General features: G+C 38.1%; 7 protein-coding genes, 2 long non-coding RNA genes and 2 pseudogenes across 18 annotated transcripts in view; 8 read left to right on the top strand and 3 right to left on the bottom strand.

The window, feature by feature from the left end:
- LOC109947219 lies at positions 8,520 to 10,926 on the bottom strand. The gene is made up of 2 exons (XR_002270182.1): positions 10,542 to 10,926; positions 8,520 to 8,973 (listed from the first exon to the last, which is right to left on the bottom strand). It is a non-coding gene; the product is annotated as an uncharacterized LOC109947219 (long non-coding RNA).
- On the top strand, positions 8,637 to 9,781 carry LOC18785101 (annotated as a pseudogene). The gene is made up of 2 exons (XR_002270180.1): positions 8,637 to 8,968; positions 9,208 to 9,781. The product of XR_002270180.1 is annotated as a probable glutathione S-transferase (transcript).
- Positions 12,560 to 13,944, top strand: LOC18785725 (probable glutathione S-transferase). The gene is made up of 2 exons (XM_007219948.2): positions 12,560 to 13,105; positions 13,375 to 13,944. The coding sequence occupies exons 1-2, from the start codon at positions 12,797 to 12,799 to the stop codon at positions 13,738 to 13,740; spliced, it is 675 nt and encodes a 224-aa protein (XP_007220010.1). The 5' UTR covers positions 12,560 to 12,796; the 3' UTR covers positions 13,741 to 13,944.
- On the bottom strand, positions 13,004 to 15,178 carry LOC109947218. The gene is made up of 3 exons (XR_002270181.1): positions 14,702 to 15,178; positions 14,286 to 14,374; positions 13,004 to 13,110 (listed from the first exon to the last, which is right to left on the bottom strand). It is a non-coding gene; the product is annotated as an uncharacterized LOC109947218 (long non-coding RNA).
- Positions 16,517 to 17,715, top strand: LOC18786559 (probable glutathione S-transferase). The gene is made up of 2 exons (XM_007218298.2): positions 16,517 to 16,860; positions 17,141 to 17,715. The coding sequence occupies exons 1-2, from the start codon at positions 16,552 to 16,554 to the stop codon at positions 17,501 to 17,503; spliced, it is 672 nt and encodes a 223-aa protein (XP_007218360.1). The 5' UTR covers positions 16,517 to 16,551; the 3' UTR covers positions 17,504 to 17,715.
- LOC18787351 lies at positions 19,795 to 25,801 on the bottom strand. 5 transcript variants are annotated; one of them, XM_020558182.1, is made up of 8 exons: positions 25,699 to 25,801; positions 24,464 to 24,509; positions 23,849 to 24,312; positions 23,410 to 23,502; positions 22,907 to 23,140; positions 22,409 to 22,511; positions 21,053 to 21,282; positions 19,795 to 20,336 (listed from the first exon to the last, which is right to left on the bottom strand). In XM_020558182.1, exons 3-8 carry the CDS (start codon positions 24,166 to 24,168, stop codon positions 20,105 to 20,107), a joined length of 1,212 nt encoding a protein of 403 aa, XP_020413771.1. In that variant the 5' UTR covers positions 24,169 to 24,312; positions 24,464 to 24,509; positions 25,699 to 25,801; the 3' UTR covers positions 19,795 to 20,104. The 5 variants fall into 5 exon arrangements, with proteins under 5 accessions (XP_020413771.1, XP_020413770.1, XP_007220999.1 ...); XM_020558181.1 differs by having other exon boundaries at positions 24,425 to 24,509; XM_007220937.2 differs by having other exon boundaries at positions 23,849 to 24,504; positions 25,699 to 25,776.
- LOC18787536 (UDP-glycosyltransferase 89A2) lies at positions 25,908 to 34,361 on the top strand. Of its 3 annotated transcripts, XM_020558178.1 has the most exons (5): positions 25,908 to 27,683; positions 30,146 to 30,148; positions 32,792 to 32,795; positions 33,533 to 33,665; positions 33,828 to 34,361. In XM_020558178.1, the coding sequence occupies exon 1, from the start codon at positions 26,126 to 26,128 to the stop codon at positions 27,563 to 27,565; it is 1,440 nt and encodes a 479-aa protein (XP_020413767.1). In that variant the 5' UTR covers positions 25,908 to 26,125; the 3' UTR covers positions 27,566 to 27,683; positions 30,146 to 30,148; positions 32,792 to 32,795; positions 33,533 to 33,665; positions 33,828 to 34,361. The 3 variants fall into 3 exon arrangements, 2 of the variants coding, with proteins under 2 accessions (XP_020413767.1, XP_020413766.1); XM_020558177.1 differs by having other exon boundaries at positions 33,533 to 34,361; XR_002270388.1 differs by lacking the exons at positions 25,908 to 27,683; positions 30,146 to 30,148 and having other exon boundaries at positions 32,793 to 33,442; positions 33,533 to 34,361.
- Positions 34,512 to 46,219, top strand: LOC18786588 (annotated as a pseudogene).
- On the top strand, positions 52,715 to 57,541 carry LOC18785748 (TMV resistance protein N). 2 transcript variants are annotated; one of them, XM_020558024.1, is made up of 5 exons: positions 52,715 to 53,439; positions 53,710 to 54,811; positions 54,896 to 55,333; positions 55,471 to 56,355; positions 56,663 to 57,541. In XM_020558024.1, exons 1-5 carry the CDS (start codon positions 52,931 to 52,933, stop codon positions 57,380 to 57,382), a joined length of 3,654 nt encoding a protein of 1,217 aa, XP_020413613.1. In that variant the 5' UTR covers positions 52,715 to 52,930; the 3' UTR covers positions 57,383 to 57,541. The 2 variants fall into 2 exon arrangements, with proteins under 2 accessions (XP_020413613.1, XP_020413614.1); XM_020558025.1 differs by having other exon boundaries at positions 53,325 to 53,439; positions 53,805 to 54,811.
- On the top strand, positions 65,923 to 68,915 carry LOC18786538 (protein ENHANCED DISEASE RESISTANCE 2-like). Of its 2 annotated transcripts, XM_020558208.1 has the most exons (4): positions 65,941 to 66,084; positions 66,296 to 66,356; positions 66,935 to 67,903; positions 68,479 to 68,915. In XM_020558208.1, coding segments are annotated over exons 3-4 (948 nt in total). In that variant the 5' UTR covers positions 65,941 to 66,084; positions 66,296 to 66,356; positions 66,935 to 66,956; the 3' UTR covers positions 68,480 to 68,915. The 2 variants fall into 2 exon arrangements, with proteins under 2 accessions (XP_020413796.1, XP_020413797.1); XM_020558207.1 differs by lacking the exon at positions 66,296 to 66,356 and having other exon boundaries at positions 65,923 to 66,084.
- Positions 69,788 to 69,992, top strand: part of LOC18786968 (zinc finger CCCH domain-containing protein 48) — a 3,431-nt gene continuing 3,226 nt past the window's right edge. The window contains exon 1 of the mRNA XM_007220126.2: positions 69,788 to 69,991. The gene's annotated coding sequence lies outside the window, so the exon portion shown is untranslated. The remainder of the gene's footprint in view (position 69,992) is intronic.

Here is a 69,992-nt window from a genome sequence, read left to right on the forward strand (position 1 = left end):
TTTTTTTGGGGTGAAGTCGTCGTCTCTGCAGCATATCGTATCAATCGGATTCCCTCTAGTATCCTAAATTTTAAAACACCACTTCAAACACTTCACCACCATATCCAAACACCTCCCACCCCAAACTTGGAACCCCGAATTTTCGGCTGTGTTGTATTTGTCCACTTATATGATCACCAACGAAGCAAATTGGATCTCCGAGTCGAAAAGTGTGTTTTCATTGGCTATGTACCTCATCAGAAAGAATACCGGTGTTATCATTCTTCTAGTCAGAAAGTCTATACTTCTATGGATGTTGTGTTCAAGAAAAATGACATATATTTTTCAGCTGCACAAGAGAAGCATTGCGACACCAACACTTCTCAAATTTTCAATGTGTTTCCTCCAGAATCGTCCCAACCTGAAAGCAACCGGTCTCCAATGACTCTGCTTGAAAACTACCGGTCCCAACCTGATAACGACCGGTGGCTTATGACTTTGCCAGAAAACGACCGGTCGCAGCTTGGAAGCTACCGGTCGCTCCCTGAAAATTAGCCTCAGCCTGATCTGTCATCTCCTTGTTGTCCAACTCAGGAGGAGGAAACTGATGAGATTTTTCCCACTTCGGAGACTTCTTCAGCTCCAATACCACACCAATCACCTACTGAGGATGTCATTCAGGTAACATCTTGTCCTGAAACTGGTAACACTAATGAAATATTCCATGATGATTTGATTTTAGAAGGCACATAGCCTACATCTCAGCTTCCAGAAAGGAAGAACCGTGGCAAACCTTAAGTACAATATGAAGTAGATCTTAAAGCCAAAGGGAAATACCCCATCAATAATTATATTTCTCTCAACAGATTATCAGAGTCATGTGTGCACTATGTGAAGCAGTTGGCTGACATATTTGTCCCTAACAATGTAATTGAAGCACTAGAAGATCCAAAATGGAAAGAAGCTCTGAATGAAGAAGTGCAAGCTCTCCAAAAGAATGTCACATGGGAACTCGTCCCGTTACCTCATGGAAAAAAGACAGTAGGATGCAGTGATAGGTCCCGCCCCAGAATTTCCCGGAAACCGAAGCAGCCCCGTCTTTATTCCGACATCATCCCGATACCGGGCTCACTTACTAAAAACCGAGACTCTCTACCAAAATTTTGGCAGAGTCTCCCTTATAAATTAAGCGAACCTAACAAAAATTTTAACCTGCAACATACATAAAATAATCCCAACCAGCAGCATGCTTTCATAATACAACAAAACATACTAAATGGCCTCCGGCCTCACAAGTAAAATCTACCATGGGCGATAACAGAACATCTACTGAATTTAGTTTACAACAACAGTTAAGTAGAAGAAATTACTCAGATCCTAACTAGGGAAGTTCACAATTCGAGCCTCGTACACCACTTGCACGCTTTCTAGACGACTACTGGCTGGGAGGCGCAAAACAGAAAACATGTAAGTGGACAAAAATAAGATTTGCATTTAAAACAACATAGTAACCCCACCATATAAAAGTAATGCTCAAGACATGCAGATTCACAATTCATAATTTAATTACTCAAAATATATTTCATTAAAACTCTTTAAAAACACAAATCACTTCATCCATAAACCACATTCTCACAATCTTACTGCTCCTGCCAACCCACTGATAAACTCTAATTTCTTCACTCTCACAACTATATATATATAATTATACAATATACTCATCATACTACCTAAGTACCTGGGAAACAATCCAACTGGGGGATCGTTTAACTAGGCCGCAAGATTTTCAGGTGCTATCCTGCGTCTAGGGATGAGCAGTCCAACCAGGAGACGAAACTCCATAGCTCACACACCAAAACATCCAACGCCATGTGTAGCTCCAATACTAAGTCCTATGCGTGCAGACTGGATCATCACACACCGGAACATCCAACGCCATGTGTGATGATCCCAAACAATATACAGAGTCTTCCTATACGCTGGAACATCCAACGCCGCGTATGGAAAGTGTCTCACACGCCGAAACATCCAACGCAGCGTGTGAGACTGATAACCTATTCTTCCTACATGCCAGAACATCCAACGCCACGTGTGGGAAGTCTAATAACTGGGGAAGGTACTTACATAGTGTAATCATACAACTTCTCTCAACAACCCCTCATATTCAAGTTCCTCCACAACTCACCTCAACAACCCAAGTATCCCACCTATAGACAATATATATATATATATAACTTCCCCAAAATTCATATAAAATATACTCTCGATACCCAAATATGCCAAACCCACAATATATTGTCAAAGCGCTATACAAACATCAAATTCAACCCATGAATACAATATATTCAATAAATCATTAAAAATACTATGCATAAATCTTTCATCAATAAAACCATGCATATGATTGAAAACAAAGTCCACTCACAAGTATTCCCATGCTGCCTGACCATGAGAGAGTCCTGCTTGCTGAGTACGTGCAGTCGGAGCACCTATTTCTAGATACGAACCCTTAATTAATATAAAATTACTTCGAAGCGGAAATCACAAATTAAATACTTAAATTTCCAAGTTCCTAGTACGTGTATGTTGAACGAGGTATCCTAAGGTCCAGTTACAGGTTTAGGAATCGCTCACGATTGTACGGTTATCGCTAACCCACAAACTGTGCATTATTGAATCAGAACATCCGGGGCTCCGATTTATGATCCGTGAAGTCCTACATGGTCCTAGGAATACCTAGAACAACATATTTTAATTGGAAAACAATCCAACGGTCAGAACTTATCGAACCCGGATAACGCACAATATGCGAAAATTCGTTCGATAGTCAAACGACGTCCGAATTGAGATCCGCGAAATCTTATGCACTCGTGACAACCTAAGGATCTCATCGAGACAAATTACAACTTCACCAGCCTCGCCCACGTGCCGCCACACGAGCTGGCAGCGTGTGGGTGTGTAGAGTAAATTCCGATGACAGAAAAACTCCACACCCGAGCTCACCCTTCCTACCCTAGCTTTTACTCGAGGTCAGGACCACATCATTTAACTACCGGGAGGTCCAATTCGGACGGCAACTGGCCGAAATTTCACTTTGAAATCCGACCAAAACCTAGGTTTACAAATTGATTTCTACACATCAAATCGATCCAAACCTATGCAACAATCAGCTAGACCAAGGAAAAAGAGGAAGAAACCTCACCTTATTCACCGAGTTTGGGCGGCGGAGACGACGGCCCGACGGCAGTGATTCACCGGTTCAAACCAGTCGAGATCATGGCCGGAATTCGTGGTTTTCGACGGGGAAAGCTGGTGGTTCTGGTTCGAGGTTTCACGACGAATCGAACAGGACCGATCTCGAGGGCTGGAGTGGTCGAATGTGGCGGCGGTGCGGTGGTTTCTGTCTCAGTGAACAGTAATTGGGGAAGGGCTTCGCGCGCGCAGAGAGGGAGAATCGGGAGAGAGAGAGAGAGAGGTAAAAGTGAAAAAATTAGATTTTTACTCTTAACTCCTTTCGAAATAATTACAAGTTTGCCATTGAATTACTTTTGATTGCCAAATCTTCGTTCCAACTCTGATTCAAGCCTATCGCATGTCTACGAATTCGTCTTAGTACAACCTACCCAGAAATACCAGTCGTGATCCCAAAATCCTTCCGGATAAGAAAATAACCAATTTACCCCTACCCTAAGGGTGAATTCGTAATTTCACTTTAAATACATTAAAATAGGAATTAAATTTGGAGTCGGGGTGTTGCATGCAGGTGGATTTATATTGTGAAATTCAAAGTAGATGGATCCGTTGAAAGATATAAAGCTAGATTGGTGGCGAAGGGGTACACACAGAGATATGAGATAGACTACGAGGACACTTTTGCCCTAGTAGCCAAGATTAACACTATTAGAGTCCTATTGTCTCTAGCAGCAAATCTCGATTGGCCACTACATCAGTTTGATGTAAAAAAATGCATTCTTACATGGAGACTTGGAAGAAGAAGTATATATGGACTTACCACCAGGATGTAACTTATCTCTTGACAAGGAGAGTCAAGTTTGCAAACTTAGAAAGTCATTATATGGGTTAAAGCAATCCATCAGGGCATGGTTTGGAAGATTCACTAAATCCATGAAGAATTTTGGATATATACAGAGTAATGCAGATCACACTTTGTTCTTGAAGCATGATGGAAGAAGACTTACTGCATTGATTGTTTATGTGGATGACATAGTCGTAATTGGAAATGACACAGGAGAGCAACTAAAACTGCAGAAGCATTTGTCTTAGGAATTTGAGATGAAAGATTTAGGTGATCTGAAGTACTTTCTAGGAATTGAAGTAGCCAGGTCCACATTTCTGTCTCAAAGGAAGTATGTTTTAGATCTGCTCACTGAAATAGGAATGCTTGGATGCAAACCTGCTGATACACCCATTGAGATGAATCACAAGTTATGTGAAGACATGAATCAAGAACCAACCAATAACGAACAGTACCAACGCCTTGTTGGAAGGTTGATATATTTAGCCCACACAAGACCAAATATTGCATATGCTGTGAGTGTAGTTAGTCAGTTTATGCATTCACCCAGTGTGTCTCATAGGAATGCAGTTGATCGGATCTTAAGATACTTAAAGTCAGCACCTAGAAAAGGATTAATGTTCTCAAAAAATAGAGATCTCGAAGTTGTTGGATATACAAATGTTGATTGAGCTGGTTCTGTTACTGATAGACGCTCTACTTCAGGTTACTTCACTTTTGTGGGAGGTAACCTAGTCACTTGGCAAAGTAAGAAACAAAATGTGGTTTCTCGGTCTAGTGCTGAAGCAGAGTATCGAGGAATGGCTCACGGAGTTTGTGAATTACAATGGATCAGAAGACTATTGACAGAATTGGGTTGCAAGCCAGAAAAGCCAATTGAGTTACATTGTGATAACAAGTCAGCCATTGATATTACCCATAATCCAGTTCAACATGATCGAACTAAACATGTTGAGGTGGATAGACATTTTATCAAAGAAAAAATTGAGAAGAAGATTATCCGACTATCATTCGTAAGATCAGAAGATCAATTGGCAGATATCTTAACCAAAGCTGTTTGTGGAAGAGTATTTCATGACTCACTTACCAAGTTGGGCATTGGTGACGTATATGCACCAACTTGAGGAGGAGTGTTGACGTGAGTCTCCTAATTAATTAAGGAGATTTATTTCATTGATTAATTAAGGGATTTACTTTCCTATTTTTATATAGTTGATAAATCATTGTATAATTAGGAGATACTTTCCTAATTCTTTACTGTATCTAATTCCTTATAAAGCACCCTGTAAACTCTTATATATATATATATATATATATATCTCCTTATGGAGAAGAATAAGATTAACCTAATACATTCAAACCATATTCATATTTTAGCACCAACTACTTTTGACTTATCAATTAATATTTTAAGAATATTTTAGTCCGTACCAAATCTCCAAAATAGCCTCCCACTTATTTCTGCTTCCTTCTCTTCCAAGTAAAACCCATAAAGTATTTTCTCTTCTTTTGTGGGAATATTTCTCATTCCACCTACTGCTTCCATAATCCATTCAATTTTCTTCAAAACTCACAAAGTCATAAGCTTTTATTCACCACTGAAGCAACCATTGCATATGACACCATCAAGTTTTTTTAAAATATATTATTTTTTTCTGGTTTTAATGGCTTTGTTTTTATTTTATTTTAATACCTTCTTCTTCCCATGAATGGAATCAACACTCAGTTTCACGAATAAGTAATGAGATAATAGAAAAGTTGATATAGATCCAAATTTCTATTGAGGAGTTGAGTTTAATCATCGGATTTTATAACTTTGATCCAAGTCCTTTGACTTTTGTGCCACATAAAATTACATTCCTATTTTAATATTTTATGATGTAATCTTTATATTATTTTATTTTTAAAATTATTTTTTGTTCCAATGTGGCCCTTATGACTTGAATCGGGTAATAGTCATTTATCTCATATGCCTATTGCCTATTTGCATAGGTATGTGTATGTTTTTTCATATTTTCGACAATGTGTAATAGTATTTTATGTACCTTTTTCTTAAGTAACATACAATTTTATTTTGTCTATTTTTGTATCTGACTTATAGGTAGTCTTTTTATTTATGTTCCTAATTTATAGGTAACACGATTTATCACTAAGTATTTTTTGTTGCTAATAATAACACTATTTACCTCTATGTCAAGTACATAATTTAATGTGGGTGCTTGTCTTATCGATTGGTATAATATGTGGGTTCTTACTTTTTATTGATTAAATTATATTTTATTAGGAATATTATCAAGGAAAGAATTCAAAATTTAAATTCTAGAATTCAATTACAAGGAAATAATGCATTAAATTTAGATTTTTAATGTGTTTTCCTTATTTAACTCAAAGGGTAAAATCAACACAACAAAAAAAAGTAATAAATGTCAAAGGACCTACATCTAAAACAAAAAAGGAGAGCAAATGACCCACTAGTGTAGTGGTTTGGAGTATTTACTCCCTCAGGCAAGGTCCTGGGTTCGAGTCCTAGCATTCATGTAGTGTGTTTGAGTTTAATATGCCGTCGCCCTTCTCAATAGGAAAGGTTCTAAAAAAAAAAAAAAAACGAGAGAATTAAACCTAATAACAACTAATCGTTTTGGATCTAAATCTAAGAAGTCCATAAGATAAACACACATAATCCTACTATCGCTCTTCTATCGCCATCAAATTCAAATGTGATATCCATTGGGTTAGGATATTGATGTGGATAGATGACCCTGACATCTTCGTGCCAGGGAAGTTTTTCTCCCGTATCGGAGAAGTTTTCACCCAAAGCACAGGAGGGGAGCAGAAAGTAGGGCCCTCGAGAAAAACACTCACAACAGTCACACCCACAGCATTAGGACCTAGTCACCCTCTGAATTGCCAAAGTTGCAGCAGTATGAGCTGCTTGATTCGCACAGCGGCTAATCCACTGCCATTGGATCGAAGAGAAGAAAGCAGCTCCAAATCTCTTGTAATATTGGGCAGATCTTCCAAGGCGTCAATCACGACCTTGTGGGCAAGGCTTTTACACAAAAGGGTAACAACGTAATTTTAAAGCAAAATTAGCCCTTTTAAATATCCTTATTACTAAACTATTATATGATTTTTTTTATTTTTTTATTTTTTTGTGATGAAAAGGAAGTGTAAATTTAATTAGTCATTTTTGCCAACGTGACCTAGCTGATAAGGTCATAATTTCACACATTTGCATGCCTTCTTTGCTTAGTAATTTTGTTTAGTTTCTCTTTATTTTGAGTATCTTACCTATGTTTGTGTGTTTTGTAGGTTAGGACAGCAAGGGGATCACATTTGATACAATTCATGCATGTTAAGGGTTGATTGGCACAAGAGGAATATGAGCTTAATGACAGAACCAATTTGGGCCACACTCCTTGTCAGTCCAAATTCGTGGGTCATCTTGCAGGCCTCATTTCAGCAACCTACACTACTTGGATGAGGAGACATGCTTCACAGAAGTTGTTCCAATGGGTGTCTAGTATAACATATCCAAATTTCAACCCAATTAATGATAGCTAGAGTCCTTGGCCTGTCAAACACTGAACCATGCTCTAGGAGGATTTTAATATGTAGCTGCCAGCTGGTGAGCCTTGTGCTCCACACCTCCCTTGAGCCATGTGTCTCACTTCATCATTGTTTGACTTTGGACCTGACATGTTGAGCAAATTAGGGAGGCATTTCAGCTATGGAAGTCAAAAAGGAGCAAAACATGGCATGCTTAATTATGGGGATCTTGTCTGCACAAATCAAGGACCATTTTTCAGGAATTATGGTAGGCTACACATGGGAGACAAATCATTATGGGAACCCAAAAAGATGAACAAAAGTCAAGCTTTCCATAAAGAAACCAAGAAAAGTCCACAAAAGCATTTATTGGACAGCTGAAACAGTTGACATTTATTGGGCAGCTTAGGCAATTGGGAGCAGCTAAGAGAGGTGTGTTTCACCAGCCAAAGGGGAGCACGAAATTGCACTCTATAAATTGAGAGTTGCACACTCATTCAAGAGGAGAGGGTAGACACACACATTCATTTCATCCATTACTCTCATACACACATTCATTTCATCCATGACTTTCATATCATACATACAGGAATCCTTTCTTTTTCACTAGATAAACTTTTCCCCCATATTTTTCATAATGTCATAATGGTGATGACTTCTTAAACTGTTTCTTCTCTTAAGTGCCATAAATAAATTTATAAAAAAAATGAAACTAAATACAATTTTGATTCTTTTGAAAGAAAATTGAAATTCATAATGTTGTAAAATAACACAACTATTTGCATTGTGATGGCCAACGGGTTTAGCACAGTAAAAAATGGCGTTGACTTGTAAACACCTAGTCTCATGTTTGAACCCATGATAACTTGGTAACTTTCATTGTGATGAGCAAAATATTTCTGGGCAGACATGTCTTTTTTCTTTCTAGAGCAAGCAAGAAGTTAACATGTCGTAATTTCTAGGGACCAAGTCATACTTACCAATATAGAAGGTTTCATAAAGAAATACAAGAAAGCTTAGGACACCTTGGCAAAATTCCAAGGCGAAAGTTAAGCATAAAATGCTAGCAGATCATAGCTCAAATTAACAGCAAAAATGGCAGAAGTGAAGCTCTTTAGGACATGGTCAAGTCCTTTTGCTTTGAGAATAATTTGGGCACTGAAACTCAAAGGTGTCCCATATGAAACAATCTACGAAGATCTTTCAAACAAAAGCCCTTAGCTTCTTCAGTATAACCCTATTCATAAAAAGGTTCCAGTGCTTGTGCACAATGGAAAACCAATTGTTGAGTCTTTTGTAGTTCTTGAATACATTGATGAAACTTGGAAGGAAAATCCCTTGCTGCCTGAAGATCCTCTTCAGAGAGCCGCTGCACGCTTGTGGGCCAAATTTGGTGATGACAAGGTAACCTAAAATCACTCTTTCATAATCAGATATTAGCATGCTTGTAAAACTTAAATATGGCACAATAATTTTGTACTAGTTACTCTGCAAATTTTCATATGAAGTTTCACACACTTGACTAAGTTTTTCTAGGTAAAAAATAAAAGTAAATATAATGGAAGCTAATTCAAAAGAAAGTTAGTCAATAAAATATTTTTCATTGTTTGATTGTTTGGTTTGGTTTGTGATTTGCCATGAAGGTTTTGCCATCTATTTGGGAGTCATTTACCAATGATGGGAAAGAGCAAGAGGAAGCTATTGTAAAAGCCAAGGAGAACTTGAAGTACTTGGAAGAAGAGCTAAAGGGAAAGAAATTTTTTTGGGGAGAGAAGCTTGGATTTGCAGATATTGCGCTTGGATGGCTTGCACACTATGAGAGTGTGTTTGAAGAGGTAGCCGGAATGAAATTGTTAACAGAAGAAGAATTTCCATTGCTATCAGCATGGAAATTGACTTTTGCAGATGCTCCTATAATCAAAGATAATTGGCCGTCTAGAGACAAACTCGTCGCCAAATTTCAGGCTATCCGTGAGGATCAACTTTTGAAAAAAGCACCAAAATGAGATGGCTTGTGACCATTGCATGAATGGAAACGAGGGGAAGTGTTAGATACTGGTCTTACTATCAAGAATTACAGAGAGGATCATGGATTTTAGTAAAATAAGAAATCTAAATGAGACTGTGTTTAAGAGTAATTTTTTTATCATGCCAGAGGCACTTCTTATTGTATATGGTTTGGTTGAACTATATAAAAGTGTTTTTCGGGTTATTGAAGCACTTTTGGTCTTTTCTTGGAGATGCTCAAGTAAATGTTTTATGTGTTTCTACTAATTACGTTATTAGCATAAGTGTTACTGAGTGAAAAGGTACGAGAAAGTCCTAATTAAAGTCTATAATAACTTCTGTGAAGCATTTACCAAACAAGTATAGGAAACAATTCAAGGAGAAACAGAACAACCTCGGATAACTTTGTAGAGAAAATAACAGACGCAAACAGGGATCTACTAACTTAAATGGCTAGAGTGTGGATAAATAATAATGTGTACTTCGCATGCAGATATGGAAGTTTTAATTCAATGGCATAACTTGTCTGCTGCATTCCATACTGTAAAATTGTATCTCTGCAGTTTGTTTCTATCCTTGCAGTCTACGGTCCTAAATCAAAATGCAAACGGCTACCGTTACGATTTACGAATTTCTCAAACAACCAAGATTGAAAATTCTGAACGAGAATGCCTAAATCAAAATGCAAACGGCTACCGTTACGATTTACGAATTTCTCAAACAACCAAGATTGAAAATTCTAAACGAGAATGCCCACAGAACTCAAATGGGAAAAAAAACATATGTTGGGGTTTTACATCCAATATTGTGAAACAAAGTGTAAGGGATAAGCCTAAAGATCACTGCAAGTACGTAGTTACCAATTTTGTAAGGATCATAGTAGCAGAGTCATTTTATCAAACAGCTAGTAGGCAAGATTTTGACATGCATTTGATTCGAAAAGGTACATTGAATTCTAACTTTTACTTACACCTGGAAGATCAATGATTGAGCCGACGAACCGTCAAAGCCTATAAATGCAAATGCTTCTAGTTCCGGTAGCTTATAAACCCTCTGCAACTGCAATGAGCAGCATGGAGAAGGCAGGAAAAAATATATCAGAAAGGGCAAAAAAAATTTGGACCATTTCTCGATTTATGCGTGTCATCCTTGCGCAGGGGCCATGCTAATCTTCTCTGTATCGTTCCAATTTTATCGGATGTCCCCGAAGGGACAACCTTTGCTGTTGAACGACCATATATAAAGCTTTCATGTAAAGAGGGGTTTTCCAATGTGGGACTTATTATGCAACCTCCTTTTTATCGGGCCCCAAGCCCAACCTCCAACACACAATGGATTGAATTACAACCCCACTTAACTTATGAGTAAAAAGGTTCATAATTTTACATTCTAAACATCTTAAGATTTCTTCATTAACATTGGCTTCAGATTTGGATAATTTTTCAAGGTACAAAAATCTCCAATCCCTTGGCATGCTAAGTGTCAACACTCGGGGTTCAACGTTTCCTTCCTTTCCGAAACAAAATTTAATATAAACACTTTTATGGATACAAATTCCTCTTAAAAAGAGTTAAATAATTTTTTTTAGTCAATGAGAAAAAAAAATTAGTCAAATTGATCATTGTGTTTTTTAAAGTTGACAATCTATAGAACTTTGTTATATTTCGTTAAGTGTAGTTTTTATTTATATTTTTTTAAAGAAGCACCTTTAATCAACTTCCTCTAACTCAATGAATTAGGGCATATTGTGCTATTAGGGTTTAACAAATTGGGGGAAATTTTGGGTTGCAATTGAAATTGTGAGGTATAAGGAAAAAAAAAATCAAACCAAATTAAAATGAAATCAACAAGTTACCAATATATTTTGGTGCTCTATCACCTTGATTACGTCTCCTTGCCATCTGAAATCACAATACGGTAGTCACTCAATCGATTCATGCTTCAATATAGCATCCAATCGTTGACCTTATGCCTCACAATTTTGATTTAACCTCAAGATTTTCTCCAATTTGTTAAACCCTAATAGCACAATATACCCTAACTCTCTGAGTTAGAGGAAGAAACTCAACTTATTTCCTAAAAAAATAACAATAAAAATTGCACTTAATTGAAGATAACAGAATTTCTATAAATTGTAAACTTTGGGAAACACAATGACCAATTTGGCTAAATTTTTTATCTCAGTGGCCAAATTGAATTGTCGTGTAAAACTCAATGACCAAAAAGGTATTTAACCCTAAAAAAAAAGCTACATTAAGTAATTTATCATTTTAGGTATAACATTAGTATGATTTCTTATTTTTATGAAAATGAAGTGTAAATTTAATTAGCCATTTTTGCCAATGTCGCCTAGCAGAAAACGGCTTAACTTGCAGAGGAAAATTTCAAGTTCGAACTCTCATGATATGACATTTTTGTTGTGTGTGAGAGAGAGAAACCACCATTTCATTTAGTTTAGACAATCACTACTATTATATAAAAAAAATAAAAATAAAGACCATAATAGGGTTTTTTCTGTTTTTCTTTTCAACTCAAGTCTCACTTGATATTTAATTTTCCAAAGCGCATCTGTACATAGCCGGCACATGGACCAAAAATAGACGTCCAGACTGGGAAGAGAACAAATAGAAGCCTCTTTGGGGACGACGACATCGGAGCTTACAACGGAAACCCTTTTTATTTTTTCTCTACACACTTTTTCCCCATATTTTTCCTAAATTCACAACGGTGATGGTTTCTTAAACTATTTCTTCTCTCAAGTGCTATAAATGAATTAATATAAAATGAAACTAATAGAATTTTGATTCTTTTGAAAGAAACTTGAAAATCATAATGTTGCAAAATCACACTACTAAAACTTGTACTGTGATGGCCAACGAGTCTAAGTCAGTGACAAAGGAGCTTGCTTTGCAAATACCTGGTCTTATGTTTGAACCTCCATAACACTTTCATAGTGTGCGTGTGAAAACTCCTCTCCCGCTTGTAGTTTAGACTATCGTTTATATTATTAAAAAATACTTGCGAGCAAAATATTTCTGGGCGCCCATGTCTTTTTTCTTTCAAGAGCAAGCAAGAAATTAACATGTCATAATTTCTAGGGTCATACTTACCAATATAGAAGGTTTCATAAGGAAATACAAGAAAGCTGAGGGCACCTTGACAAAATTCCTAGGTGAAAGTTAAGCATAAAAGGCTAGAAGATCATAGCTCAAATTAACAGCAAAAATGGCAGAAGTGAAGCTCTTTAGGACATGGTCAAGTCCTTTTGCTTTGAGAATAGTTTGGGCACTGAAACTCAAAGGTGTCCCATATGAAACAATCTATGAAGATCTTTCAAACAAAAGCCCTTTGCTTCTTCAGTATAACCCTATTCATAAAAAGGTTCCAGTGCTTGTGCACAATGGAAAACCAATTGTTGAGTCTTTTGTAGTTCTTGAATACATTGATGAAACTTGGAAGGAAAATCCCTTGCTGCCTGAAGATCCTCTTGAGAGAGCCGCTGCACGGTTTTGGGCAAAATTTGGTGATGACAAGGTAACCTAAAATCACTCTTTCATAATCAGATATTGCCATGCTTGTAAAACTTAAATATGGCACAATAATTTTGTACTAGTTACTCTGCAAATTTTCATATTAAGTTTCACACTTGACTAAGTTTTTCTGGGCAAAAAATAAAATTAAATATAACGGAAGTGTATTATGTAGATGATATATGTGGCATCCCATTTGAAGCTAATTCAAAAGAACGTTAGTCAATAAAATATTTCATTGTTTGATTGTTTGGTTTGTGATTTGCCATGAAGGTTTTGCCATCTATTTGGGAGTCATTTACCAGTGATGGGAAAGAGCAAGAGGAAGCTATTGTAAAAGCCAAGGAGAACTTGAAGTACTTGGAAGAAGAGCTAAAGGGAAAGAAATTCTTTGGGGGAGAGAAGCTTGGATTTGTAGATATTGCACTTGGATGGCTTGCGCAATATGAGAGTAGTGTGTTTGAAGACGTAACCGGAATGAAATTGTTAACAGAAGAAGAGTTTCCGTTGCTATCAGCATGGAAACTGACTTTTGCAGATGCTCCTATAATCAAAGATAACTGGCCATCTAGAGACAAACTTGTCGCCAAATTTCAGGCTATTCGGGAGGATCACCTTTTGAAAAAAGCACCAAAATGAGATGGCTTGCGACCATTTCATGAATGGAAACAAGGGGAAGAGTTACATACTGGTCTTACTATGAAGAATTACAGAGAGGATCATGGATTTTAGTAAAATAAGAAATCTAAATGAGAGTGTGTTTAAGAGTATTTTTTATCATGCCAAAGGCACTTCTTATTGTGTATGGTTTGGTTGAACTCCTTAATAGTGTTTTTCTTCTCTCTCTTTTCAGGCTATTGAAGCACTTCTGGTCTATTCTTGCAGATGATCAAGTAAATGTTTTATGTGTGTCTACTACTTACGCTATTAGCATAAGTGTTAATGAGTGAAAAGGTACCAAAAATTCCTAATTAAAGTCTATAATAACTTCTATTAAGCATTTACCAAACAAGTACAGGAAGGAGAACAGGACAACCTAGGGTGACTTTGTAAAGAAAATAACAGGCACAAACAGAATCTACTAACTCAAATGGCTAGAGTGTGGAGAAATAATCATGTGCATTCCCAACCATGTAATTGCAAATATGGAAGCAAAAACTCCATGGGATTCAAATAACACATACCTTGGCTGCTTCATTCCATAACTTCTTTGCAGCCACAATACTGTAAAATTGTAGCTCTGCTGTTTGTTCTATCCTTGCAGTCTACAATCCTATATCAAAATGTAAACGCCTACTGTCACAATTTATGAATTTCTCAAACAACCAAGATTGAAACTTCTAAACGAATGCCCACGGAACTTGACTGAAAGAAACATAAATTGGGTTTTTACATCTTATATTGTGAACATTAACTCGGTTATATAGTAAAAGTGGAGATACCAAAGTGTAAGGGATCATCTAAAGAGCCATTACAAGTACATACGCAACAATTTTATAAGGGTCATAGTAACAGAGGCATTTTATCAAACACCTAGCAGGCAAGATTTTGACATGCATTTGATTCGAAAAAAGTACTCTGAATTCTAACTTCTACTCACACCAGGAAGATCAACGATTAAGCCCACGAACCGTAAACCCTAAACCCTGAACCGTAGAAGCCTATAAATGCAAATGCTCATTGCTCTCCGGTAGCTTATAAACCCTCTGCAACTGCATTCAACACTATGGAGAAGGCAGGAAAAAAAAAAAAAAAAAATCGCAAAAGGTGCAAAAAAAATTTGGACCATTTCTCGATTTATGCGTGTCATCCTTGCGCAGGGGCCATGCTAATCTTCTCTGTATCGTTCCAATTTTATCGGATGTCCCCGAAGCGACGAGCTTTGCTCTTAAACGAACGTATATAAAGCTTTCATATATTGAGGTGTTTTCCAATGTGGGACTTATAATGCATTCTCCTTTTTAATAGTCAAGCCGCTTCCCTGTCAACACTCAGGTTTCCTTCCTTTCCAAACCAAAATTTAATATAAACAATTAAAAAATATAAAATAATTGTTGCCTTGTCAACTATTGTTTTCCATAAAAAAAAAAATTTTGAAAATGTTATAAAATGATCTGGAATATGTGCGAATATTGAGCTGCACGTAAAGTAGATAAGACACAGTATTTAACGAGGTTCGGCTATGCCTACGTCCCCGGAGAGCAGCAGTAGTAACTTTTCCACTATGTAAAATAATAGGGCTACAACTTTAGTGTTTACAATATGTGTGGCTCACTGAATTTTCTCCTAGAATTTTCTCTCTAGGAGAAAATTCTCTCTGCTCTCTCTTTCCTCTTTCTTCCTTCTCTTCCTCTTGTCTCTTTCCTTTTCTCTCTTTCCTCTTCTTTCTTTCCTCTTCTCTTTCCTCTTCTCTCTTCTCTCTTTCTTTCCTCTTCTTTGTTTCTTTCCTCTTCTTTTTCCGTTTCTCCATTTCTCTTCTATTTCTTTTCCCTTCTTTCTTTCTTCATTTCTCTTTCCCTTTCCCTCTCTCTTTCTCTTCTTTCTTCTCTGATGGTGATATTATTTATAGGCTGAGAAAGGATATCCGTGAGTATACAGGTGATAAGCTTCTAAAATATTTTGCTTAATTGCTTTATGGGCCCCACACATGTGGGCTCCACATATTTATTCTTTACCACAGAAAACTGGAAAAAAATTATCAAATTGTTGCGTGGGATCTTGACTTGGAACAGAGCCCAAAGTCCCCACCACCCATGCCAATTTATTAAATTCTTTATTATCCTCATTTATATTATTTTATTTGTTTTTTGAGGCAGAAATCGGGTCTCACTTCATGTTTGATTTTTCCAAAGCGCATCTGTGCATAGTCTCCACTTGGACCAAAAACAGGCATCCAGACTGGGAAGAGAACAAACAGAAGCCTCTTTCGGTTCCATGACATCAGAGCTTACACAAGAACCCAACCATTATTTCATTTCATACAAGAACCCTTTCTTTTTCTCTGGACACACTTTTTCCCCATATTTTTCCTAATTTCACAACGGTGATGGTTTCTTAAAACTTTTTCTTCTCTCAAGTGCTATAAAATTTATATAAAATGAAACTAAATAGTGTTTTGATTCTTTTGAAAGAAAATTGAAAGTCATAATGTTGCCAAATAACACAACTACTACGAATCTACCCCAGTGAAGAAGAGCATAGACTTGGTAACTTGTATTGTGATGAGCAAAATATTTCTGGCCAGGGCAGACCATGTCTTTTTTCTTTCCAGAGAAAGAAAGCAGTTAACATGCAATAATCCATGTCATAACATCTAGGGACCAAGTCATATTTACCAAAATAGAAGGTTTCATCAATAAATACAAGAAAGCCTAGGAGGCCTTCGCAAAATTCCATAGTGAAAGTTAAGCATAAAAGACTAGGATATCATAGCTCAAATTAACAGCAAAAATGGCAGAAGTGAAGCTCTTTAGGACATGGTCAAGTCCTTTTGCTTTGAGAATAGTTTGGGCACTGAAACTCAAAGGTGTCCCATATGAAACAATCTATGAAGATCTTTCGAACAAAAGCCCTTTGCTTCTTCAGTATAACCCTATTCATAAGAAGGTTCCAGTGCTTGTGCACAATGGAAAACCAATTGCTGAGTCACTTGTAATTCTTGAATACATTGATGAAACTTGGAAGGAAAACCCCTTGCTGCCGGAAGATCCTCTTGAGAGAGCCGCCGCACGCTTTTGGGCCAAATTTGGTGATGAGAAGGTAACCTAAAACCACTCTTTCATAATCAGATATTGCCCTGTTTGTAAAACTTAAATATGGCACAATAATTTTGTACGAGTTACTCTGCAAATTTTCATATTAAGTTTCACACACTTGACTAAGTTTTTTTCTAGGCAAAAAATAAAAGTAAATATAATGGAAGTTTATTATGTAGATGATATATGTGGCATTCCATTTGAAGCTAATTCAAAAGAAAGTTAGTCAATAAAATATTTTTCACTGTTTGATCGTTTGGTTTGGTTTGTGATTTGCCATGAAGGCTGTGCCATCTATTTGGGAGTCATTTACCAATGAAGGGAAAGAGCAAGAGGAAGCTATTGTAAAAGCCAAGGAGAACTTGAAGTACTTGGAAGAAGAGCTAAAGGGAAAGAAATTCTTTGGGGGAGAGAAGCTTGGATTAGCAGATATTGCACTTGGATTGCTTGCACACTATGAGAGTGTGTTTGAAGAGGTAGCCGGAATGAAATTGTTAACAGAAGAAGAATTTCCATTGCTATCAGCATGGAAATTGACTTTTGCAGATGCTCCTATAATCAAAGATAATTGGCCGTCTAGAGACAAACTCGTCGCCAAATTTCAGGCTACCCGTGAAGATCAACTTTTGAAAAAAGCACCAAAATGAGATGGCTTGTGACCATTGCATGAATGGAAACGTGGGGAAGTGTTAGATACTGGTCTTACTATCAAGAATTACAGAGAGGATCATGGATTTTAGTAAAATAAGAAATCTAAATGAGAGTGTGTTTAAGAGTATTTATTATCATGTCACAGGCACTTATTCTTATTGTGTATGGTTTGCTTGAACTATATAAAAGTGTTTTTCTTCTCTCTTTTTTCGGGTTATCGAAGCACTTCTGGTATATTAGTGTTACTGAGTGAAAGACACCAAACAAGTCCTAATTAAAGTCTATAATAACCTCTATGAAGCATTTAACCGAAACAGGAAACAAAAATTTTGGATCATTCCGAGATTTATGCGTGTCATCCTTGCGCAAGGGCCATGCTAATTTTCTCCGTAGCATTCCAATTTTATCAAATGTTCCCCCGGGGGACAGGATTTATTGTGAATCGGTTATATATAAAGGTTTTACGAATAGTAGGGTCTTCCGATATGGGACTTATGTTGCCTCCTTTTTAATAGTTAAGCCGCTTCTACCTTTAGTTATCGGGCCCAATAGTTAAAAACCCGATTTGCAACAGGATAATTCTAACAGTCAACGAGTTTCATATCTAGTTTGCCTTACCCTAAAACAACTGCAAAACAAAACCAATACCAACCACAAGAGTGATTCTGCTATCTGGTTGGGAAGGGCACAAACAAAATTTCTCCACTCCATCTTTGAGACTTGCATGGGATCCATCCATGTAATGTGGCAGTACTGGATGCATTCGTTTTCGTAATCATAACACGGTTTCGAAGTATAGGATATTATGTAAAACATGGATTGTAGATGACAAAAAATCTTACAGAAAATGTGTAAAAGCTCCACAAGGCAATGATTTTAATGTCAAAGCCAGTTATAAAATCAGCAACTGATCTATAATCTTCTTCACGCAAGAAAGAAAGAAATACTTTAGTCATTGGAGTTTGTAGGCCAACTTTTCATACGCATTTCATCAACCCCAAAGACTGAACATTCAGTCTCTAAACAATCAAATACTTGGAAAAAAGCATCGTTTTAATACAGAAAAGTAATTTGAAGATGAAAACTAGAGAGTGGAGCTCATGTATGTTGGTTTTATTGAACTAAAAGAAACAAAGTTGAACGGAGCCTCTCTCAACACTTTGAACCAAGCAAAACTGATATTGAAATGAATTGCATATAAACCCATATGCTATCTTGCCTTGTGAGCATTGACCAAGCAAGCAACACCAGCAATTCCACAGGAGTGTAAAAGGGGGATTATGTAAACATCATTGAAGAAGTGCAACTTGATCAATGTTATAAGGGCCATAATAGCTGAGTCATTTCATCAAACAGCTGGTAGGCGAGCTTTTGACATGCAGTTCATTATTGAAAAAAAAATACTGTACTGGCCATTGATGCCTTTTTTAAAGCTAGAAAAGTAGATTCAATTCAAACTTTTACTCAAACCTGCAACTGGAAAATGGGATTGTGGGAAAATCACGCGCAAAAAAAGCCAAAAAAATTTGGACCATTTCTCGATTTATGCGTGTCATCCTTGCGCAGGGGCCATGCTAATCTTCTCTGTATCGTTCCAATTTTATCGGATGTCCCCGAAGGGACGAGCTTAGTTGCCCAACGTAAGTATATTAAGGTTTCGCAAATAGCGGAGATTACCGATGTGGGACTTATGCGGCTACCTTCTATTTAATAGTCAAGCCGCTTCTACCTTTAGCTATCGGGCCCCAAGCCCAATCTCCAACACACACTCCATGTTCTTTAATTATTGGGCCTTACCATTGTGAAAAGAATTATAGCCCCAATTTTTCATTGCCAACATCCTAGGACTTCTTGATAAACATTGACCGGAGGTTTGGAGAGTTTTTTCCAGGTACAAAAATCCCCAGTGCCTTGTATAGTCCCTATATCAAGCCGCCCCCGTCATTTCTCCATTCCAGGTATTAATCTTCGGCTTAACTTCTCTTTCATGAGAAACTAAGCTCCAATAGTTTAAAACCAGATTTGTCACAGGATAATTCTAACAGTCAACGGGTTTGTTATTTAGTTTGCCTTGCCCTAAACAACAACTGCAAAACAAAACCAGCACCAACCACAAGAGTCATTCTTCTATGTGGCAGTCCGGCAGCACACTCACAAGGGTGGGATCAAGTCGTATAGCCACGTGGTCCAGACTCCCGTATATAAGAATTTCTACAACCACAGCAGCCTTCGCCACCGATGTTGGTGATGGAGCCACAACACGACTGATATTTGAACCAAACTGAAATAATGATAATAATAAAGGATTGTTTGCTTCTTGTCATGGTTGCTTTGGAGTAAAACACTTGTTGCTAGTTTGATGAATTTTTTTTTTTTTTTAAAAAAAGACTTGTTGCTACCTCCTAAAAAATTATATACTAGCTACATAACTGCACTAATCATCAGGAACATATATACATCACTTCTCTAATCAACACTCCTGAAATCCGATCCAATGGGAAAAGGTAACTAAGAAACTTAACCATGTTGACTTTCTTGCTGAAAATAAATATTTTGAACACACACAAAACCCCCTTATATGCAACAATGAACAACTCTCAAAGTGTTTGCTTGCCATCTTCATCCATGGTAGAGACTGGCATTTTCCATATCTTGGAGTTCTTCTTCGGGTCATCGGTAAGACTGAAATATGTATCGTCTTCTTTGAATGTTCTAATGAATTTTTTAGCACCCATCATGATAAGCCTTTCAACCATGAACAATTGGTAGTTATTTCCAATCATGGGATCCAAAATGTGGCTAAAGTTTGATGAGTATGCCAATTTGTATCTGCACATAGGGGTCAGAAATAAGAATCATGGTCAGATGCAACGTTGTATGATAACCTTAATCCCGAGAACAGTTCTTTAGAGCCAGAAAGGACCCTTTTGATTGGCACAGGTATAATGACTGTCAATTCACAAAGCAGTTTACCCCAATTGGCATGAAAATATATTAACATACAAATAATACCTCTGCCCCTTCATAAGAAAGAAATGTAAACGCATGAAAATTCAGTTTCCATTGTAAAACTTGAACCAGTGTTGGAAGATCCCAGTTAAGAAATAGTAACAGGAGGAGCATATTACACTAGTTCCACAATCAATCATAGTGACACGTGAAAGATTCTCTCATCAATATTCAGAACTCCAGTATCAAATAATTTAAGCTCATAAAATTTATCTTTTGTCCTGACTACTGTAGTCTCAATCAATTGAAAAGTTCTTAGGTGAAAGAAAAATAATAAGTAATTTGAATCATGGACATTTTCTGTCAACGTTATCCTAGACTTCTACCAATGGTAATCCTGAGCTTAAATTTCAAACCCAATCAAGCAGTCATCAGGGATTATTAGGTTAAAGTGTAACTTGCTAGAAGAAAAAACACAAAAGAATGAGAAAGCAACCTTTAACAAAACATGCACAGAAAATTGTTGGTTGTAGCACGTAAACACACAGATTTTCATCTTTAAAGTAGATGGTCCAGAGAACATGAGAAGGATGTACCTGACTGTGAGAGGTGAAAAAAATCCTGGCGTCCTTTCATTTGAAGCAATAAAAAGAGTTCGTCCAGGTGGGACCCATTTTTCAATTCTGTGGAGAATAAACTCTGGCCGTGTATCCCTGTCCAGATGAGGATGCAGGGTCCTGTCAACACCAAACCTGTCCTTCCTGGTCTTAATTTTATCGCCACGACGAACATGAATTGCATCATAATCACCAAGGAGTGCCTTAATCTGTGGAAATAGTTTGATCAAATTCTGTAGTGGCACTGACATGGAGGGCAAAATGCAGAAACAGAAGGATCTATGGTAATTTTGCAGAAACAGTTGCATACAAACATAAAATTCTTTCTTAAAAATCAAAATGCTATAACGAACTTATTATATACTACATACTACAAACTTAAGCAAAATAGAATCATAAAGAATTAAAATGCACATCAGGAATATTGTGCCTCCTAGCTATTTATAATTTTATTCCATGATGTTGACCACAACCACCACCTCCACCAACACATACTGTAAATTATTTTTTATGCGATTGTAATGGGGGGGTTACATGGTAAATCACATCTCCTGTTCAGCTATTTAGCCGTTATCTTATGGGGTAAACTGCTCAAAACGTGTGTGTCACTCATACCATTCACATTTACCATCATTCACATATGATATACAGTGTTACTAAACTTGAAATAAGTTCCAACTCTTAATTGTATTACCGTGATCCTTGATAAGTTACTGTGATCTTTAATATTATGAATCATTCGACAACCATACTTGAAACAAATTCTTTGTTTTTTCCTTCCTTCTAACATGCACAGAAAGAGGAGTGCTGAGATATTATTATTCATCGAAATTCATTTTGCTTTAAAATGTAATAAATTATAATCCATTTCAAGTTCCCAAAATCTTACAAAATAAGATACTCGATATCTGGCGAAGATTAACCTAAATGAATAGAGCAACTAAAGTTGAGGCAAAATTCCACAATGCAAGTTGGTGGGTACAAGTAGTCAGATAAATCAACAATTCAAGCAGCAATCAAACATCTTACAAGTAGCCACTATAAATTGTGAATACTAGTTCACAATCATACTCTAAACAGAACCTACAAACTTAAGTGACTAGAGAGTGATAGATATTGATGTGTTTCCCAGCAACAATTCCAACTTTAGTTACAACGCTGATTGACAGGCTGAAAAAATTCAGTACCCAATTACTGGAAGCTTTAGTTATAATGAATATAACTCAGAATCATGTTGCAGAATAAGAAAACAGAAGAAAGAGCATTTGTTTGGAAGCTTAATGTAATTGTATCAATTATGGAAACAAAATTTCATGGGATTCTTATAACACATACCTTATCAGCTACGTTCCTTAAGTTCTTTGCTGCCATTGAGGGGAGAAAGGAGTATGGCAAAAGTATAGCACTACGGTCATTTCGATCCTTGCACTCCATAAACCTAAATGGCTATCATTATGAATTCCTCAAACAACCAAGATTGAAGTTTAAGTAATACTCACGTAACATAGCCAAATGAAACAAATTTTAGTTTTCTGAACAAAGTACAACAAACATCCTTATCAGAGCCATTGCAACAGGTTCATTTATAGTTTCAGAAAATATCTAAAAGCATTGAAATAGTCTGCAAACTGTATTTGAAGGTCTGTCTTGCATTAACTAAAAACCACATTTAACTTTTCTTAGTAACAAAATGCAACCACAACTTTTATCTCAAGTCAAGCCATAGCCGCATCATTCAAACAAACAAGCAGAGGTTTTTGTTCCCTCAAGAAAATCTTAAAGCTTTCAGCAATAAATTTAAATATAAAAAAAAAAAAAAAAAAAAGGAGTTACCATGACAGAGGGCTTGCAGTTCTGTTTATCAGCAAAAGATTTGAGAAACGACTGTTCTCTTTGAGATCAACATGACTAACTCGTTCCACATGAGCAACTCCTCTAGCTCCCAACTTCATACTTGTTGTTAGCACCTGATACCACAGTTTTGAATTGTCTAAAATTACTGGTACAGTATCCGATATGAGGTCCATATCATACAAAGAGTCCATGGAACAAGACTTTGCTGCCCACCTAACAAGTAAAAGGAAGCCAGTTCACATTGTATGCTATGTGCACTGTGATTAATAAAAATGTATTTACAAACACTATGGAGGGAAAGTACACATCTAAACCTATCACGTCACAATATTATATTTCTGAGGAGATTACAAACTTGAAACAGGAAATTAACGCCATTTTCGCAAAAAAGTAGCAGTGGAATTCTTCCATAGGCCAAAAAAAATAAAAAATCTCTTGAAACCCAATAAAGAAGTTCAAAAAAAAAAGAAAAGAAAGCTTACGTTTCTTCTGAATTTGCAGTATTTGAGCGACGAAGGATCCCTTTCTTATTGTGTATTGGGTTGATACACATTCTGGAAGGCATTACCAAGGTTCTGCAAACAACAGCAGTAAAATACAACACAAGATTACAAAGGTACTCAACAGATATGAACCAGGTGGTGAAGTTCATGGAAATTGGGTGACTAGCTCTGTACTAACTATGATGAACTTATTCCAAATTTATGAAGCAAACCTAGACATGTGACAATTGGTTCATGCCAAGTCCTATTCCTAACCCATTAAACTAATCCTTATCTTAATAGAGCAAAATTTCCACAACTCTCGGTTTTCCCATATTTCTCTCAGCAACCACACATAGCATAAACTCCAAAAACAGAAATAAAAACAAAAGGACAAAAGAAAAAGAAATCTAATAATCCAAAACATGACATGAAATACCTCTTAAGGAACATGGCCTCTTCAAGAGCACACCGGAGGCTGGACTCCTGGTGGCCCAGACCTTCACAGGATTCACAGTGCCTTCCAGGGCAATCAATTCTGTTACCCCAGTAGAGGAACTTCTCGTGGCCATTCTGGTCATTCTGGTCATTGTTCTCGGACTTGGTCACACTTTCTAGGCCTTCTGGGGAGGATACAGGGTTTGTGGAAATGAGAGAGGCAAAGAAGAAGAGGAGAACAATTGCAGCTATGCAGAAGGCAGGGAAGATGATTGAGGAACTGGGTCCTGACTTGGACTTTAGGGTTCTGTGAAATGCCATTAGAGTTGGGCAGGTGCGGAGCCAGGATTGTTTGTTTGCCTGGACTAAACCTCTAAACAAAATATAATTTGTTCTTTTTCAAGAATAGAGGGGAAAAATAATCTGTGAAATGCAAACTAAGGACACACAGCTCCGTTTTCCACACTAAGGACAATTGCAAATGTAGCAAGATGAGAGGGGAAAATAACGCACTGATTAATATACAGGTATTTGGAGGTAGATAAAGCATAAGTGGAACCATAAATAGAGCACATACTTCCAGAACTCTAAATGAAATGGAAAAGGGGTTGCTCACAGAATCTGTGCAAGCAATGTATCCTGGTTTCTCTTGATAGTCTATCCTGGCACAAAGTAGAAAACCAACAATAAACCTTCAAAAAAGTAGAAATCTTTTTTAAGTTTGCACAATACAAAGACCAATTTGCTTAATAAAATTAAGAATTTATCTATTCATGTTGCATTAAGCACCTAGTAATCAGATGGGGATTAATTAGTTAGTTTAGAATGGGGATTAGTTGGTTAGCTTAAAAAGTTAGTTCATTTCGTAGGGTGTTGATCAACAAATACATGTCATTCTGTAATATGTTCTTCATTGATTAAATGAATAAAAAATTCGGTTCTTATTTTGTTTCATACTAAACTCTTTGTTACGATCTTGGAAGGTAGAGGTTCAACCATGTTGTCGATTTCAAGTCAGATTTCATGGTGTGCAAATTTTACAACATTATAAAGCCTTGATCAACCTGTACCATGTTTTGACTAAAGATTTCCCTTACTAAGTATCATCCTAGCCAGGGGAGGAAGCAGGGCTCGGTTAGGCTGGGCCAGCGCAGGATTAAGAAAAATAAAAAATTGAGTGCTAATTTTTAGGAAGCTCACCCATCCTAGCGAAAACAACCCCATCCTCCTGCAACAAAACTTAGCCTATCCTCTCCTTGAGTTCCCTAAGACACAAGTCCCTCGGTTCGAGTCCCGGGCAACCCATTACAATTAGCATATGGAAATCGTGTGTATATAAATCCAAATTTTTTTTATTCATTTCCAAGCCACCCACACATAATAGATGAAAAACAGAAAATTATAGCCCATCTCTATGAAAATTCATGTTTCCGCGCTCGATCCTACCATGCTAGATGAATTAGAACCTTCCCTTTTTCCCCCGGACCATTTAGAAATTTTGTATTCAAGGACATAAAAACCAAATGTCTATCAATTTGTGCAAGGAAAGCCACACTTCCCTGCCCGTCTTACAGTAAATTGACGTATCTGTAATTTGTGTAATGTGAATAAGTTTAAATATGATATTTCAATCCAAAATCTAACAATATCCTGAGCTACATTGTCATCTTAAACAGAAATGAAAATACAAATATGTCCAAACAATTTTAAAAAATAAAAAAACAGATTCAAACGGAAATATGGATCTAAACTTATTTCCACCAGAAAATTTGATCTAAACAAGTTTTTTTTGTTTCTCAACCCTCTATTCAGGAATTCTGTTGAAATTTAGAACAAGAAAACAAGAAATACCTTTGGAATTGCCGAACTCGGAAGTGTGGCACTGTGGGAGTGAGGGTGAGAGTGACAGAAAGGAAAGATCAAAAAGAAGAAGGGGGAAGGAAAGGCTGCTCGTCATGGGTTGGGCTCACAGGCCTGCTAGGCGTGGGTGTCTTACCAAAATTGTTAAATTTGTGCATGGGTGTCCATAGTAAGTTAGTAACAGGCCCAAAGGTTAAAAAGGCACGAGCTTTCGTTCATTCAGTTATGAAAAGGCTCAAGCCTGCATGGCTGATATTTGCCGCTTCTGTAGCCTAGTATTATCTGCAAGTCAACTCAAAAGTCAAACATTTTTCAGCTTGAAGACTTCCCCTGTTCGCTGTCTCCTCCTCCTGTAATTTACAAACCCAACCCATCATGCTCAACAGTCAATTAACCCCAAGAAATTTGAAAATCAAGCATGGCGGATGATGTCCGTGAGATCTTTGTGGTTTCAGCAGCTGGGCAGGGCCATCTTCAGCCTTGCACGCAGCTCTGCAACCACCTGAACTCCCGAAATTACCAAACTACCCTCGTCGTTCCTTCCTCTCCCGCCATCCCCTCCTCCTCTTTCACCCGCCAAAACCCGCTGGCCCAAATCCTCCATCTTACAGCTTCCCCGAGCCCACCCAGACCCGGCCCCAACCCGCTCCGCCACAAAGCAGCACAAGAGCTCCACGACCACCTCGCCGACCTTTCCAACATTCCCGATATGCCCCTCCCTCTCTGCGCCATCGTAGACTTTCAAATGGGCTGGACCAAGGAGGTCTTCTGGAAATTCCACGTCCCAGTGATCGGATTCTTCACATTCGGCGCGTACGCCGCCGCCATGGAGTGGGGCGCGTGGAAAGTCCGAGCAGGAGACATCCGACCAGACGAGCTCCGCCTAATTCCCGGCCTACCCGATCACATGGCTCTCACGATTTCCGACATTAAAAGAAGGCCAACCGGTCCGCCACGTGGCGGTGCGAACCAGCCCCCAGGCGGAGGAGGAGGGGGTGGTCCGCCTAAACCGGGAGACCGGCCTCCGTGGGTCCCAGAGATAGAAGGCTCCGTCGCTCTGATGTTCAACACGTGTGACTTCCTGGAACGTCCGTTCATCGAGTACATGAAAACCCAGATGGGGATGCCAGTATGGGGCGTGGGCCCACTCTTGCCGGAAACGTACTGGAAGCCATCCGATTCACTGCTCCTCCCTGACCGCCCAATGAAACCACACCACTGCCGGCAATCAAACTACACTGAAGACGACGTTGCACGTTGGCTGGACTCAAAGCCCCGCGGGTCCGTGTTATACGTGGCATTCGGCAGCGAAGTGGGCCCCACAGTAGAAGAGTATCCCCATCTGGCCAGTGCATTGGAGGAGTCGACCCGGCCGTTCATCTGGGTGATCCAATCCGGGTCGGGTGACGGGTACTACCCAGAAGGGTTGAACAGCAAAGCGGGTGAGAGGGGTTTGATAATATGCGGATGGGCACCACAAGTGTTGATACTGAGCCATAGATCAACAGGTGGGTTCTTATCACACTGTGGGTGGAATTCAACTGTGGAAGCCATTGGCCGTGGGGTGCCCATTTTGGGGTGGCCCATTAGAGGTGACCAGTTTTACAATGCCAAGTTGGTGGCAAAGCATCTCAAGGTTGGCTATGGAGTTTGTGAAGATTTTACAGATATGGTTAAGAAAGAAGACATAGTGGAAGGGATAGAGAAGTTGATGGGTGATGAAGGGGTGAAGAGACAGGCCATGGAGACAGGGAAGAGGTTGGAGGACGGGTTTCCTGCGAGCTCCGTGGCTTCATTGGATGTTTTTGTGGATTTTATTAGGCCAAAAACCAGCTCAGAAGTTTACAGAATAGTTTGATGGGTCAAGTATGGTTTTTGAAGCCTTGGAAATTTTGATGGGGTCGTGGTATTTACTGAATCACTCATCAAGAGCTTGGAGCTTGGAGCTTCACAGTCTCAGAAAAAGAATGAAAATTGTATACAACAGTTGGATTGCATGACAATTGTTCTTGCATATACTCTGTTATACACAAGCCCTTGTAGTCATTGTGTCATTTTAATATTAAACATTTGCTTACATTCAAATTGCTGCTTTCCGATTTTCATCGTACCTCCAGAGTCTCATGGTTCAGAGTGTTGAATATTTGGATTGCAAAGGGAGCAAGAAATGTACTCTGAGAGAGAGAGAGAGCAGAGAGCCTTAGATTGTTCTAACAGAATGCTTACTCTGCATGAACATCCCAGCAGAGCTTATATTCCTTCATGACTATATCATGTTCTCTTACATCAGTAGATTCAAATCTAACGGTTTGTAATAGTAAGCCAATGTGAATATGACACATGGCAATACACAGCTGTCCTAACAGCTGGGAATTCAAAACAGACTCAAGCATTGCACCTGGCATATAAGCACAAGGCACTTAGCTAATACAAAGAATAGAATAGATTAAATATAAACTGACTTAGAACTTACTAACTAATATGAAATTAGCTAGACAGTTTACATTTTAACACTCCCTTCTAAAGTGCTAGCTGATTTCACTCCAAGCATTCTCCTCAAATAGTCAAACCTGTCTTTGGGAAGTGCTTTGGTGAAGATATCAGCAATCTGCTCTTCTCCCTTGCAGTAGAGCAGTTCAATCACTTCTTCTTGTATTGCATCTCTAATAAAATGAAACTTCCTTTTAATATGCTTGCTCCGTTGATGAAAAACTGGATTTTTAGCCATTGCTATGGCTGAAGTGTTGTCACAAAACACAGTTGTTGCAGTGGTCTGTTCTTCCCCAAAATCTTCAAGAACAAACCTGAGCCAAATGGCTTGTGATGTAGCTTCTGCTGCACTCACATACTCTGCCTCTACAGTAGAAAGAGCCACACTGTGTTGTTTGACTGATGCCCACGAAAAAGCACCACTTCCAAATGAAAACGCATATCCAGAAGTGCTTTTCATATCTTCCTCAGATCCACTCCAGTCACTGTCACAGTAACCAACTAAGAGTGCAGATTTTCCAGTCACATACTCAATTCCATAGTCAATTGTGCCTTGTATGTACCTTAGAACCCTTTTAGCTGCCCCATAGTGCATCTTAGAAGGGTTGTGCATGAATCTTGCAAGCAGGCAGGCAGAGAACATGATATCTGGCCTGGTTGCAGTAAGGTACAGCAGGCTGCCTACAATTTTTCTGAACAAACTTTCATCTGCAGCATCACTTCCATCCTCTCTTTTCAATTTATCAGTAGCCACTAATGGAGTGCTTACTGACTTGCAGTCTTTGAGTCCAAACTTATCCAAGAGAGTGAGAGCATACTTCTTTTGATGAATGAAGATTCTCCCTTCAGTTTGTGTTACTCCCATACCAAGAAAATGGTGGAGTAAACCCAAATCAGACATCTCATACTTGCACATCATTTCAGCTTTGAATTCTTTCATCATTTCATCACTACTTCTTGTGTACACTATGTCATCTACATAGATTGACACTATTAGTGTTCCCACACCTTCCTTTGTTCTCACATAGAGAGTGGCTTCACTTGGACTTTTGTGAAAACCACACTGATTCAAGTAGGTGTCGATTTCACTATACCAGGCCCTTGGAGCCTGCTTCAACCCATAGAGAGCTTTTCTTAACCTATACACCTTATCCTCATCACCTTTAACCACAAAACCATCCGGTTGATCAACATAAACTTCTTCTTCAAGGACACCATTTAAGAAGGCTGACTTGACATCCAATTGCCATAGTTTCCAGCCTTTCTGAGCAGCAAGAGCTATGAGAGTTCTAATGGTGTCTAACCTTGCCACAGGAGCAAAGGTTTCATTGAAATCAATCCCTGGTTTTTGTGTGTATCCCTTGGCAACAAGTCTTGCTTTATGTTTTTGAATGGAGCCATCAAGATTAAGCTTAATTTTGAATATCCACTTCACTCCCACAATTGGTTTACTACTTGGCCTATCAACCAATTCCCAAGTGGAGTTTTTCTCTATCATAAGTATCTCCTCAGTCATAGCCTTCCCCCAAGCTTCATCTTTGACTGCTTCTTCAAAATTTTCAGGTTCAATGATGCTCATCTTACATTGAGCATACACTTCACTCAAACTCTTCCATTTCTTTGGGGTGTTATCATAAGTTTCAAATGGAGCAGAGTCTTGAGTAGCATGCAAATCTCTACTTGTTTGTGTTTCCATAGGAGACAACACAATCTGTTGCTGTAACAGATTTGGTTCTGAATCCAAATCTGATACTGTTGAACTTGCTCCATCACCCTAAGACATAGGAATTTTCAATGTCTCATTTGTTTCCCAATTCTACATTGCTTCTTCATCAAAAATAACACTCCTAGACAGCTCAATCTTTTGAGTTCTCAAGTTGAGTACTCTATACCCCTTTTCACATACACCATATCCTACAAATACTCCCTTCTCACCTGTGTCTTCCAGCTTGTGCCTTTTCTGTGTGGGGATGTGAATATAGCATAGAGAACCAAATATTCTCAAATGCTTGACACCTGGTTTTCTTCCACTAAACTTCTCAAATGGAGTGGAATTGTCCAGTGCACTTGTAGGACTTCTGTTTTGTAGATATACAGCTGTATTGACAGCTTCTGCCCAAAACTTCAAAGGGATTTTCTTCTCATGCATCATGGCTCTTGCCATTTCCATCACAGTACGATTCTTTCTCTCTGCAACTCCATTCTGTTGTGGAGAGTAGCCTACTGTCAGTTGCCTTTCTAATCCCATCTCTTCACAGAACTTTGAGAAATCCAAAGATGTGTATTCTCCACCTCTATCACTTCTTAGCTTCTTAATTTGATAACCACTTTGTAGCTCAACCATGCTTTTGAACCTTTTGAATATGTTGAATGCTTGAGACTTATGCTGCAAGAAGAACACCCAATACATTCTGGTATGGTCATCAATGAAGGTGAGGAAATATCTGTTCCCTCCAAGAGTGATGGTCTGCATTAGACCACATATGTCTGAGTGAATCAGTTCTAGTGGTTGAGTGGCTCTCCAAGCTCCTTCCTTATCAAAAGAGCTTCTGTGATTCTTGCTTACAGCACAACCTGAGCAGACCTTCTCATGTTCTTGTAAATTAGGCAGTCCCTGAACCATATCTCTCTCTTGTAACAACTTCAAACTAATATAGTTTAGGTGCCCAAATCTTCTGTGCCACAGCCAGGATGTTTCTCCAACTGTTGCTCTGTTTGCCATAGGAGGATTGACATAGTCAAGATTTAAAGGAAAACATCTGTTTCCCTTCATTGGCACTCTTGCAATGCAATCTTCCAGCTGCCTATCTCCATAGATATCAACTGCATTATCACCAAATACAAGCCAATGCCCATGTTCTATCATTTGACCTACACTTAGCAAATTTTCATCTAAACCTGGTACAATCATGACTTCTTTGATATATCTAGTCACACCCTTCATTTCTATAGCCAAAGTCCCTTTGCCTATTGACTGCACTAGATCACCAGTCCCCATTTTGACTTTACTCTTCACACTTTTATCAACATTTACAAGTAATGACTCATGGGAAGTCATGTGATTGCTACATGCACTATCAACATACCACATATTCACATTCTTTCCAATTGTTGCAGCATGACATGCATAGAACATAATGGCAGGTTCAGTTACCTGATTTGCAATGTTAGCAAGTTTCCCTGCCTTGTTTGCTTGGTCACAGTCCTTGACAAAATGACCAAATCGATTGCAGCCATGACACTTTGGTTTTCCTTTAAACCAACACTCACCATAGTGTAGCTTCTCACAATGTTTGCATTTTCCAGGTTTGTCTCCTTAACTTGGTTTTCCCCCTTGATTGGCACTGTTTTGAGGTTTAGAATCCCATTTCTTATCCTTGGACTTCCAGTTCTTCTTTGATTTATTAGTGCCAGAACTAGAACTTGACTGAGATCCTTTTGAGTTTATGCTCATGCTGCTGAAAGCTTTCTCAGTGGTGCTTTCAGCATGTCTGTCAAGACGCTGAGCAAATCCTCTTAATGCTGCAATTACTTCCTGCACTTCAATGGTTTCAATGTCCCTAGTTTGCTCAATCACATAGCAGACTGGATCAAACTCCTTGGTTAAGCTTATTAGCAGTTTTTGAACTATCCTCCCTTTGGTCAGATCTTCCCCATATCCCTTCATCTGATTTACAAGCTCAAGTAGCCGAGTGATGTATCCAGACAAGATCTCATCATCCCTCATCCTGGTGTACTTGAAATCTCGACGCAGACCCTGCAACATGATGGATCTAACTTGCTTATCACCATGAAACTCTTGATGCAAGATATCCCAAGCACCTTTTGAGGTTTCTTCATTTGAGATTCTGGGGAAGATATCATCTGAAACAGCACCTTGGATAATACCAAGAGCCTTAGCATCCTTCATCAACAAGGACACCATCTCTGAATCTGATGACCCTTCTTCATCTACTTTTGAATCTGGAACCTGAAGACCTTTCTCAACCAAATTCCAGATTCCATGAGATTTGAAAATTGTTCTCATTCGAATCTTCCAAAACTCATAGTTCTCCCCATTGAATATTGGAGCTCTAAGATCACTCCCTCCTGACCCAGCCATCTGAGACCAGACTCAATGAGTTGAGAGTTGGAAATTTCTCGTTGGATTTCCAGACTCAGCTCCCACAGCTTCAACGCCCTCTATCCAGATCCAACCTGGCTCTGATACCATGTTGAATATTTGGATTGCAAAGGGAGCAAGAAATGTACTGAGAGAGAGAGAGAGCAGAGAGCCTTAGATTGTTCTAACAGAATGCTTACTCTGCATGAACATCCCAGCAGAGCTTATATTCCTTCATGACTATATCATGTTCTCTTACATCAATAGATTCAAATCTAACGGTTTGTAATAGTAAGCCAATGTGAATATGACACATGGCAATACACAGCTGTCCTAACAGCTGGGAATTCAAAACAGACTCAAGCATTGCACCTGGCATATAAGCACAAGGCACTCAGCTAATACAAAGATTAGAACAGATTAAATATAAACTGACTTAGAACTTACTAACTAATCTGAAATTAGCTAGACAGTTTACATTTTAACACAGAGGCAGGTAAGTGTTCAACTTCAAGCATTGAATTCATTTCCTTATGGCTTATGCATGTCGATTGTCGAAAGCCAACTAAGCTTAACCATGGTTCTTACATTCTTCCTTTAATAACGTATACTTGTGATTTGTGTTTCTGCAGCATCTATTAATGCACCAGCCCATCTGTAAATCCAACTCCCTGCTTCCTTTTCATTGTCATAGGAAATAAATGAGTATACTAGTTAAAACTCTGCTCTATTCTTTTGTCACAAGCCTTTTCTAAACACACGGCAAGGAGTTAGTGAGTTAGACTTAGCTAACTTAGCTTTCTTCCCTTGTTTCACACTTGACATTGGCTTCTCTTGGATTTCAAGTTGAGCAGAAGGAGTTTATTATGGATGGCAATGGGTAAGGAGTTAGTGAGTTAGACTTACTTATATGGCCATATTATTTTATTCCCCAGAGTTTAGGTTTTTTTTTTCTCCATGTTGGTGTTAATAGTTTAGATTTTATCAATTGTACATCTCTCTGTGCTTGCATTTTGTTTATAAATCTTATTTCTCCCCCCAAAGTGGGCATATTACAGAGCAGAACCTATGCTGAAAAACGTTCTCTAAAGTTAAGAAGCATGAATTTTCTGTAAAGTTGAAGAAACGTGATTTTGTTGAATTGTAAGAATCATAGTCTTGATGGCTAATTCGGCTTTTGTAATTTATCGTTTCGAAACTTATGGGTTCGCTGTTTACCTTCTGCACCTTTAGCTAGCTCGTGCACATTTGAGACGAAGCATCCTGTCAGTTTAAGAATCCAAAGATGATGGTTTACTATTTGTATCAATTTAAGACTACGTGGATCTTCTCCAGTGAGCTGTTTCTCTCAAATTTAGAGATTTTGGTAAACAGTTTTTCCTTCTTAATGTATATGTGTATCACAGTGATTATATGTTTCTTTTAAAAATAAAAAAAAATTTAGTAAGTGTATCTCGGTGATTAGTATTGTCTATGTGTACTTTTATGTCCATGTCTGATGATGAGGCGTAGACTCACTGTCAACTAGGGGTGGTAGCTTTTGACATGACGCTACGACGAGACTCGAACACACACGAAATTACCAGGGTTGTGTTGACCAACAAGACTTTAGTTGGGCTGATCAGGCCTGTGGGTTTGATTCCTCAGGATACCTATGTAGCTATTTACTAGAGTCTTCTGCCTCCTAAAGATTGTAAGGTTCCACGGAGTTTTCAGTTGAGAATCTGAGTCTGCGAAGCAGGTTTATGGGGAACTTCCGGGTATGCTTCGCACAGATATAAATGTGAAATATTCACCGGCGAACATGAAGATGATGATAACTGGATTTGGTTAGGGTTGACTAGTATTGGATAGGAACAAAACATGAAGATGATGATAACCGCCACCTCTACCGAAAACTATATCAACATTGATATAGAATCTCTAATGATGTATCATGTTAGTTGTGTGTGCTGCATTATTAGATGTCATGAAAAGCAAAAGTAAAATGGGATGGTTTTGGTTCGTGATTTGGATATAATGTTACAAAATTTGGATATTACCTAAATATTTGGATTTGTTCTAAAATAGGCGGAGTATGAAAGTATCACTCAATATTAGGGTGGCATTGTATTTGCTCTTGTGGTTTTACAATGATAGAATTTTCTCTCAGATAAAGCTTTCTAACTCTCAAATTTCTCTCTCTTTTCTCTTCGGATTGGTGTGTCTCAAAGCCTAAAGATTGCCTCTATTTATAGGCAGATGATATATGTTTCACAATCAGAGCATTCACTCTACAACATTAACTCATAATTGCAGGTAGGAGACTGAGATGGCAACCAAACAACAAAAAAATATTTTTATAAAAAATAACAACAAAACAGTAGCATTACAGGTAAAAATCCAATCAAAACTAACTGTATAAAAAGTCAAATCGAACGGTGAAAAAAGATGAATGAAAAATACAAAACCTTGTACTGCTGCTGGAGCCTACAAGGAGAACAGGAAGCACCATCATTATGTTGGAGAAAATAATGCAAGATTGGAAAGTTTCATTTTACTCTGGAGCCTACAAGGAGAACAGAGGGAATTTTATGGATTTCTAACATTTTCACGGGAATTCCTCACCTTATGACCACTTTGGTCACTGTCCATTCATTCCCACATTCTTCTTATCTATACTGTTTTGGGGCATCTCCATTTTCACATAGTAGCTTGCCTCTCTCACAATTTTGTAAGCTGATCATCTTCATTACTTCATTGCTGCATCAATGGCTGCTGCATTAAACCCCATGCTGCATGATGCTTCTTCTTCCTCCTCTTACCGGTGTCGCTATCACACATTCTTGAGTTTCAGAGGCGAAGATACACGCAAGGGCTTCACTGATCACCTTTATAGGACCTTGGAGCTGGCAGGAATCCACACATTTAGAGACGACGATGAAATTGAGAGAGGAGCAGATATTGCAGCAGAGTTGAACAAAGCAATAAATGAGTCGAAAGTATCGATAATCGTCTTCTCCCAAAACTATGCTTCCTCAAGGTGGTGCTTGGACGAACTGGTGAAGATAATGGAACGTAGAAAATATGATGATGAACATATTGTTATGCCGGTTTTCTATAATGTGGATCCATCCCATGTCAGGAACCAGAGAGGGAGCTTTGCAGAAGCATTTTCTAGACATGAAGAGCGCTTCAAGGAGGAGATGAACAAGGTGGAGGAATGGCGAAGAGCGCTTAAAGATGCTATAGACCTGGCAGGGATGGCTTTAAAAGATAGGTAAAATTTATTCCCAAAAGTTTCTCACTACTCTACATGGACTTTAATTTGAAGCTATTAGCTTTTTTTATTAATTTTGACATGTTTTAAAGTAATGGCTAGATTAAGAATATTTAGGGTAGTGAAGCACTTTTATGAAGAATATTTTTATTTTTATTTTTAAAATATCCTATACTCAATTTGCATTGGGATAAGGCTCTCGTATATTCATTTCAGCTAAAGATATATTATCAACATGATCTTATTTTGCTTTCTATACTTTGATATGATCGAAAATTCATAGGTATGAGTCGCAGTTTATCCAAGACATTGTTAAAGAGATTGGAAATAAGCTGGATCCGAAGGTATTGAATGTAGCCCTATGCTGTTGGAATAGACGATCGCGCACAAGGCATAAACATGTGGTTAGAAGATGGATCAAATGCTGTTGGTGTAGCTGTGATATATGGATCAAAGCTGCTTATAACCGCAACTTTGGAAGATTTCAAGGCAGCAGCTTTCTTGCAGATATTAGAGAAGCTGCAGAACAGCCTTATGGTTTCGTTCGCTTGCAAAGGAAACTTCTTTCGGATATCCAAAAGGGGAAAGCAAAGAAAATCGACGACATAGATGAAGGAATAATCAAGATCAAACATGCTGTATGTATAACAAAAGACTTCTTATTGTTCTCGATGACGTGAACGACTCTGATCAATTTAATGCAATGCTTGGAATGAAAGAATGGTTTTATCTAGGAAGTAAAATTATCATAACAAACTGTTCACCCGTTATGCTGTAGTTCTTGTGATAGTAGCGTAAAATTTCCCATTGACCTGAAAATCATTAGTGGTCAACAAGTCAACTTTCTTTGGTGTACGAGCATGCCACTGTTAGCAGTTAAAACCCTAACAGACTTATGAAAAATGGATAACTTACTCCCCAAGTTACTGACTTTAAACAAGCGATCGTGAATTTGGGTGAGGAATATCTCCCAAGTAAGTTCTTTTTTTGCCTTAGACTGATGAGGACTTCACAATTTATCGCAGTAAAAACAGGCAGTTCTGGCCAAAATGAATGCTGAAAATAAACCAAACTGTTTCAAATAAAAGCTACCTAGCTATTGCACAACATTAAAACAAAAGAAAGCTGCCAAGTTTGCAAGGAAAACAGAACATTGGACTTCGATTTCTGCCTTAATTATGGTCCCTGGGTCTGGCTGGATTGAATGTATCTGTACTGGAATTGCACATCAGTACCTTCAATTGATGAGGTTAAGCTGGAAATCGATACCAATATCGAGATTGGCTTTGATCTGTTTTGGCCGTGGAGAGGCTTGTTGGACAGGCAGAACTGAGATTTCTTCAGTCTGGACTGGAGTGATTGATGACTGTTGACCTAGAGCTGCACCGCAGTACCTATTCTGTTTGGTCACGAGTCAACCAAGAACTATTCTGGCTGTTCGGAGCACTCAAGACATTTCTATGAATTTTGTTGAGGTTTTCATATTACAGAAAGACCCAGATTCTATTTTATTTGGAGACAGAAAAACTGAGTTTTGGCTGATTTGTTGGAAGCTGGATGGCTTTTGTAAGCTAAATAGGTTAATTGCTTCTGAGTTTGAAAGCTTTTGAGATCAACTGATTTTGTTAGTGTGATTTTGAGAATCTTTGGTTGTTAAATTGGCTGTGCTGTTGTGTTGGTTTTTTGTTGGATGTTTGATGTCCTTAATTTGTTCCCATCATTTTGAATTTATAGGCAATCCAATGGTGCTTCATTCCTTGATATCCGGAACTACTTGCTGAGAAACTTCTTTAACTCTTGCAAACCCAGATTGCATTGACGAGACTTTGATGAGCAAGGAAAAAGAAACCTGCCTATTTGTATGGCTTTTTAATGGTTATGGTAGTTAGTTCCTTTTGCCTTCACTTTTTCACCAACTTCTTGGATTTCCTCTACATGTTCTCTAACTTTAAAATTGGGTTCACGTGTGTTTTGTGGAGAAAAATCTCTTTTCTTGTTTGTTGGCCTGGGAATCAACGTTGGTGATTACTCCTTGGGTCTTTAAAAAAATCTGGAGGCTGAGTATCCAACGCTGGGTGTGTCAAATTAAATTACCAGTAACAGTAATTAAGTTTTTTTTAAGCCATGGTAACGTCTGTAACTGTTCAAGGATGGTCTAGGCTTCTTCAATATATTAGGTTGATTTTAAGGACAGAAATGGTTAATTTTTATATTATATTTCTTTTAATGTGAATTCTGTCTCTTTGTAGGAGGAAATTCCTGCTGAAGTGATAGCAGAGAGCATTGAGTTGGTTAAGAAACAATAAGAGGCTCAAAAAAGACCCACAAGCTCAAAACTGGCCCTTTTTTATGACGTGGATGCAGAAAATTCTACTGCTGTTCCAAAACCTGAGGTAATTTATGCTTTCTATCCTCTATTCTATCTAATCTTAGTCTCATTTAACTAATGTTTCTGTCTTTCCAAGTGGAGAAGGATAGAACTAGTTGAGAACTAGCTATGGTGACCAGCCCTCTCAAACCTATGACTGTGGTTGTCAGTATTGCTATGCCTCAACATTTCTTCTTTATTTAGTCATGCATAGAACTAACTGTGACTTTTCTGTAGATGCCTCTTCATTCTGTCCCAGGTCATCAACCACAGCCTCCTTTGCTGATCCAGAATTGGCAGAGTTTGAGGCTATGGACTTGGAGGCTCAGCTGCAGAAGCTTGAGAAACTGGGAGCCACTCCAAGCAAGGCTAAGTCCAAAGCTGTGAATGAGGCAGTGGATAGAATAAGAATCTGGCAGTCGACTGAGTTGGATCTGGATGAGAATAAAGAAGCCATTGATCAATTAATGAAGGATTTGGACCTGCTGCATGGGGAAAACGTGGCTCCTAGACCTATCCTTGAGATCAGCCTGGGCTTGGCAAGAGATGTACTCAACCTTCACAACCGTTATGAAGATCTCAAGCCTTCATTCAATGCTTCTGAGTTTTGCAAGGCCACGCATGAAGCCAACTTGGTGGATTATCATAAACAAAAGTCAGAACTGGATGCACTGGTTACAGATTATAAAGAGACCAAGGCTGCTGCTGATAAGCTAGAGAAGCACATTGAAGATCTCCAGAAACAACTAGCCAAATTAAGGGATAGGCAAAAAGATCTTGGGGCTATACTGAGAGCGGAGACTAAGGCCACCTTTCTTGTGCAGAGCATAGTTTCGGCTTTAAAACCTGCATTAGAGATTGCAGAGGCCTCTATCCATCAGGGAGTGCTCCTCCAGAAAGAAATGTCCATCAAGAAAACTGGATTGCAAGAAACTCTCCAGAAACTAGGACTCTAGACTCTACCTATTTGTAATAAAACACCTTTTTGTAATAAAACTTAGTCATGTATTAATGATTATATTTAATGAAAAAGCCCTATTTATTTTTGTGAGCCTTGCATTTTCATTTTCATTTAACCAAACAACAAAGAAGAGCATAATTGATAAATAAGAAACAAAAATCTATAGGAACTAACTGAAAAGTCAAATAACAATTCCATCCTTCTCTCCTTCAATCCCAGGATATGTTTGCACTGCCTGTGAGTCCCACGTAGTTGGATAAAACTTCTCTAACCATTTGCCATTGATTGGCACAGTATGGATTTCTCCATCTTGGTCTTATAGCCTATATACCCTAATTCAAGGACTTGTTTAATTATAAAAGGGCCTTACCATGTGGGTCACCATTTTCCATAACCAGCCACGTGATATCCAAAGGGCAGAACTACTTTCCAAACAATTTCTCCCTCTCCAAAATTCTTGTTCTTAACTCTCTTATTATAGGCTCTTGCCACAGCCTCTTTCTTGCTAGGAGCTTGTTGAGGGTATCAATTCTGCTTATGTCCAGTCTTTCCAATTCTAGCAACATTGCTTGTGAATAGTCTTCTCTAACTAAGTTATGCTACTGGGCCACTATTAGCAATTAAAACCTTAACAGACTTATGAAAAATAGCTAACTTGCGCCCCAAATTACTGACTTTAAACAAGTGATTGTGAATTTGGGTGAGGAATATCTCCCAAGTAAATTCTTTTCTTGCCTTAGACTGGTGAGGACTTCACAATTTATCGCAGTAAAAACTGGCAGTTCTTGCCAAAATGAATGCTGAAAATAAACCAAACTGTTTCAAATAAAAGCTACCTATTGCACAACATTAAAACAAAAAAAAGCTGCCAAGTATGCAAGGAAAATAGAACGTTGGACTTCAATTTCTACCTGAATTATGGTTTTTGGGTCTGGCTGGATTGAATGTATATGTACTGGAATTGCACGTCAGTACCTTTAACTAACGAGGTTCAGTTTGAAATCGATACCAATGTTGAGATTGGCAGAGCTTTGATCTGTTCTGGCCTTGGAGAGGCTTGCTGGATAGGCAGAAGTGAGATTTCATCAGTTTGGACTAGAGTGGAAATGGCTAGATTGATGACTGCTGGCCTAGAGTTGCACCGCAGTACCTGTTCTGATTGGTCACGAGTCAACCAAGAGCTATCTGTTCTGAGCACTCAATACATTTCTGTGAATTTTGTTGAGGTTTTCATATTGCAGAAAAACCCAGATTCTGTTTGATTTGGCTTGAGTTGAACAAAATTTGTGACGAGAAAAGTCTCGTTTTCCTTTGTAAATTGTTTCTCTGAAGACAGAAAAACTGAGTTCTGGCTGATTTGTTGGAAGCTAGATGGCTTTTGTAAGCTAAATAGCTTAATTGCTTATGAGTTTGAAAGCTTTTGAGATCAACTGATTTTGTTAGTGTGATTTTGAGAATTTTTGGTTGTTGAATTGGCTGTGTTGTTGTGTTGGTTTTTTGTTGGATGTTTGATGTCCTTGATCCGTTCCCATCCTTTTGAATTTATAGGCAATCCAAGGGTGCTTCATTCCTTGATATCCGGAACTACTTGCTGAGAAACTTCTTTAACTCTTGCAAACCCAGCATGCATTGATGAGACTTTGATAAGCAAGAAAAAAGAAACCTGTTTGTTTGTCTAGCTTTTTAATGGTTATGGCAGTTAGTTCCTTTTGCTTTCTCTTTTTCATCAACTTCCTGGATTTCATCTGCATGTTCTCTAACTTTAAGATTGGGTTCACATGTGTTTTGTGGAGAAAAATCTCCTTTCTTGTTTGCTAGTCTGGGAATCAACTTTGGTGATTACTCCTTGGGTCTTTGAAAAATCTAGAGGCTGGGTATCCAACGCTGGGTGTGTCAAATTAAATTACCAGTAATGGTAATTAATTTTTTTTAGGCCATGGTAACATCTGTAACTGTTCAACGATGGTCTGGGCTTCTTCAATATATTGGGTTGATCTCCAATTTCAATCAATACAAAGCCCAATCTACCTTTGTTACTATGGGCCAATAACCAAATGGGTTGGCGCACAGAATTTAGGCCCAAACACAACCAGACATGAACATTTGTTAAAAGCTCATGAAGGTTGCACAATGTTTGAGGTTGAAGAATTGAATGAGTATGAATCAGTTGAGCTTTTCAGTTTGCATGCCTTTGGACAACTCCAGCCTATTGAAGGCTACATGGAACTTTCGAGACCTGCAGTAGAACATTGTAGAGGAATTCTATTAGCTCTTCAAATTTTGGGATCTTCTTTATCTGGGAAAGAAGTAGACGTATGGCATAGCGCATTACAGAAGTTGTGTGAAATTCCTAATGTCAAGATTCAAAAAATTCTTAGAATAAGCTATGATTCTTTGCAAGATGATCATGACCATAATATATTCCTCCATATAGCCTATTTCTTCATTGGAAAGGAGAAGGATTTTACAATTACAATACTGGACAACCTTAATTTACGCACAAGGATTGGAATTCAAAATCTAGTTGACAGATGTTTAGTAAAAATTAACAACGAAGACAACAAGTTGAACGTGCATCACTTACTTAGAGACATTGGGAGGGGAATTGTTCATGAAGAATCACCTCAAGACCCGGGAATGGGGCATAAAGATGCCTTGAATATTCTGAGAAAAATGATTGTAAGAACAACATTCCCTTTAGTTTTATGTACAATTAATGTTTGTACCATATCTGACCCCCCACTCATGTCATGACACGTGGGATGTAAGCAAGGCTGAAACCAGCTCAGTGAGCCATGCCGAAAGGTCAATCGGCATGATCCACCGATTCATACGTAGTTGGGTCGGTAAAGTGCCCACAACTGACTCACCCACACCAACATTCGGCCGATCCTGACAGATAACCTTGGAACTCCCGCCAGAACCTGTCAGGGCACGTGTCGACCATCGAAGACACTCCTACGAGTCCCACATTGAAACTAAGTACTAAGAGCGTCACAAATGCTCCTATAAATATAGCCTATTGGCCCAACCAAGAGGTAAGACTGTTTACTTGACTTGTGCTTTCACACTGTCAATAAAATTGATCTCAGTCTCTAACTTTGGCATCGGAGGGTCTTCGGCTGGCACCATACCGGTGTCTTAGGCTTCACCTGCCGTTTCTTCCTCCAGACCAAATCCAGCATTGCACCTCAATGAAAGACACCACGGACCAAAGGCTTCTCGGATCCAAACCATCCACGTCACTTGTAAGTTAGCTTTATTTCTATCTGTTTAGTTTTAGCGCGACCAATTAACAACCGTGTTGTGTGTCTTGTTACTTATTAAATGTTCTGATTTGTTAACAGGGTACATAAATTATTAAGGGTCTTGTTCACCCGTTAATTTTAATCCTATAATGGTAGAGTAAAGTTCCCCATTGGCTTGACAACTAATGGTGGTCAACAAGTCAACTTTCTTTTGTGCGTGAGCGTGCCACTACTAGCAGTTTAAAACCCTAGCATACTTCTAAAAATTGATAACTTGCGCCCCAAGTTACTGATTCTTCAACAAGCAATTGTGAATTTGGGTGAGGAATATCTCCCAAGTAAGTTCTTTTCTTGCCTCAGACTGGTGAGGACTTCACAATTTTTCACAGTACAAAATTAGTAGTTCTAGCCATAATAGACGAAAAGAAAGCAAAACTGTTTAGACAGAACTGCCTATTACAAGACCCAAAAGAGAAATGCCAACCCCAAAAAAGACAATTGAAACTTTGGACTTTGATTTCTGCCTGAGCAGCTGCTTCTGAACCGGATTGGACTGGATGTATTTGTGCTGGATTGGCTCGGCAACACCTTCAACTAACGGATTTCAACTGAAAATCGATACTTATGTTTGAGTTTGGCAGAGCTTTAATCTATTTCAAACCCTGGAAGGCTTTTTGAAAGGGCAGAGTTGGAGCCTCTTCAGTCTAAAAAGGCAGAAGTGGCTGGATTGACAATTACTGAGCTAGAGCCGTACTGTAGTACCTATTCTACTTGATCATGACTTTCAATAAATTTGTTGAAGTTTTCATATTGTGAGACACCGGACTCTGCTTGACTTGGCTTGTGTTGAACCAAATTTGTAACGAGAGAAATCTCGCTTTGTAAAATGCTTCTCTGAACTGAACTGAAATCAGATATTTGAATTATAGCTGACTTCTTTCTTGTGACTCAATGAGCTTTGGTTGCTTCAGTGTTTGAAGGCTTTTGAGATCAATGGATCTTTTTGAGTTTGTCAATTGTGACTTTGAGAGTTTTTGTCATGATTGATTTTTTGGTTGTCCTTCATATGTTCACCCTCTCTCTTATTTTATAGGAAATGCTGGAGTGCGGTTTTTAATCTTTGAATAATGGGCAGTAAATCTTTTCAAAAGATCTATCTTTTTAAATGCCACAAAAAGGGGAAGTTATCTATTCTGGCAGAGAAGAACCATCAACAGTCAGTTCCCATGGTGGTCTTTCCCTTGCTTTTCCCAAAAGAAAATCAACTCCTTTTGCTCTCTATTTGTTCCTTGTAAAGAAGGAAAGACACAATCTGCCATGATGGTTAGTTTGCTTTTTTCTGATGAACAACTCTCTTTCTCCCTACTTATCTTTTGAAAACGTAGCCTGCTCTCTTGGAAAGGTAACCTTCTTTGGTACAGAGCTTTCTATGTATAAAAAAGGGATTTTAATATTCTTCCGTTGGCTGCAAAGATTTGGAGAAGTCCTCCTGTAAGACCTGCCTTTATTAACTCCCTATCAACTTGATGTATAATTTTACTACCTGAAAATTAGATGGTAAAATTCAAGAAATAAATTTGCAAGGGCACAAGGTTAATGCAATAAAGCCAAGGCAAGTACAAGGTCGTTCCCACAGAGATGGAATAAATTCTCAAGTTGTTGTGAATTATAAACTAATTTAAATCCTAAATTACTCTAGACACCCTCATTAATAAACTTAAAACTAAGGACTCAACTAGAACTTAATAGAGGAGTTTTGAAAGTTGGTTTTGAAAAATTTTCTTTAAAAGAACGTTGAAAACAAGAAAATTAAAGGACAAGAGAACGAAGAAAACATGAACTAAAGTTTGTGAAAGATTTTAAAGAAGCTAACCAAGACAACAATTTCACCACAATTCGTCTTATCCAAACCTTAGCATGCATACTATCAAAATTCCCAAGTTATGTTGATGATTAGTTCACCAAAATTATGATTAACTCTTTTGACAGCAATCAACCACTTCTTCTTACATGCAATTTATCCTTGGCGTGAGGCATAAATATATAGGTTCAATGAGAACTTCACACAATCACACAAACTCTTAAGAGTATGGTGTTTACCTTAGGCGCATTCATGAATTTAATCACAAGAAGCAAAACTCATATTAGGCATGGCGTATACCCTAACATGCATCAAATTACTTAACCAAAAACCTAGATGATAGCTAAGCATCAAGATCATTACAGTGATTAAATTTCAACAACATGGAAATTCTAATAGCATGATATAACTAAGCTTTGAATAATTAGAAAAGGGTTACATTGTGTCTTAGTAAAAGAAAATTAGTTACTCATAATCATGGTAACAAAGCAAATATAAAACATGGAGAAAGAGATAAGAAAAACCCTTAGAGTTTAGAGGCACGGTCGCTCTTCCTTGCTCCACGGTTGAAGTCTGAAATTTCTGGTGTATCCCTTGAGCCCCCACGACCTCCCCTCTTAAAAGAACCTAAAACCTAGTTATAATGGGCCTAAACAAGTGGCCTTACACGAAGACTTGATTTACAAGTCAGTTCATAACTAGAAAAGGTAATTAAAACTAAGTTTCCTAAAACTTCCAGGAAACTGCACGTAATCCTCATTGCGAATGCGATTTGGATACCTTCCTTACCTCCAAATATTGCGTAGGACCACTCTTTGGAAAGCTCTGGATGTCTTCTTTTTATTCATATATCATGTGTCTCAATCTGATGTCATATGAGTGAGTTATGGCCAAAATACCCCTGCTAACTCAGTATTCTCCGGGAATTGATTTATGATGAGTTTTCTAATTAAAAATGGGCACCTTAGCAGTCTTCAAAATTATGAAAATATTCATGGATAAACTTCAAGATGCTCTCTTCCATCTTCAATTGGAATCATGTCAAACTCTATTACGATGAATATTTGGCGAATTTATACATTTCATGGCTCATAAGCTGAAAAACAGGAAATAAATAAACTCAACATCTTTAGTCCAAATTAATTCACAAAACTAAGTAAAAAGGATATAAAATCATGTGAAATTATGAACATATTACAACTCCTCTGTGATAGTTGAAAATTTTGACTTTTTCAAAGTCAGGAATTCACGTGGGGGCTTCCTTAAGAAAAAGATCTACTGTTTTTGCTTCTTGGGATAGAGACCAAGTGGTGAGATCTTCTCAAAAATTGGGCTTTTATCAAAAACTGTGTGTATCAGTTCTTTAATTGCAAATAATAATATTTATTCTTTTCAAATCATGGCTATATTGTAATTTGTTCAAAAGGGTTTGGGCTTTTCCAGTGTCTTGGATTTTTTCTTCGGATTCCTGTAGATGAAAGCCCAAATGTTTGATTCATGGGCCTCTCGACAAAAATGGGTTGGCCTGCAGAATTTGGCCCAAACAGGCCTCAAGCTCAACCTTCCTAAGTTGATGCAAGATGAGTCTTGCAAGACATTGTTTAGTAGAAGTAACAAAAACGATCTCACGTTGAAGATTATGATGGAAGTTTTTCAAGACGTCGTCGACTTGATTTCTTCTCTTGGAAATCCATTGCAAGTAACTTTTCCTCAACAAATTCAGCTCCTGCATCAAATGAGGTGAACTTCAAAACAGAGGCATTTAAAAGGATGAACAATCTTGAGCTTCTCCAGCTCTATAATGCAAATATCAGTGGAGGTTTTGAAGATTTTCCAAAAAACTTGGCATGGTTGTCTTGGCGAGGATTTCCTTGGAAATCACTACCAGCCAATTTTTGTTTGGAAAATCTAGTTGTTCTTGACTTGCGGAATAACAGCCTGCAACATGTTTGGAAGGGATACAGGGTATTGTATTAATCTCTCTCTCTCTCTCTCTCACACACACAAAGAATTTTATGGATCATTACATATTTTAGAAGCTTGGTATATTCATTTGCTTACTTCTCTTTCAAACAGTTTCTTCCAAGGCTGAAAACACTCAGCCTCAGCTATTCACATAGCCTAACGACAACCCCTGACATGTCGGGGCTCCCTAAGCTTGAGAGATTAAGGGCTCATTTTGGAGTGCTTTTGGCGCAGCGAAAAGCGCTTTTAAATGGGTAAAAGCGCTTCTGTCTTTTAAAAATGGTGTTTGGCAAAAATTGCAAAAGCGTTTTGGGTGATATCCAAAAGCACTTGGAGTGGTTTTAGAAGAAGCACTTGAGAGGTGCTTCTTCTTAAAAGTGCTACAAGACAAAAACACAGGAAGCACTTGGCTCCCTTTAATAAAACTTTTAAAATACCGAAAATATCCATATTGTTATAAAAATAACCTGGAATATGTACGAATATTGAGCTGCACGTAAAGTAGATGAGACACAGCATTTAACGAGGTTCGGCTATGCCTACGTCCTCGGAGAGCAGCAGCAGTAACTTTTCACTATATAAAATAATATGGCTACAATTTTAGTGTTTACAACATGTGTGGCTCACTGAATTTTCTCTCTGCTCTCTCTCTCTTCACTCATTCACCCTCTTTCTTCCTTCTCTTCCTCTTGTCTCTTTCCCCTTCACTCTTTCCTCTTCTTTGTTTCTTTCCTCTTCTTTTTTCGTTTCTCCCTTTCTCTTCTTTTCTTCTCATTTCTTTCACTTTGCAGGTTGCCTATTTATAGGCAGATTGGTGCAACTCTCGTGAGTGTGCAGTAAGAAAAAGTTGCTGACAAACTCTACCCAAAGTCTCCAAATGAATAGTTAGTGGGCTCCACACAAAAACTTTACAACACATATTTAATTTTTTTAAATGCTAAAATACCATTTCTTTTTTTTTCTTCTCTCGTTTTCTCTTAATGATGACCAAAGCCAAGTCATTTCCTTTCTTCCCATTATATTTAAATTAAATTTATTATTAATCTCTCGTGAATGGTCACTTAACCACGACTGCTCTAGTTTTCGTCTAATGTCCATGTTTGTCACCGTTGTTTTGTCATCAATGATAATGAGTATGATATGATTGGTCTGTGAAGGATGTTTTAGCACTTGTGGAACAGCAACTCGTGTAAAGATTGCATAAACTTGGTTGAGGTCAATGAGTCCATTGGAGACTTAGAGAACCTTGTCACTTGAACCTAAGAGACTGCAAAAATCTGGTGAAGCTTCCAACGCGTATTAGAAGGTTGGGATCTCTTCAGGACCTCATTCTTTCGGGTTGCTCAAAACTTGAGCTTCATTCCAACACAAATGCAACAAATCAGGTACTCCACAGTTGGTGCTATGAATAAATTCAATCTGTTATCAACTAGTTTATGGCAATCGATCGAGTCATGGAGATTGCCAAGAAAAAATCTTGTATCTTTCTCATTGGAAAGTTTACCACATTCATTAGAAAGGTTAATAGAATCTCTAACGATGTATCATGTTATAGGATCTCTAACGATGTGTCATGTTAGTTGTGTATGCTGCACTGATATATGTCATGAAAAGCAAATGTAAAATGGGATGGTTTTGGTTCGTGATTTGGATATAACTTTACAACATTCGGATGTTACCTAAATATTTGGATTCGTTGTAAAATAGGCAGAGTATGAAAGTATCACTGAATATTAGGGTGGCATCGTATTTGCTCTTGTGGTTTTACAATGATATAATTTTTTCTCTCAGATAAAGCTTTCTAACTCTCAGATTTCTCTCTCTCTCTCTCTCTCTCTCTCTCTCTCTCTCTCTCTCTCTCTCTCTCTCTCTTTTCTCTTCGGATTGGTGTGTCTCAAAGCCTAAAGATTGCCTCTATTTATAGGCAGATGATATATATTTCACAATCAGAGCATTCACTCTACAACATTAACTCATAATTGTTTCTTACTATTTGTAAATAGTGCCTAAGCCATATAAGTCTTCAACTTTTTGTAAAATATGGTATTTCACTCAATGTTGCTCCTCATTTTCAACAAGTGGGTCATCCCTCATTTACAATACTCCCCCTTTAAGAGCAACTCCACCCATAAGGGCAAAGTCTAAGGCAAGGGCAAGCAAGGGCTGTCACTATTCACATGAATAGTGGCAGCCTTGCCATTTGTGGTTCCACCCATGAGGGCTAAGTCTAGGGCAAGTCTAGGGCAAATACTATTCATTGTACTTTATTTCCTATTTTTTTAATACTTTAAACCATTAATTTTGATAATATTTTGTAATTAAATTTTCGGATAATATTTTTGGTTGTCACGTGTCCATTATTTTCACAAAAGATTTTCGGATGAGAATCTCGATTGCCACGTGTCTTATTCCAGATAAAATTTTCGGATATTCATTAAAAAAAATTATAATCTCAGATTTCATATAACATTTTCACCCTCTAAAATTGTACCACGTGTCCCATGTCAGATAAGATTTTCAGATATTTAAAAAAAATTATAATATCATATTTCAGATAAGATTTTCACCCTCTAAAATTGTGCCACGTGTCATCTCTGTCAGATAAGATTTTCAGATATTTTTAAAAAAATTATAATCTCAGATTTCAGATAAGATTTTCATCCTCTAAAATTGTGTCACGTGTCATCTCTATCTTCTGAATCCCTCTATAAAACTACACCAGAGGCCTCATACCTCTTACACCATCTCTTATCTATTCCTTCATTTCTCATATTTTACAAAACACATTCTACTCTCAATGTCAAACTTGAGGAGGGTGTTAGAGAGGCAACAGAAAGAAAGGGAAGAAATCCGGCGTAGACGTGCTGAAGAAGATCAGGACGCCGATGAAGAAGAGGAACAAATGCTTGCAGTAGCAGTGTGTATGCTTAATCAATCAAGACAACACCGTCATCCTCGTGCCCCAAATGTGGACAGACGTAGAGAGTCTCGGGGTAAGAATCTCTTGGAGGATTACTTTATCCCAAATTCGTTATATCCTGCTCATAAGTTTCGAGAGAGATATAGAATGCAGCCACATTTGTTTCAAAAAATCATGCATGATATTTGTAATTACGACACATACTTCATTCAAAAGCATGATGCTGTTGGAGTTTTGGGTCTTATCCCGGAGCAAAAACTTACAGCTGCTTTGCGGATGCTTGCTTATGGGGCATCTGCAGAGCAGGTGGATGAGATTGCAAGGATGGGAAAATCAACTATCCTAGAGTGTTTGGTGAGATTCTGTGATGCAGTGGAAAATTTGTACACGAGGGAGTACCTTCTCAAACCTACGACGAGGGACCTGCAAAGGTTGCTACAAAAAGTAGAGGCTCGAGGTTTCCCAGGCATGATTGGAAGCATTGATTGCATGCACTGGCAGTGGAAGAATTGTCCTACTGCTTGGCAAGGAGACTACGGGAATCGAAAGGGCCAAAAAAGTATAATCTTGGAGGCCGTAGCTTCATTCGACTGTTGGGTTTGGCATGCCTTCTTTGGGGTTGTCGGATCTCAGAATGACCTGAATGTCCTTGGTCAATCCCCGGTGTTCGACGAGGTATTGCGAGGTTATTCCCCCCAGGTCACGTACCAAATCAATAATACCATATACTCTGATGCGTACTACCTTACCGACGGAATTTATCCTAGGTGGACGACATTCGTGAAAACAATTCCGAATCCCCAATCCGAGAAGGAAAGAAGCTTTGCTTCCTTTCAAAAAGGTTACAGGAAAGACGTGGAAAGGTGTTTCGATATCTTGCAAGCTCGTTGGGCAATTATCAGGGGTGCTGCTCGGATGCTAGACGAAGAGGTGCTGAGGAGTATTATGATGACTTGCATCATCCTCCACAACATGATTGTGGAGGATGAGTATGACTACGATGCTCTAGAGGTGTTTGAACCCGATCTCATGAACACGGCATTGACAAGAATATATGAAAGGCCGATGGGACCAAATGGACTACGAATGGAGCCCGAACCGTTAGTTCGGGATGGTCGATTCAACAACACCATGATTGATCGTTATGAAGAAATGCAATCTTCATATGTTCACGAGAGACGTCAAGTTGACTTGATCGAGCACTTGTGGGAGATGAAAGGCAATCACAATGGATGAAGTCAAGATTAGTGCTTTATTTGGAATTATGCTTTGTTTTTTATTATGCTTTATTTTGTGTGTGTTGTTTTATTGGAATTAATGCTTTGTTTTTTATTATTATTATGCTTTTGTGTATGGTTTGTTTTGTGTGTTATTTACAATAAATTAAGGTTTGATTTTAATTAATCTTTGTTTTGATGCTCAAATGTTTTTAATAAATAGTCATATTATTTAATGCTTTGTTTATTTAATGAAAAGGAAACAATACAACAAATTAAAGGATAATACAACAATACAACAATACAACATATGGCAAAGGTGTTTCAATACAACCTAATGGTTTTCATCATTTAACCAATCCGTATTGCTAGGTCCGTCGTCATGGAAAAGTCTTCTTCTCATCACATCCCTTCGTCTATGCTTCCAATATGCCTTTGTTTCAGGAGACATATGGCTCGTATCCATGGCCATGATTTTCATCTCTTTATCATCCATGTCTTTTTCTTGTGCATGCTGCTGTTGAATTGCAAATGTTTCCTCTCGTGCCTTGTTCACTTCATCTCTTTTCAAGTCTCTCTCAATTCTTAGTGAGGTGTTCTTAGCTATTTGCTCCAATAATTGTATACATTCATTGTTCGAAGTGCCCCCTTTCTTGGCCTTTGCCGCCTTTCTCCCAATCGGTCTCGGCGGACGTGGGAGTGGTGACTCCGTTTTCATTGGGGAGTCCAATGGCGAATCGGTTGATGGTGAATCGTGGAGTGACGTCTCATTCAACACAACTGAAGGACCGGTGGGAATAATTTTGAATCTCGAACAATCCTTCACAACTTCCCAACATTGGGCATGGCACCGAACCACATTTGTGCTTGTATGATCTATTAAAAATAAATAATTGAAAGTGCAAGAAAAAAAAATTATTATGCAAGAACATTATACTAATTTGAAATGCAACAATAAAATTAATTATGCAAGAAAATATAGACAAATTGGACATGCAAAAAGAAAAAAAAAATTATGCAAGAAAAAGAAATAGAATATGCCAAAAAAAAAAAGTTACATTAAATTGATGAAAATGGTATTATAAATATTTTAGCTCATCGGATAGATTTTGACCGCTTCGAATGTTCTCCCTTGCTTTTGTCAAGGCATTTCTCAATTTGCCTAACTCTTTATTCAGAAGTTTCCATCTACTAGACAACGCTATTTCGGTCCGAATGGAACCCGATCTTTGACAAAATTCTCCATGAATTTTGCTCCACATCATTGCCCGTGATAGGGTCATGACTAATGTTCACCCAAGAGTGGCACAACGCAATATCTTCCTGAGTTGGCCACGAACCCCCGGTTTCGACAGAAGATGCCATTTGTTTTTTGTTTTTTTAATACAAATGGAAAGTAGTAGAAAAATGTGAGTGGAGGATAAAAAATATTGGAAGGAGACGAGTTTGTATGGAGAATTGGTGTGGGAAGTGAAAAATGTGAGTGAAGAGTAAGAAATATTGGAAGGAGAATAGTTTGTGTGGAGAATTGGTGAGGAAAGTGAATAATGTGAGTGGAGAGTAAAAAATATTGGGGATGGAGAAGAATTGTATGAAGATTTTGTGTGGAAAGTAAATAAAATGGTTAGGTATTTATAGGGAAAAAATACATTATTTTTTGGTTTTTTTTTTTTAAAAATTTCAGAATTTTTCAGAATTTTTTTGCAATTTTTTTAGCAAAAAAAACGAGGACCGTCGGATTTCTGGAAAAAAATCTATCGGAGCGTCCCTGTCGCGACACGTGGCTTTTTACCGTTGGTTGCTGTCAGGGCTGACGTCAGCGCGCGGAGTTTAAATTTTTTTTACCGTTTGCGCGTGTAATTCACGCGCCAACGGTAAAAAAATTTAAATTCTGCGTGCGCTGACGTCAGCATTACGTCATCCAACTCGGCCTCAAGCCCAAGCTGAAGTTGCCCTTGGGCCTGCCAGGGCTCGTGGGACCCAGCTGCTGCCTGGGCTGTCTTCCTCGCGCTGGAGCGACTTCGGGCTCGCCTAGGGGCCCTTTCACCCGGTTTGGGTCCTGCGCTGGGCTCGCTCCAATGAGGCAACCAATCAAGGGACTTGTGAGCATTCAAAAGCAAATTCTATCAATGTAAAACCACAAAAGCAAATGCAATTCTACTCTAATATTCAGTAGTATATTTTCATATTCTGCCTATTTTACAACAGGATTGTATTTAAAATCTGGTAATTTATTTGGTATTGAATCACCGATTTCAAATTCCAAATTGTGTACTTAGCAGTGAAGACAAAAACACAAAACAAAACAAAAGCAGTAAAAATATAAAAGTAGACGTCACTCAATAGAGCAGGTAGGAGACTGAGATGGCAACCAACAAAAACAAAATATTTTTAGAAAAAATAACAGCAAAACAGTAGCATTACAGCTGAAAATCCAATCAAAACTAACTGTATAAAAAGTCAAATCAAACGGTGAAAAAAGATTAATGAAAAATAAAAAACCTTGTACTGCTGCTGAGAGCCTACAAGGAGAACAGGAAGCGCCATCATTATGTTGGAGAAAATAATGCAAGAGTGGAAAGTTTCATTTTACTCTTGCACCCTCATTATGTTACATAGTTTTCTCCTGACCTTCTTCTGAACAGAGGGCATTTTGTGGATTTCCAACATTTTCACGTGAATTCCTCACTTTATGACCACTTTGGTCACCGTCCATTCATTCCCACTTTCTTCTTATCTTTACTCTTTTGGGGCATCTCCATTTTCACGTAGTAGCTTGCTTCTCTCACCATTTTGTAAGCTGATCATCTTCATTCCTTCATTGCTGCATCAATGGCTGCTGCATTAAACCCCATGCTGCATGATGCTTCTTCTTCCTCCTCTTACCGGTGTAGCTATCACTCATTCTTGAGTTTCAGAGGCGAAGATACACGCAAGGGCTTCACCGATCACCTTTATAGGGCTTTGGAGCTGGCAGGAATCCACACGTTTAGAGACGATGATGAAATCGAGAGAGGAGCAGATATCGCAGCAGAGTTGAACAAAGCAATAAATGAGTCGAAAGTATCGATAATCGTCTTCTCCCAAAACTATGCTTCCTCAAGGTGGTGCTTGGACGAACTGGTGAAGATAATGGAACGTAGAAAACATGATGATGGCCATATTGTTATGCCAGTTTTCTATCATGTGGATCCATCCCATGTCAGGAACCAGAGAGGGAGCTTTGCAGAAGCATTTTCTAGACATGAAGAGCGCTTCAAGGAGGAGATGAACAAGGTGGAAGAATGGAGAAGAGCGCTTAAAGATGCAGCAGATCTGGCAGGGATGGCTTTAAAAGATAGGTAAAATTTATTCCCAAAAGTTTCTCACTACTCTACATGGACTTTAATTTGAAGGTATTAGCTTTTTCATTAATTTTGACATATTTTAAAGTAATGGCTAGATTAATTGGGGTAGTGAAGCACTTTTATGACGAATATTTTTATTTAAAAAAAATATCCTATACTCGTATGTTCATTTCAGCTAATGATATCTTATCAAATTAATGCACTCGATCTATGAGGAAAAATTAATAAACATGATCTTATTTTGATATGATCGAAAATTCATAGCTATGAGTCGCAATTTATCCAAGACATTGTTAAAGAGATTGGAAATAAGCTGGATCCGAAGGTATTGAATGTTGCTCCCTATGCCGTTGGAATAGATGATCGCGTGCAAGGCATAAACATGTGGTTAGAAGATGGATCAAATGCTGTTGGTGTAGCTGTGATCTATGGGATGGGAGGAATTGGAAAGACCACCATTGCCAAAGCTGCTTATAACCGCAACTTTGGAAGATTTCAAGGCAGCAGCTTTCTTGCAGATATTAGAGAAGCTGCAGAACAGCCCTATGGTTTTGTTCGCTTGCAAAGGAAACTTCTTTCGGATATCCAAAAGGGGAAAGCAAAGAAAATAGACAACATAGATGAAGGAATAATCAAGATCAAACATGCTGTATGTAACAAAAGACTTCTTATTGTTCTTGATGATGTGAACGACATGGATCAATTTAATGCAATTCTTGGAATGAGAGAATGGTTTTATCCAGGAAGTAAAATTATCATAACAACCAGACATGAACATTTGTTAAAAGCTCATGAAGGTTGCACAATGTTTGAGGTTGAAGAATTGAATGAGTATGAATCACTTGAGCTTTTCAGTTGGCATGCCTTTGGACAACCCCAGCCTATCGAAGGCTACATGGAACTTTCGAGACCTGCAGTAGAACATTGTGGAGGAATTCCATTAGCTCTTCAAGTTCTGGGATCTTCTTTATCTGGGAAAGAAGTAGACGTATGGCGTAGCGCATTACAGAAGTTATGTGAAATTCCTAATGTCAAGATTCAAAAAATTCTTAGAATAAGCTATGATTCTCTGCAAGATGATCATGACCAAAATATATTCCTCCATATAGCCTATTTCTTCATTGGAAAGGAGAAGGATTTTACAATTGCAATACTGGACAACCTTAATTTTTACACAAGGATTGGAATTCAAAATCTAGTTGACAGATGTCTAGTAAAAATTAACAATGAAGACAACAGGTTGAACATGCATCACTTACTTAGAGACATGGGGAGGGGAATTGTTCGCGAAGAATCACCTCAAGACCCGGGAAGACGTAGTAGAGTGTGGCATAATGATGCCTTTAATATTCTGAGAAAAATGACTGTAAGAACAACATTTATTTTATTTCCTTTATTTTTATGTGTTGTGTGTCTTGTTACTTATTGAATGTTCTGATTTTTTTAACAGGGTACAGAAATGATTAAGGGCCTCATGCTCAACCTTCCTAAGTTGATGCAAGATGAGTCTTGCAAGACATTGTTTAGTAGAAGTAACAAAAAACGATCTCATGTTGAAGATTATGATGGAAGTTTTTCAAGACGTCGTCGACTTGATTTCTTCTCTTGGAAATCCATTGCAAGTAACTTTTCCTCAACAAATTCAGCTCCTGCATCAAATGAGGTGGACTTCAAAACAGAGGCATTTAAAAGGATGAACAATCTTGAGCTTCTCCAGCTCTATAATGTAAAAACCAGTGGAGGTTTTGAAGATTTTCCAAAAAACTTGGCATGGTTGTCTTGGCGAGGATTTCCTTTGAAATCACTACCAGCCAATTTTTGTTTGGAAAATCTAGTTGTTCTTGACTTGAGGAATAGCAGCCTGCAACATGTTTGGAAGGGACACAGGGTATTGTATTAATCTCTCTCTCTCTCTCTCTCTCTCTCTCTCTCTCTCTCTCTCTCACACACACACACACAAATTTATGGATCATTACATATTTTAGAAGCTTGGTATATTCATTTGCTTACTTCTCTTTGAAACAGTTTCTTCCAAGGCTGAAAACACTCAACCTCAGCCATTCACATAGCCTAACGACAACCCCTGACATGTCAGGGCTCCCTAAGCTTGAGAGATTAATTCTTAAAGATTGCATAAACTTGGTTGAGGTTAATGAGTCCATTGGAGACTTAGAGAACCTTGTTCACTTGAACCTAAGAGACTGCAAAAATCTGATGAAGCTTCCAACGAGTATTAGAAGGTTGGGATCGCTTCAGGACCTCATTCTTTCGGGTTGCTCAAAACTTGAGCTTCATTCCAACACAAATGCAACAAATCAGGTAGACTCCACAGTTGGTGCTATGAAGAAATTCAATCTGTTATCAACTAAGTTATGGCAATCAATCGAGTCGTGGATATTGCCAAGAAAAAATCTTGTATCTTTCTCATTGGCAAGTTTACCACATTCAATCGAAAGGCTAAGTCTTGCTCACTGCAATGTAGCAGAGATTCCTAGTGAACTTGGTGCCCTATCGTCATTGAAGCATTTGGATCTATCTGCAACCCCAATTCTGAACCTACCAGGAAACATGAAGGGTCTTATTATGCTCCAGACTCTGTTGGTAGAAGGTTGCGCAAAGCTCCAAGCGCTTCCAGAGCTCCCAGCCAGTTTAAACTCACTGGAAGCAGGTCATTGTACATCATTGAAAAAAGTAACAAATTTACCAAACATTTTCACATCAATGAGTAAAAATCTTTGGGATTGCAATGAATTAGTTGAAGTAGAAAGCTTGTTTGAAATGAAACCATTGAGAAATGTTGACATAGAAATGATTAAAAATTTGGGATTGTTCAATTTGGAATCCAACGAAACCTCTGAGGTCGAAATGATCAACTACTTGACAAATACAACTAAGAAGTGTCGCCTTCAGGTTCTCTCTCTCTCTCTCTCTCTCTCTCTCTCTCTCTCTCTCTCTCTCTCTCATTTATAGTTGTTATGGTTATCATTTCTATTGCCCAAGGGCTAGCTGTTTGAATAATTTGGAAACTAATTAGATTGTCATCCTTAGAGAATATGTTTTATGTTCTAGGTTAGTAATGTAAAAGGATTAAAATTCAATCTAATACACGATTTTAATGATTGAACAATCTTCTCCAATATTGAAAACACAACTGCTAGCTTGTAATTGAACGAATGCGTATATATTTACATATGCACATATGCTCTGCATGGAACAGGGATTGAACGAATGCGGCATATTTAGCATCTTCCTCCATGGGAACAAGATTCCAGATTGGTTCAGCTACAAGAGCTTGTGTAACTCCGTGTTGTCGATTGTTGTACCTTCACATCCTAATCTCAAGATCCGAGGCTTAAACGCATGCATTTTATACGCACGACGCCCCGATCACGAGGATGGTCCACATATGTTCAGTGAACACTTTGTTAAAGTGAGCAATGAGACCAAGGGTCTTATGTGGACGTACTTCCCTGTGGCAATGGGCCTTCCCAGAGAAAACCAAGACATGTTATGGCTAAGCCACTGGGTTTTCAGGGACAATGAACTGGAAAGCGGGGACGAAATACGCGTTTCAGTCAAGTCCGGTTTGTGGGCAAAGGAGTTCGGGATCCAACTTGTGCATGAAGAAGAAAATAAGGGTGAGGATGCTGGATCAAAAAGTGAAGATATAATAACACTTCCTTGGAACCAGAATGTTGATGTGCCAGTCTCAGTTTCAGCATCAAAGTATGAGATGTGGAGGGGCAAATACTTTCTATGCAACCATAGGTATCGAACTCATCAAGCTCAATTCAGAAGGTGCCAGCAGAATCCAGCTTATGGTGATTTTTCATACAAGCCAGGGGAATCCTTTCATTTGAACCGTTCCTTGTTTCACCACGAGGTTGATATAGAAGAGAACCAAATGCAGTTTGTTAGAAAAGCATTGACTAATTAAACCTAGGCCTTTGGCAAATAATTAATAAGCTAGATCAGTTGAATCGATATCAGACACGACCGCAAAAACATTTGCCTCGGAAATGGATATGTAAGTATGTTCTGGACGAGCTTTAAATTTAGTTAATGTTATTTGCTGGTCTTAAATCTTCCTTGGAAATGGATTCAAATCCCGAACCTCTACATTAGTTTTTGTGCATTTACCCTCATTTTATAATATCTAAACTATTCAAATAATCTAACCATTTAAGATATGACACATGGCATGGCATGTGAGTAAACTTTTAAAATTAATTAAAAAAATTAAGGTTCAATTTAAAATCAAAAGAATTAAAATCACAAAATTCAGATTGAAAACCAACTCCCCCTCCCCACCACTACCCACGCCACCATACAAGCTGCCATTTTTCTGGCCAAGCTAACCCTGAGAAACCACAACCAAGGTGTCAATACAAATCAAAATACCATAGGTTATGTTTTTATTGGTCAATTGAGTACATTAAAAAGGACGGTGAGTGGAGAGGTTGATTACTAAAATAATATACCAATCCATTTTGATCTTTCATATAATACTTTACGTTATAAGTGGATAGATTAGTTTTAATTTGTATGTGTTCTTACTAGCCCCCTTTCCCCACCCTCCCCTACCACTCCCCCATTCCTCCCAAGACCCCTCTCTCCCCCAAAAAACAAAAAAACTTGAGTGCTGTTAAATGAACCTTAAAATTAACTGAGTACACCCTATTACCAAAGTATTTATTGAATTACTAATTTACCTAATATAAAATGACCAAATAAGATATATTGAATTGTGAAATAAATATAATTTTAGTAAGTCCACCCTATTTATCATATTCAACCCTAATCAAACGTAGAGAAATTTTCATATTGTTTGATGCTCACGACAAAATCTTATGTTTTTTTGAAGGGGAGATAATTTACACTCCCGGCATTTTAGATATATGTGGGAGCTTCACCAAGACCACAAATCGGGAGACAAACTTTTCCAAATACCAGAGGTGGCATGCATATGAAATGTGGTGTTATAAATCAAGAGAGAAAATGGAGAGAATTGAAGAGGGAATCATGGAAACTAATGTTTTCATTCTTCAGTATATCTGAAGATGTGTGTCATTGTTACAAAGAGAAGGGGGGGTATTTATAGGTAAAGCATCATCTAATGGAGGTGGGCTCCACTATTATATTTACAACACTCCCCCTTGGAGACCACAAATAATATGGAATATGTCTCGTTAAAAACCTTGCCAGTAAAAACCCAGTGGGACAAAAACTGGTCAAAGGAAAAAAAAGTACATAATCATGTGTAACATAAAATTCTATGTATATTGACGCGCGTGCGACACTGCCTCGTTAAAACCTTGCCAGGAAAAACCCAGTGGGATAAAAACCTGGACGAAGGAAAAAGAGTACAGTGTTTAAAGATCTTTATTGATAGCACGCTCCCCCTGATGCTTGGCAAAATATCTTTAAGTCATACTGTTGTTCACCTTTCTGAATATCGTAGTTGACACTGCTTCTGTGAGTCAATCTTGAGCGACACTGCCTCGTTAAAACCTTACCAGGAAAAACCCAGTGGGATAAAAACCTGGATGAAGGAAAAAGAGTACAGTGTATGAAGGTCTTTATTAAAACCACGCTCCCTTTTGTGAATATCTCCCCCTGAAAAATTTATGACTAGCTTTTGTCCAGTAAGCGACCATAAAAATTTTCATAGTATACCCTAAACCCTTGAGCGACACTGCCTCGTTAAAACCTTACCAGGAAAAACCCAATGGGATAAAAACCTGGATGAAGGAAAAAGAGTACAGTGTGGAGCTGAGCTCTATCTGGTCTAGTATACTTCCGGAAAAACATTTAAGGACCAACGGATAAGACTCATAAAAATGCTTCAATACTTTCTTAGTATAAGCAAGAATCTCGTTGTCATAATGCTCGATCGAGACAAATATTTCGCGAATTCTGCAGAAGCTATAATGTGTTGCAATCACATTATAATCAATGTACTCACTGAAGTAATTTATGCATATTAATATTGAGTACAAATTTTGTGCTTCAAGCACATATCCTTTAGGGACTTGCTTTATGCAATGTCAATCCTCTCAACGGATTTTGTTTAAAAGGGGATTAAACTTTATGACACATTATATAGCTTTAACCCAGCTATTTATACATCTTTAGGGAATCGCTTCTGGCGATATGCTCTGTGCATTTAATGACCCTTAAAGATAATATGTTGGTCTCCGTAATTGTGTAATAAGAGGGGGCACAATTGGATCTGTAAATATGGAGAAAACCCAACATTCCTTGTTTCTGCCAGAAACAGTGTGTCATACAAAGTAGGTATATTCCCTTTTATTCCGAACACCCAAGTATAAATTTCAATATTAACAGATTTTGGGGTTCGTATTGTGGGTTTGTTCTTTCACGTTCATTCTCATTTATAATGGAATTACCTCGTTCCATTTTGGCCAATGATATTGTCGACATTTAATAATTGAACGTGGTTCCAATCAGCACAGCCCATTGATGATTTGAGTAGCTACTCCAAAACCCAAAATTGTCATTCATCAATTCATAATCTCACAATTCTCATGTGCATGCGCATGCATCAATTATAAGCATTCCTTTGCTTTTGGGTACCCAAGCCACTTCATGGGGCTTTTATTATGTGAGAATGTGGACTACAACCTCCAATGGAGCGTTATTTTACAGTAGGGCGTGGATAATCTCTATTTAGAGAGTTGGAACATTTAGAACTCATATATCTGTCATGCTGCAGGCATGCCACAGATTAATACATACATGTCAATTAATTTCTGGGACTTTAACCCATATAATTTGCTACGCATTAAGCGTGCATAATATCAATATTGACATGTCAAAGGATTGTTCTTTCGGGACTTCAATCCATATCATTTGCTACGCAACATGCGTGCACCCATATATCTGTCATGCTGCAGGCATGCCACAGATTAATACATACATGTCAATTAATTTCTGGGACTTTAACCCATATTATGGGACTTTAACCCATATAATTTGCTACGCATTAGGCGTGCATAATATCAATATTGACATGTCAAAGGATTGTCCTTTCGGGACTTCAATCCATATCATTTGCTACGCAACAGGCGTGCATCATATTGATCACTGCTATACCCATATTCTGTTCTTATGGTACATTAATCTGTGCAGTGTATTATCAATGTATCCAACTTGCAATCTGTAAAATTTGCATTAATAATTCATGGATACATACAAGCCATTCTTTTGGAACGGACTTATCTTCCCATTTGGTTACCTTTCAAGATAAAATATCAAATAAGTATATAAGCAAAAAATAACACAAGTATTGCTTACATCCTTAGGTGGGAGAAACTTTTCTCAAGTATCATTCAAGCTTGTATCGGCCCAGTAAATGTAGCGCTTGATGATCTAGTTATATCCTGCAAGAGTAAAATCACAACTCTTTTCTCTGTCAAAAACAAATAATCCTCAGAGAGTTACAAAAAGAGAAAAAAATGCAAAAAAAAAATTGTGATATTGATTGCAAGAGAAGGTAAGCAATCAGGGAAGGAAGCTGGTGGGAGCAGACAATAAGCTCTCATATCTCCTAGTCTAGAAGGACTTCCGGAGATTAGAGCATAAGATCGCCTTCACAGTTTCCTGATGTAGCGGAAACGTGATCAGGGATAGTCTTGCTTCCTGAATGGATGATCAGAGATAGTCTTGCTTCTTGGGCATATTAAGTGCTCACTGATAAGAAGAACAAGTAGATATCGCATCACTAGGTATGGAGTAAACTGGATGTCTTCTGCAAAGAAAATTTCGTTAGTAACACATTTATACACAAATACAATGAATAGGTAGAACCGGTGAATTTCAAATTAACCATAAGAAAATTGCGAGATTCTCGGGGTACTTTTGAAAAAGTAGCTCCGTGAAATCCGTAAAGCAAGATCAGCTTTGACGAAAATAATACTTGAAAACGCCGAAAGTGCCGACAGACATTATCAGAGGCCACGTGAAGTTTTGGACTCTGGGAAAGAAAAAGATAATATGGGGATCTGAGATAATATTGGGATCCTGGAAACTGTAGCCATATTTCCTCCTATAGATATGGCCTTTGCAAAACTTGATTGGAGCAACTGCGTTTCAACTTGCTCCTTGCCTGTTATAATAATTGCGCACATTTTTAAAATTTGCACATGTGGTTTTTACATCTTTTCAAAATGACGGTTTGGAACCTTGTGCCTTATAGGTTCAAATAACCACATCGACTCTCCCAAATTTCATATTTCAATGGGAGCCCGGAACTTTTGGCCTGGGCTAAACACAAAACTTAGAATTTATTTGCCCTTTTCAAAATAGACATGAAATATGAATTGAGTAAAAGCCACGCTAATATCTCATATATTTGAATCCATGTGCTTCCGGCCCAGATATAACAAAATATGTGGGGAGTCTCAATTCATCATTCTCTTATGCCAAAGAAATATGTGGTGTACCACAATTTGCAATAATACCTCAAGGGTTGTCCATTTAATTGTTGGAACTTCAGGTTCTCAACACTGTTAGATTTTGAACTTCAGGTCAAAATCACATATTCTCATGGTATGGACATTCAATCCCCTTAGATTTTGAACTTCGGGCCAAAATCACATATTCTCATGGTATGGACATTCAATCCCCTTAGATTTTGAACTTCGGGCCAAAATCACATATTCTCATGGTATGGACATTTTTACAATTTTCTGTACATATTTCTGGACTTCAAGCCCTTACATAATTGTCCATATTTTGAGGAACTTCTGGCATCTCATTTAATTGCTTATCCATGAGTTTAAGGGACTGCAGGTTCCCTTTTGAATGGTGATAGTTTACCCAAAATGGTAAATATTTATGCATACATCACAATTCATGTATACGGCACTATTCATGTGTACAGTACATTTGCCAGTACAGTTATCATCCATGTGTACGGCATTATGAACCAATACGGTACTGTTACATCATTAAGGAACCCCAGGTCCTTATTTACATGTTGGGGATCAAGGACCCTCAAGTCCAATCACATGTTTACAAAAATAGTACCGGAGAGACTGCCAGCTCTCATATTAACATCATCATCAAGGATCTTCAAGTCCTGATGTAATTGTATGATGAGGATCAAGGAACTTCTGGTCCTGATCTATATACTGTAAAAAAAAAACTCATCATACAGCACATTTAGTCCATAAAATAAATTGCTGGTAAATAAATTACTGGTATGGACGATAAACCCGCAGCACACTTTAAATAAATGTAAATGTGCGGTAAATTAAATTCATAAAGTTAAGGTGCTTGTATGGGCATTAATTCTGCTCCATACATTTAAATAAAAGTAAAGGCGTGGACGATAAACCCGCACCACCCTTTTAAATAAATGTAAATGTGCGGTAAATTAAATGCATAAATTAAATTGCTTGCTGTATGGACGTTAATCCCGCACCATACTTTAAATAAAATTAAATGTGCGGTAAAGTAAATTTTGCTTGTATGGGCACTAATTCTGCTCCATACATTTAAATAAAAGTAAAAGCGTGGACGATAAACCCGCACCACCCTTTTAAATAAATACTGTTGTATGGGTAATAAACATACACCATACAGTAAATAAAATAAATATGCGGTAAAAGTAAATTTGCAATAAAGTAAAGGTGCTTGTATGGGCACTAATTCTGCTCCATACATTTAAATTTAAATAAAAGTAAAGGCGTGGACGATAAACCCGCACCACCCTTTTAAATAAATACTGTTGTATGGGTAATAAACCTACACCATACAGTAAATAAAATAAGAAAAATGTTAGTATTAGTAACGGCCTCCCACTGATAATATGTTTAGTATTACCAAGGGGCCATTTTTGTTAATGGTTAGTAAAAGAAAAGCAGATAAGTATAATAGGAAATAATAGGGAAGATAAGGGAGCAGAGATCTTTTCGCTTATGCTCTTGCTAAGTGATCCCCCTTTTTTTTTTTTTTTTTTTTTTTTTTATTGTTTCGGTGGGTTTTCACATGTGCAGCAGAATAGCACAACCTATGCTATGGAGCTCCACGTGAGTGATCTTTTTCTGAGTGCCCTTGCTTTTTCTGAGTGCCCTTTCTTTCTCTGAGTGATCTTTTTCTTTCAAAAGCTTCCAGTGGGTATCTTCTCTTTCAGTTCCGTCTTCCAATTGACCAAAGTCATTAGCCCCCCAAGTGAAAAGCGATCCGTCTGAGGCTACAGCGGCTGTGTGCTCGCGGCCACAGGCAATGTCCAGCCATCGCGAATTGGCCCCAGCCGTACATCCAAAAAGCTCGGGCTTGAGCTGCTTTGGGATCCTCAATTGCCGCTCCTTACCATTGCGACCCGTCTGCCCAGACTAGTTATAGCCCCACACGTAAATTGCACTCTTCGTCGGAATGCTCACTGGTCGGTTTCGACCCAATAGTTCATCTATGTCCATTTTCATGTATTGCCTGCCCCTGAAAAGAGTCAAACTCAAAGAGGAGCAACTGTTCCCTTGACAGCATTTCTGTGGAGCTCTGCAACTGCGAACCCATTGACCTGGGTAGCTCCGAGGCCGACGACGTCAACCAAAACATCATCGAGGAGACCAATCGAATCCTGGCCGAGATCCGATCCGACTCCGACCCCAACGACCCGGATGAGCTGACTCAGACCGAGATCAACCCCATACACTCTGGACCCAAGATCGCGAATTGGGACAAAGAGCGGAAGGCTTGGCTTCAGTCCAACCTTGAGTTCCCGACCTTGGTTTAAGAATCAGGACGATCGGAGGTCAGACAAAAACGGCGGAAAGTTCCTGAGTTTGATTTGATGGTGGAGGAAGGTGAGGCAGCGTGCTGGAGGTCGAGTTCGTTGGAAATCCATGGTCCACTGGCAGTTCCTGATCAAGAACACGCCAGCGTTGAGCCCCGTCCAACTGTGCGTCTCCATGACCAAGTGGGCCAAGCCGTGGATGACGAGGTTGTGGTTCTTGTACCAGTCCAACGACGACGAGGTTGTGGTTCTTGTACCAGTCCAACGGGAGCTTGAATCTCCATGTCGGTGGGATGAGGTGGCCCATGCAGGTCTCGGAAGAATTGCGATGTGAGGTGGCCAAGTAGTTGCAGGGTTGTGGGTGTGATTAGCAAAACAGCAAGGGGCGAAGAAGATGGAGATAAATTGCTAAGAACACCCATTTGGTGTTTGTTTTCTGATTGTGGCATGTTTGAGGTTTGGCAGAGAAGCTCTGTGTGGCCTATCAGCTCTGTGAGGGAGTGACAAAGAGAGAGAGAGCGTTGAGGCTCTGAATTTGGAGATAGAGAAATCGTGCTGATAACGTGTTATAAATCAAGAGAGAAAATGGAGAGAATTGAAGAGGGAATCATGGAAACTGATGTTTTCATTCTTCAGTATATCTGAAGATGTGTGTCATTGTTACAAAGAGAAGGGGAGGTATTTATAGGTAAAGCATCATCTAATGGAGGTGGGCTCCACTATTATATTTACAACATGTGGCTGTATGTTATCCAATATTTTTAGCTCAGATGTTCTGTATGGGTCAGAATCATTAGATAATGGGCTCATCTTGGCTTGGCAATTTCGTTTTACCGAAATTTTAATGGAACTAATATTATGAAGATTCTTATTTCAAATCCTGAAAAGAGAGATAGATAACAGAGTCTTACAATGGAGATGGAATGCCAACGATTGTGCAATATTTTTTTAATTTTAAACAATTTTTCTAATAAAATTTTTATTTTAAACACTTACATCAGTGATGTGTCATATCTTAAACGGTTAGATCATTTAAATAGTCTAGATATTATGAAATGCAGGTAAATGCACGAGAGCTAAATGTAGAGGCTCATGATCCATGCCTAAACTAGCTTAACTAATTTGAAGCAAAAAAAAAAAAGTTTAACATGTCAAGGAAAGTGTGGGTATAGTACAACACAGACAAATGGAAGTTTATGTCAATTTCAACACACAATTGTTTTGGGTAGCTTTTTATTTGTTATATTATATTATATATTTAGTAACTAAAAATAAATACATTATTTATCAGGCTGGGCTTTGGGATGGGGATATCAATACCATTCCCGACCCATCTCTAATAAGGTATTTTGAAGAATCGGGGATCCCCATACCCTTCCCTGTTTTTTCCTGAAATCTCCCCTCGTTAGGGTCAAGGACCCAATGGGCACTCGACCCGATGAGAATTTTTGCCATCCCTACGATGGGGGTAAATTGAAACACAAAACCATGGTCAAAGAGGTTAAGTGGACTACTTTAACTTTAGGGGTTAAAGTGGAATTTGACCGAAGTTTTAGGGTGCTACAGTAAATAGGCTATAATAAAAATGGAAACTTATATAAAGGCTTGTAATTCAAATGGTTAAAACCTTTTATTCTTATATTCGAGGTTGTAGGTTCGATTTCCTCCTTTCCATTCACTCGCTTGTAAAAATTTAAATAAAAAAAAAACTTAAATGAGAGGCCCAAAATAACATACCCAGCCCACCCGACGCATAACCCTGCACGCATAACCGCCCCTTCACGCACCCGTGAAAGAAAAAAGAAGAACTCGCTCGCTCGCTGCTGCACTCACCTTCAAGGCTTAATTCAAGCGATTCAAGCTCCTATATTCGTGAGGTAATCTTCTTTTCATCTCTCAATTTTTTGATGTTAAAATTAGGGGATTATTTTTTGGGTTGATGAAGTATCAATTAGGGATTTGCAATTGATACTTATGAATTATCAAATAGGATTTGCAATTGATTTTGGTGTTCTTGCTTATATGAATGATCAAATTGGGATTTTGATGAATTGATTAGTTGCTGAAATGCTGTTTTGCTGGTTCAAGATGTGATAAAGGCCTAGTTTCTGATTTAAAATTAATGACATTTTCTGGATTTTGAAGTCAGGTTAGTTTTTGTAATGGTTCGAATTTTTTTGGTTCATGTCTCATAATCGTAGCTGGTAATTGGGCTCTTTTGTGTGGGTTTTAATTCTTACTTTTGTTAAACGTTGAAGAATAGGGGAAGAGAGCTGAGTATAAACAATTTTTCTTTCGTTTTTGAAAGAAGCATGCCAGGGAAAGAGGGTGCAAAGAAAACTAATTTTCACGGAGAAAAATGTGGTGGTGGGTGGAAATGTTAAACATTGCTATAATAAATGTCTTGCGAAGTCCTTTTGGATGGATTAGTACGCTTGCTTTTCATCAAAGAAAAGGTTCTTGTCTCCTTATGGCTTCAGGAGTTAATTTAATTGTAATAAACTAGTTAATTTTCACTTTACTCTGATTTTTGGAGTATTTATCTTGATTATGGTCTATTATATAAAAGTCTTTGTACAATTTATGCCCAAGGCGCCCCGTTGCAATTTCCAAGATATGGCCATTTGTAATTATTGTGTATCTGCAACAAAAAGTTAACCTAATTCAGGAAGGTAGTTATAGTCCTTGCATATTCCATGTTTCTTATTTTGTTTTGTTATTTGATAGATTGCTGCTGAAGGCATATCTTATGGCCAGCACTGGTGGAAAAAAGGAGCTTGAATGGATAGAGAGAGTGAGATCAGAGGGAGCTGTTCCACTTCTTGATGCAGAAAATTGCCGAAATGGTTGGTCTTCTCCACCTGCGGACAAGTTTATGGTTAGAGGTCCTGAGTACCTGTCAAACAGGGTTAAAGTTCCTGCTGGGGAATACCTTCTAAAGCCTCTTGGTTTTGATTGGATAAGAGGTTCTACAAAAATTGGGGAGGTCTTAAAACATCCAAACAGTCGTGTGAGAAAGGCTATTGAGGATGAGTGTCTGACAGGTGATAAGCCTTTTGTTTGGGCTTTCAATCTACAAGTTCCTAGTAAGGATAATTATAGTGCTATAGCATATTTTACAACCAAGGAACCTATTCCTGAGGGGTCTTTGATGGACCAGTTCTTAAAAGGTGATGATGGGTTTAGGAATTCAAGGCTTAAATTGATTGCCAACATTGTGAAGGGTCCTTGGATTGTGAGGAAAGCAGTTGGGGAGCAGGCCATATGCATAATTGGGCGTGCCCTTTCTTGTAAATATTGTGTATCAGACAATTTCTTAGAAGTAGATGTGGATATTGGATCTTCCATGGTTGCAAGTGCAATAGTTCATCTGGCATTTGGTTATATAACAACGCTGACTGTTGACCTTGCCTTTCTCATTGAGGGCCAAACTGAATCAGAGCTACCAGAACAAATCTTAGGTGCTGTAAGGTTCTCTGAACTAGACCCTGCTGTGGCTAGGGCAACTGAACCATCTTCTAGTAGGAGTGCTGGCAATTTGCAGTCTAATCTGCCTACGCGATTATGGAAGTCAATAGGGCAGGGGTTTTCCCACATGCTTCATCCAGGTACCCAAGAAAATGGCTCTAGCTTGGGCTCAGCACATGGTAATGGGATTGGGGATCATGAAGGAAATTCAGAAGAACCTAAGAAATGGTACGTTCTTCTGTCTAGCGGTCCCATTGAGATTTCTTTTTTCCTTTTTCATTGTGAACAGTTGATCTTTGGAAGAAAGGTAGTGGAAATGCTTCCTTATGAAATAATGAACTTGAACTTGTGTTGGATTCAGATATCAAAAACTAAATATTGTATTGTGCAAAACAAAAGTACTAATGACATCATTTTATTTGCTTCCATGCATTATATTTTTTTAAAACTCAGATGCATGCTTTTGAATAGATATTCATTTTGTAATTTAGAGAAAAACATGGACGTTGGTCCTCTGGATCTACCAGGCTCTCTTGCAAATGGCAAACTGGGCCTGTCTGTTTTTTATATGTTGAGTAGTTGATGACAGGACGTGAAGAAACTTTCCTTTATTTTATTGTATTCAATTTTTCATGTCCATTATGGTTAATCTTACACATCCTTCTGCCGATCAAAAAATTATTAGCACTCTTGATTGCTTTTATTTTTATGTACGTTTTTTTTTTTTTTTTTTTTTCACATGAGTGTACGTATCTGATTCATTGATTGACCTATAACATTATATGAATACGTTATATCTGCAGATAATCAAATGAAGTGTGATGACCATGAAACAAAGTGATTCAGAATTTTTTGAAGTGGCAAGAATCCAACTTTCTCTGTATTGACTGCTTCACTGGTGTCATCTGCTTGTCTCTGGGCTGTTGGGTATACCAATGATGCCAAGAGCTAGCTTTGCTACCCCGGTGTACTCTATGCCCTTGGGTGGGCACTGATGTCCAATTGGCAAGACATATTGATGTCCAATTGGCAAGACATTCAGATTATCGGCCTCTTAATTTATGTAGGTAAAACTCTTCTTTCTTTTATTTTATATTTAAACGAGTATATATTAAATAGTGGCCCTGTGTGTAGAAATCTATAGTAAAACTTGTTAGATTCCACTTCATTGAATTTCTGTAACGATTGAACAAAAGCAATTGGTGATTATGGACCGTTTCTTCTTTTCTTTTCTTTTGTTTTCTTATTCAGAATCATCACAAGATGATGCGCCTTTATCTTTCCAATTATTTTGGTTGGAATACAATTTTTGTTAAAATTTCAGTTATTCTCAGCTCCTGTACCGTAGCGGCATCGTATGATTTGCAGCACTTTTTTTCCTGACTCAAATGGTTCTAAGAGTTTTAGGATTTTCCATTTTTAGTTGTGAGCAAAATGGATTCTATACGACAGCAAATGGAGTTCATCTAACAAATTTAGTCTAAATAGTGGTAGGAAAATTAGTTAAGATTAGGTTAAATCAATGTTCAAAATTCGAAATATAATGCATGCACATGAGGTTCTGTATTGGATTCTCTCATTTTTCAATATTGCTTGTATTAGAAAAATAAAAATGAAAATGAAAAATAACAAGTAACGCATGCAAACTGCAAATTGCATTTTTTTTCCCTGGCAATCAACAACGTACGGTGGATATGTATGGGAGGGAACGTTTTCATGATTTTTTATATAAAAAGTTCTTTTATTTCTCTTCCTTTGTTGAAGCAAGCGCAAATGGCTTCAGTCAAGATTTCCTAATCAACTTACTGAAATCTTAGCTTTATCCAATTTCACCACATTGCTCAACTTTCAAAAAAAAAAAAAAAAAGGCTTTTAAATTTTTATAGAACCTGTAAAACAGAATTTTCAATGGATAAAAGACATTTGCTGTTTATTTTTACTATACAAACAATGGAAAATTCTACAAACAATACTCTACTTTAATATAGAAAATTCGAACTCAACTGCAGAGTCCGCTACAGAATAGGCAGCAACATTCGCTTTTCCTCTCAATATGCCTTATTGGAATGGCCTTATTGGAATGTTACATTGAAGAATTCCAGTACCGAGTAAGAGGTTGCAGGGTGGTCCATTTTAAGCCAATTTCGCAAATTAAAAACGGTAAACCACGATAGGTATATAAGCTCCACACCAGTGTAAAAAGTATTCAATCACTCTCCTTCTTTCCCTCTCTGTGGGGGCTCGCAATCAGCCAAGAACAAGAACTGAATCGCTTTAAAGTTCAAAGCTCTCACCCTATCAACTCCCTTCTATCAGG

This window comes from Prunus persica, chromosome G2 (assembly GCF_000346465.2).
Source record: "Prunus persica cultivar Lovell chromosome G2, Prunus_persica_NCBIv2, whole genome shotgun sequence".
In the NCBI taxonomy this organism is placed as follows: Eukaryota; Viridiplantae; Streptophyta; class Magnoliopsida; order Rosales; family Rosaceae; genus Prunus; species Prunus persica.

What these genes read in the sequence shown, in the direction of transcription:
- LOC18785748 (XM_020558024.1), top strand. Translation starts at nt 52,931, where the DNA reads ATGGCTGCTGCATTAAACCCCATGCTGCATGATGCTTCTTCTTCCTCC. An exon ending in ATGTTTGGAAGGGACACAGG is followed by an intron (nt 55,334 to 55,470) that starts GTATTGTATTAA and finishes TCTTTGAAACAG; the next exon opens with TTTCTTCCAAGGCTGAAAAC. An exon ending in CTAAGAAGTGTCGCCTTCAG is followed by an intron (nt 56,356 to 56,662) that starts GTTCTCTCTCTC and finishes TGCATGGAACAG; the next exon opens with GGATTGAACGAATGCGGCAT.
- LOC18785725 (XM_007219948.2), top strand. Translation starts at nt 12,797, where the DNA reads ATGGCAGAAGTGAAGCTCTTTAGGACATGGTCAAGTCCTTTTGCTTTG. An exon ending in CAAAATTTGGTGATGACAAG is followed by an intron (nt 13,106 to 13,374) that starts GTAACCTAAAAT and finishes TTTGCCATGAAG; the next exon opens with GTTTTGCCATCTATTTGGGA.
- LOC18787536 (XM_020558177.1), top strand. Translation starts at nt 26,126, where the DNA reads ATGGCGGATGATGTCCGTGAGATCTTTGTGGTTTCAGCAGCTGGGCAG.
- LOC18786538 (XM_020558207.1), top strand. Translation starts at nt 66,957, where the DNA reads ATGGCCAGCACTGGTGGAAAAAAGGAGCTTGAATGGATAGAGAGAGTG.
- LOC18787351 (XM_020558182.1), bottom strand. Translation starts at nt 24,168, where the DNA reads ATGGCATTTCACAGAACCCTAAAGTCCAAGTCAGGACCCAGTTCCTCA. An exon ending in GAGGCCATGTTCCTTAAGAG is followed by an intron (nt 23,503 to 23,848) that starts GTATTTCATGTC and finishes TGTTGTTTGCAG; the next exon opens with AACCTTGGTAATGCCTTCCA. An exon ending in ACTGCAAATTCAGAAGAAAC is followed by an intron (nt 23,141 to 23,409) that starts GTAAGCTTTCTT and finishes TTTACTTGTTAG; the next exon opens with GTGGGCAGCAAAGTCTTGTT.
- LOC18786559 (XM_007218298.2), top strand. Translation starts at nt 16,552, where the DNA reads ATGGCAGAAGTGAAGCTCTTTAGGACATGGTCAAGTCCTTTTGCTTTG. An exon ending in CCAAATTTGGTGATGAGAAG is followed by an intron (nt 16,861 to 17,140) that starts GTAACCTAAAAC and finishes TTTGCCATGAAG; the next exon opens with GCTGTGCCATCTATTTGGGA.